Here is a 72,089-nt window from a genome sequence, read left to right on the forward strand (position 1 = left end):
ATTATAAAAATGATTCATAACTTTTTAAAATTATTAGAATTTTAAAAATCATGACATAAAAAAGGAATTTCATTATTTGTGGATTTCGAAGTTAAGATATAAGAAACCATAAATAAATAAACATAAAAGGAAAAATTAAAACCCAAAACCAGCAAAAACTGAAAGAACATATGAAGAAAACCAAGAGTGTGAAATACGCTCGAAGCAGAACGAAAGCCGTGCGTGAGAGATGAGCGGAAAAAGTCGACCTCAATAAGCCGACCCATGACGTTGGAGAGGTGTGTGATTTCTACCATTTACCTACGGGGTTAATATAAAGTGCGTGAGAATCAGTAGGTTGTATTCTGTAGTGGCTGGGCTTCTAGATTTTGGACATGGAGTACTTGATGGCCTGAAACAATATTTCTTGTGCCACTACGGACGCCGCTGCCGAAGTGGCCGCCTGTGATCTAGATCGCTGTTTTTTATCTGTTTCATGGTTTTTTTTATAACCTTCTCCATCCTTTATTACATTCCAATAAAAGTTACATCATTCAGCAACAGAGGAATGGACACACTAAAGGGTCGATCAAGGAAGCTATTACAATAGGGTCCTTAACCAAATTTTGTAGTTCATGAGAAATATTATTACCTTCCCTAGGACAGTGCACAAAAGAAACAAAGGGGAAATCACACGCCTAATGGTAGCAATGATAAAAAATTGCTATAGAGTGTTGTAATAGTGGTTCATCTTAGTTGTTGTTGCTACCAAGGAATTGGCGGTGCAAAATTGAAAGGAGAATAAATTGACAATATCTGTATGTTCAAGTAGCAGTGTTCTAGTACTTTTTTTTGTTGAATTCGACTTCAAAATTCAAAATATTTACGAGGGACGAGAACAGTCTGTTTTTCGTCAGCGTTGGGGTGTGCGTTCTTTAATTTTAATATATGGAGCAGCACTGCTATACACACGATGTCCTCTGGCCGATTTATGAACGATGGTGTTAATCAAGCCGTTGGTGTTAGGAAGTAACATCCACAACAATGTCCGATTATGTGTCGTGCACAAATCGGCCATGCATGTCGTGCACAAAGTAGTTTCGTTTATGGAGTGTTAGAACTTTTCGGTACTTCGGGATTTTTATTTCCAGTAGCCGATGTGCATGCGTAGGGTGTGCCCGCACATATTGATGGATGGTATGGTCGAGTGGTACCATCACTTTAATACATTGTCGTATAAGTGCCATGCGAGCACAGACCCAGATGAAAGCACGTGCACAACATTTTCATGTGCCAGGCAATACTGCTGCTAATGGCGTGACGCCGCTGGCTCCTCCGCCGCCGTACCCCTTGCCGAGCACGCCGAACGGGACATTACTACTGGCACATTCTCTCGACGGGATATCGCCGGCTCTTCCGCCGCCGCCAATAGGTCTGACGCTACCCACGCTGCCTCCGGTCGCACTAAGCTGACCCGCACCGTCGGGAAGTCGCCGGCTCCGTTGTTGTCTAAAGTCCAAGACGTGACTGAGTCCGAACGCCACCGTGCCACGCGGTATGTTCCCCATGCGTCCCACGTTCACAAACAGGTTCTACTCGTCTGCTGCACCCATTCCTCCTACAGGAGCGGCTGAAAGCGAGGCCTTCACCTCACGCCCAACAAGCATGGTCCTGGCAGCTGCTAGAACATGCACCGCCAGCGCGAGCAAAAGCAGGAGGAGGGAGGTGACAGTGCTAAAAACGCTTCTTGGTAATGTGGGGCTCTATATCCTACTCGCTCGCTCGTGTTGTTGTGTGCGTGAGAACATGCTTCTGTTGATGCACTTGTGGTCTTTAAATAGGCGGCGGATGGGTATGCACGACAGACGGGAAGAGAGGGGTAGGTTGGGAGCGTGTAAATGAGGCGAGTGTCAGTGCTGTAGCGAATGCTTCTGTTTACAATCAGGAGTAAATTTTGCGAGTGGAGGTAGGAGAGGTAGACGAACAGAGTTTGTTGCTCGTGTTTTTTTTAAGAAAAAACATACGCCCGGCTTTATAAGTGAAGCCACCAGGCAGTGTCACATAGAGTCTCATGACCCAAACCACACACAGTACCAGCAGGCCCACGACCAAACGACATTCCAGGCAAAATAAAGGGCACGCAAGCCACCAAATAGTTCGAAGACTAGCGGCACGCAAGCCATACCTACTGTAGAAAAAGAAACGACGCAACGGCGATGTTATGTCGGGCCACCAGAGTTTTGCTATGAGATGGAGGAAGCCGATGGCCCAGACCTTGGAGATGAGCACATCCACCGCGTCTTTATCATCAGCCCTAATCAATAATCTCCACTTCCGTAGAAAGATGGACATTTTAAGCAGACAATCAGCCGGCTCGTTAGGGAAAACATGCTCAATAGTGAACTTGTTGCTCGTGTTTACTGTGTTTTTTTAGCGATGGTTCTTTCTTCCCTACTCCCTAGCAAATGAAGACTGGGCTACAAAATTGAACTGGTCGCTGAATCAGACCTCCCCATGTGTCCAACCACGCCCGGCCCATAGGGAGGGGACAGAGCATGCGACAATAGAAAATCCTTCCACCCACACATTTGGCAATTGCAATGACACTCCAAATCAGTATGTCTTCAGCAGATCTTCGCTATTGCAACCATTAGTAAATTTTGGGGTCCCAAAAACATTTCACCACAAAATTATGGCATGCATGGTATTGAAGTCAATCGCACAGGTATGCATTGCCTAACAAAGATGAAGCAAGAGTTGATGAGATGTAGAGACGTTCTTACTCTTCATCAACACCAATGTCTTGGTATTTGACAAAGCAGCCATGGGCGGGTTTATTCACCCTAGAATGCTTAGCTAGGGCGGGTTTGAAACAGCTTAGCCTTGTGCATAAGCCAATTGTCTACATAAGCTCTAGATAAGCCATGGTGAGAATAAACTGGGAGTATTTTAGCTGTATGTTTGGAATGCCATATGAATTTTGAGTTTATTCTCCTAGATTGAAATTTAGAAGAGTCTTAAATACTCCTGAATTTTCAGTTACCACCATACAAAATGTTGCATCACGCTACAGAATACTCCCTCCTTCCCATTATCTAAGGCGCCCAAAATTTTGCACGAAAATTAGCGTACGACTAAACAAGCTCCTCTAACCGTCCCCGCAAAAAAAAGCTCCTCTAACAGAAGTGATTGAACGATCCAGGAAAATAGCAAACATGCGTGAGAGAATAGGACCGATCTAGTACTAGCGATAGTTAGCAGCCACTACCTGTACGTGAGAAAAACACGGGTTGGGAGGCTTATGCGCCTAATATTGTGGGATTTTATAAAAATAGTTAAGCGCCTAAGATTTTAGGAAGGAGGGAGTACTTGTTTATTTTTGGACTTTAACAATCGTTTGAATAAACACTTAGAAAAAAATAACTCAATTTGTCACACTCCCCGACCCATGACCTGAGTAGTAACCAAACACAACCCATGACCATCGAAATAAGCTTTATGTAGCAAGAATTCTCGGTGCAATAAGTCGAATAATCATATTTCTTACCAGCTTGATAGTAAAGCATGTGCAAATCCTAATTTTAAACTGTATAATTAGTAAACATTTGCACTAACTCGCACTTCCATACACAATCAAATGCTATCTGCAGGTTGGTTTGAGAAGTCTGCTACGGAAGAAGCACAAACAAATACTTGTATCATGGAACACAAATATGTTGTCTTTTAAGGCATGATAAACTGCTAATTGCATATCGTCTACTGTTTTTTAATTGCTGCTCACGTATATACATAGGTGTTTGGTAATTGCTGCTCATGTATACACATAGGAACTTAACACAAACGCAAACACAATCGAGTAATACAGTTACTGTAAAGGGAATGGAGAAAAATCAGAATATGTTTGGTTACTCTAATGAACTGTAATAACATAATCAGCCGTATGACTAGGCCCACCATCCATCCCCATCGGCGACATCAACGGCTTTGACACCGCCGACTCGAGCTCCCCGGTCAGCACATCAACCACCTCGCCTCCAAGCTCCTCGCCATCCTCTCCCTCGGCCTCGGCGTCCCAGCCCCTACCCTCGAGCGCCGCCTCTGCCTCGCCACTACAGATGAGAATTCTGACCTCAAGCAGCGGGATGATGTGCTGCTGAAGCCTGCAACCGGAGCTGGCGGTGGGTGTGGTGGCGCGCACCGGTGTCAGCGTGCTCTCGTTCATCCTCACCGTTGTGCCCGGCCTACAGCTCCTCACCCACGTCGGCCACTGGGTAACTGCACGCGATCGACGAGCCAGGCACGCAACACACTCATGATCGTCAGTACCTGACGGTATACCAGCGTGCTACAGTCTCCATCGGCCACCGCGGCCTTGTCAACCGCCACGTCGAGCCGCCGCCAAACTCCATGGGTCTCGATAGGGAGGACACGGTAACAGTTTTAGGATAGACGCGAGAGAGTTGCACTGGTTTCTGTTAACTAACACACGATTTTGAGGGGAACAGATTTGCACTGGATTTTGAGTACAAGCCGAACTAACCAAACAAGATCCAGCGTCATTTGACACCGCTGTTAACTGATTATGTTACAAAGTTCTGAAACAAACACCTCCATAATGCAAAGAACACCCACATCCGTTTGGACCCCTCCTTCCTCTCGAAAATTGTTAACACCCACATCCAAAAACTGTTCTCAATCTCCTTTGTTCTAGTGAACAGTGGCACCATTACCTTCTTCTGGTTTGACACTTGGCTAACTACCACCCAGCTTGCCCAACAGTTCCCCAACCTCTTCTCCCACTCCACCCTTCCTCATGTCTTGGTCTCTAATGTTGTTCATGATGGCTTACTTGCTATCCCGCGGAACCGCCTAACCCATGTTGCGTCTGCCGAGCTTGCTGTCGTTCTATCTTTGTTGCAGGATGTCGCCTCCAGGGATGCCCCCGATGACAGGTTTCTCAACCACGGTGAACCGTTCTTTGCTAGGTGCGCCTACTCACTGCTCTCCCCCGCCATCGAGGTCGATGTCCACGCCGAGCGCATTTGGGGCTCCAAAGCGCCCATCAAGGTGAAGATTTTTGGTTGGCTGCTTTTCCGTGATCGACTGAACACGAAGGTAAACCTCCATCATAAAACTATTGCTGACAACTCCTGCTGCCTGAGATGCGATCACCACCTAGAGGACGCCGCACACCTGGCCCTCACTTGTCCTCGGGCGGTCCAGGTGTGGCGCCTCCTCGATTTCCACTCGCCTTCCAACATCGACCTTCTTTGGGATATTGTGACTCCGGACGGCCTCGACATCAACATTTGGCCCACGGTAGCCCTCGCCATCCTCTGGAAGCTCTGGGACTCTCATAACGCCCAGGTCTTCTGCTCCGAGACTCACTCTGCGCAGGACACTATGAGGAATGTAATTTCCGATCTTACTCTTTGGGTCCTTAGGTTTAAAGACCACGTTAGCAGGGAGGCAGCCATGTCATGGCGCCTATACCTCTCCTCCCATTATAATCTCTGATGTAACGCCGTCCTTCGGGCCTTTTGAGTAATATATTCAGGTAGGGATGCTCTCCCCCTGATGATTGTTCAAAAAATGCAAAGAACAAAGCTCCTCTCTGTAGTTGCTTCTCAATACACACATATTTAAAGAGAAATAATGAAGTGTTGTATCTCAGCTCAACAGAAACACAGGGGCTGTTTGCAGTGGCGGAGCCAGGATTGGACCAAGCCCCGGGCCAAAAAAAAATTCGCCGCGAGGGAAAATCTTAACGCCCATAAGGGTTTTAGCTACCTTAAAAGATACCCCGTACAAAATGTGGCTCAGTTGCATTAAAAAATTATAATTTAAACTCAATGCTTAACAATACAACAAAATAGATAAAAACTTGAAAGAACAGTACATGGTAAAAAAAAGTACCAAATCAATGATTTGCTTCATCAATGCCTCGCATAACCTCATCAACAGTGGAAGAAGAGTCAACACCTTCAAGGCATAAAAAGCAAAATATCATAAGAGAAGGCATAAACACATCAAGTGAAACAATTTCCATTGATAAATATTTAAAAACATACCACTTCGACGAGGTAAGAGCCCTTTGCAAGACCTATATGATTGAAAGCGATACACAATATCATCATCATCAATAGTTGCAAATGCATCTCGCTCAAGATAGCACACCATCCTGTAATTCAGCCAATCATCACTCATCCTATTCCTCAGCTCAGTCTTGATAATATTCATTGCTGAGAAAGCTCTTTCCACTGATGCGGTTGCAACAGGTAAAGTCAATGCCAACTCAATGAGGCGATATACCAAAGGAAAAACAATGTGTCTACCAGTCTAAACCATCTTCACAGCAAGATTACCAAGGTCATTACAACTCACAAAATCTGTATTAGCTCTCACATCAGCGATGAATGTTCCAAGCTGGTTTCTAAGGACAAAAGAAATCTCATATGTGGAGAAGTCATCAGCATACAACTTAGCAAGTTCAACAAGTTTGTCTTCATCAAAATTAGCAAATGAGTTCCTTGGATCAAGACATGCAATGCATCTTAATAATTGAGTAGATCTCTAAGCAAAGCGGTTATTTAACTCAGTAATAACTTGGTCATGCACAACATTGAACAATTCATATCTGAAGCGATGATAGTAATTAAGTTACCATTTGACCACCACGCCCCCTTGAACGACCTCGAGCAGGAATTGTACCATCCATGTTAGGCAATATAATTAATGTTATGTTTAACACAAAAGTCATTTGTCTCTTCCAAGAGTTGATCCCAACCATTTTCCCTTATATCTTGAAGTTTCTGCAATGTGATACGAATCAAACTCACTGCAAGAACAATGTTTTGATCGTTCCTTTGCAAACATTGTGACAACTCATTAATTTTGCCCAATAGATTGATCATAAGATGCAACATGAAAACAAATTCAAAGCTTTCCATCTGAGAAATCAAGCCACCTGCTGTGCTGTTTGTGTTAAATTTTCTGCATCATCATGAATGTTCTCTAACACTTGCAAAACTGTTTTCCACATAGTTAGAAATCGACACAAAGTTTTATGATGTGTGCCCCACCGTGTATCCCCGGGTCGAACAAGATTGGTCGCTTGATTTTTCCCTCTTCCTGAAAAAATCTCCCCTGACTCCAATTGGCTTACAATATTTTCATGTTGTTGTTGGGCTAGTTCATCATGTCTCTTACAAGAAGCATTGACGGTGTTAACAATCAAAGTTATGTGGTTAAAGAAATCTGTTACAGAAGAACAACACTTGGCCACAACAACAACCACTAATTGCAACTGATGGGCAAATCAATGGATATAAAATGCATAAGGATTTTCATCTTGTATTAACTTTTACAACCCATGAAATTGCCCTCTCATGTTAGAAGCTCCATCATACCCTTTCCCTCTCAATTTAGACATAGACAAGCCATGCTCAAGAAACATACCATCCAAAGCTGCCTTTAGAGAAGCTGCCCTTGTGTCAGCAACATGCTTAATCTCAATAAATCTCTCAATCGTATACCCATGACTGTTAACATACCTACATGAGTCAAATAGGCAAACAAACAATTAGGTGTTACTATTAGTGATGAACAAAACAACAATTAATATAACAAATACAAAGTTACTCACCTTAAAACCATAGCCATTTGTTCTTTTATGGATGCATCTCTGGACTCATCAACAAGTAAAGACAAATACCTATCTCCGATATCAGCAATAATGGATTTGGTGGTCTCTTCCGCGCAAGCTTGGCAAAATTGAAATTGTATCTCATGTGAAGTCATCAAATGGTTCCCACGCGCACTATCAAGCAAAGTCCTAGCAATAGGATCCTTCTTCCTATACCAACTCATCATCTCCAAAAAGTTCCCCCTATTATTTGAACTCGAACTCTCATCATGACCACGAAAAGCATGACCTTGTAATATAAGAAATCTGATAATACCCAAAATAATGATAAGACGAGCTTTGTAGTCTTCTTCACTCTTTTTGGTACCACGATCCATCACATGTGCCACACATTGCCTTTGATTTTTTAAAGCCTCATAATGTTGTCTAGCTTTATTGCGAGCACTGTTATGTTTACCAACATGTGTATCAAGAACACTAGGTCCATCCTTCCAATTTCTAAATCCTACTCTTGTGAATGCCTCAATACCATAATTTTCCGCTCTTGGTTGCTTAAAAAGAAGGCAATAAAAACAAAAGGCTGCTTCTTTATGAACACTATATTACAACCAATCGCCATGGTTCTTGAACCAACTAGCATGAAAGCTTCTTGTTTTTGAAGATTTTTCTTGGGGTGTTTTTTTTATATTTATGATCAGTTGGTTGGCATGAACCCATATTTATATAAATCCTTCTAGCAGCATCCCTAATGTCCAGATCTAAACTTTCAATTGGTTTTCTAAGACTAGGATCAGCTTCAATGTCACCTTTATGGAATTGACCAAGGGCATCAGCAGGAATACCATGATTGTTTCTCTCTTGAGTTGTCATTGTAGGTGGGTTGCTTGAAGCCGAATGTGGTGGTCCCATTTCTACAGTTGTTTCTGTTCCTGGTGTTGATTCAGTTTCCTCGGCCACTTGATTCCCTCCATCTGAAATGATAGGTGTAGACAGCCCCTTTGCGGACACCGGTGAAAAAAATCTCTTCATCTTCGTTTTCTACAATATATGAAATAAAACTGACAATTACATCCATTTGGGTTCAACAATATCATACATATATGACTGGATACAAAAGAACATGGCATAAATTTCAGTTTAGAGCAGTTTGTACACTGATACAACTCATGCAAACAGAACATGGTACAAGTAGAAAACATCAACGGGGAAACAAGGAAAGCATTAAAGAAAATTAGAAGCTACCGCAGCCGGCAATGAAGCAGTGCCACGCAAGAGAACGACGAACAAGAAGGCTGCGACGGGCGACCTACAGCCCTGGAGCAGAAACTGGGTGTGCGGCGTGTGCCGGGGGCGGAGCCACGGCGAACGGCGGCGCGGGCGCTGGTGTCCCTGCTGCTCCTGGTCTCCTAGAGATCGATTGTGCCGCCCTCGTGCGTGCGACTCGGCGGGCGGCAGCGGCCACGCGATCGTTTCATCTCCTGTGCCTCGTGCCTGCTGGATGGTGGGGTGTGTTGTTGCCATACGTGCGTGCGTTTCTGGCAAAGCAGTCCACCAATCCTTTGGGCCTTCTTCTTTTTCACTGGTCTGCGTCCTGGGCCTGCAAAAAAATCTATATAACTATAGCCTAATAATTTTTTCCACGCCCCGGGCCTGGGCCCTGGGTGCCCGGGCCCCAGCTCCGCCCCTGGCTGTTTGGATTGTGACTACCTTTGCCATATATTGCCACATGATTTTTTGCCACACTTGTTACACTTGCCTTAGTTGAGTTGCTGAAATTGTTAGCCATACTTTGGCTTGCCTAAGGGAATCTTGCCACACTTTTTATGTCTATGACATGTGGGGTTCACTGCTCATAAAAAAAATCTTTGACTTAGGTGTGGCTAGAACCAAACACCTACCTAACTTGATCAAATTTGCCTAAGGCTGGTTGTAATGGGAAGTATCATGTATTATTATTATGCATATGATACTAGTGTATGATCCTAACTCCATAATGCATAGTATCATATATTAGTATCATGTAGTATTTTATTTATTGTCATACATGACACATAGTAGCATAATATTTATTACGATACAGTATCATGATATGATACTCAACCCTCTCTTTCTTCATTTAAGTGTATGACACCTCATCAAAATTGACTAGTTGGCATGCATGATACTAGTTATGATACTACCATTACGACCAGCCTAAAATTAGGTGTGGCAAAGTATGACAAGGTGTGGGTGGAAACCAAACAGCCCCACGCTAAACTGGATGCGAAGATAATACCTGGAGGGAAGTTGGCGACCATGTTGTTAATCCGTTCACATGAGTGACTACCTACTCATGGCGGTGGCGGTGTCCTATAGGCCAGCTAGGGGCACAACACAATGAGCTGATGCTGGTATTGGGGCCCACTACACCTGAGCCACGAGCTGTGCACGCGACGGCCAGGCTAGGTGTCGATCACCTCGCATGCAGTGGTGCTGGCGGCCTATAGACGGCTCGAGGCAGCTGCCAAATGGGCTCACCCTGGAATTGGGGCCATTTCCATCAGATCTGGGAGCTTGGCACCCTCGTATGGGGAGGGCAGAAAAATAGAGCATCTCGTCACGAATTTTTATAGAAGTAGAAAGTAGAGAAAAGATACAGTGCCATGCAGTACCATGGCAGGTCAAACCACCAAACTAGTTCAATGCGCGTACGTACGTATACAAGTGCGATGCACTGCACCACCTGCGTATACAGTATGTGCACGAATATGTCATGTGCATCTGACCCAACACGCTCCAGCCAGTACCGCAATTCATGGCGTGACGTGTACCCGCCTCCGCCGGCGAACGGGACTCCGCCATTGACAAACGCTCAAAATTAAGGATGACAATTTTATCCATGGACATGGATACTCATGGATATTCAACCCGAATGGATAGGATTTGGGTATGCTTTTGCGCCCATGGGTAGCGTCCAAACCCGATCCGATTACTTATGGATAGGGCATGGATATAATCTTGTACCCATGGATATATCCAAACCGCCCCGATCGTTTGAGTTAACGAGCAATATTCTGCTACCCCTACCCCATATTCACATGTTCCACTATAATTTTATCCTTTATCTAAAACATCCAAAAGAAATTACATAATCCCCACCGTAACATACTCCAACGCACCTTCTCATCCTATTATCTACACTAATTAAATGACTTGTCGTTGAGAATCGGTGCCATCTCCTAGAGTTACTCCTCTCATAGCCCTAGAGGAGGCCGCCGCTGCCAGGCGCTCCCCCCACGTAAGGTGGATCGCTGCAGCAGCCACTACTGCCCTGCGACAACCCAGCTCCATCTTCGCTTTTCCACACATGCATTGATGCATGGCCGCAGAAGTGGGACAATGCAAGGGCTATGACTGCACGGCAGGGAGTGAGCACGCCAATGCAGAGTGCACATTGTGCAATGAGTTATGTCTTATGTATAGGTCTTGAGAGGATCCGATGGATATCCAATGGGTATCGATATCCATCAGATTCGGACATGGTTACAATTTTTCGTCCATGGATTTTTTCATGGATGGGCTGAGACTGCCTTCATGGATATGGATATGCATTTGGTATTGTTCAACCCGATTCAAACCCGACCCATTGCCATCCTTACTCAAAACATGATACCGCAGACTCCAACGACACGGTCGTTCCGGTTGACGCTCCCATGGCCGTACCCGATCCCACACCACGGTCAGATGCCAGCATCATTGTTGCCGAAGCCCTCGCTACACACGCCGCCCATGGCCAGGAGGCCCAGTAGGACCCCGATGCCTCCCATGCCTACGAAGGTTTTCTGTTTACCATCTCACATGCACGATGCACGAAGAGGGTAAAATCTCGAGCCCCACACCACTTGACGGAGAAGGGCCCTGGTATTGTCACTCCCTTGTCCTGCTCTGCTCGCACTGCAGTAGCCAGGACTGAGCCTGCTGCAACGGGTGCCGTGGCGGAAAATGACTCGCTTCAGGCCTCTGCCGTCGCCACATGCTGCTGTTGATGCACTTGTGATGCGGAGTTTGTGGTTTAAATTGTCGGAGGTGAAGTACGTGTGTGACAGAGGCACGTGGAGGGTGCAAATGAAATGAGGGCGAGTGTGATAGTGAATGTTTAGATATTAGGCGAGTATAATTTATATGACTGAAGTAACAAAAGACTGCTGGGGGGCCAAATGGCGACCGGATCTTTTGTTACTTGGTCATCTTTCAAGACCATGCTTCCTTTGTGTTGACACCTGTTTTTGGCATGACAAAAGATGTAATTTAGATGGCTTCAAATAACCCCCCAGTATTCCCTTGGGCCTTGATGTGATTAATGGTGCAGAAGGTGCCAGCCGTTGCCTTCACTACATCTGTCACTGTCCACTTGTGATGGACGGCAGTTTTTGAATACTTATAGTTCAACTTATAATTCATTTTCTCCCTTTGTGCGGCATCTACGATGGTAAGGCTACAATGGATGACGACGTGTGCCACCAGAGATGCCCCGCCACTTATTCAAATGTCTTAGTAAACGTTATGTTTCAACAAGCCTTTTTGCAAAATGATATTCCAAAGCTGATCTAGATGGCATTTGCCATCCATGTCAATTTTCCAACTTAAAGCTTCAACAATGCCCCACCATATATATTGAGGTATCGTAATGAATGTTCTTCTTTGACTTTTTATGATATCAATTCTCATAAATTTGTATCTATTTCTAGTATTATTTCAATAAAATGTGCAGGCACGACAATGCATGCCTATGTCCTAGTTGATCTTATAGCCCAAGGACATGAAGCACACAAACGGGAACTATATCCTGGTTAAGAGTTTAGAGGCCTATCTCTAAACACCACATAGCTTGCATTGTATATAATTTGGGGAATATTGCTACCAGAAATAGTTAGGTCAATTGACCAATTATTAGCCTGCCAACTGGTATGACCTCATATGTGCATGTTTCTCATTGAAGATGCATCATGAACTTATACATTTTATTTTGTGCATATAGTAGATTTTAATTGTGATGATATAACAATTCTACGTGTCTCATGTTCATGTTGTTGCTACCCAGATTGTGGTGGTACAAAACCGAAAAGAGAATACAATGATCATGGCTGTACAATCTAGTGGCAGAGTGTTCTAGTAACTTTTGCGAAATTCAACTTCAAACTCAAAATAATCACAAGAAACGTGAACAATTTGATTTCCATTATTAATTTGTACACACACATTTTGATTTATCTATATTAGACTCTTTTTCTTCAGTTTGGTATTTTTTTTTTCAGCAGCAGTTCTCGCATGGGTGGTATTGGTGGGACTACGCCGTACGTGCCTCCAGTGTATGATCAAGTATGTAGTTACGTACGTATGCGTGTGAAACTCGATCAACCCGTGAACATTCACGATAATAAAAATGTACAGTGCCATGCAGTACTATGGCAGGTCAAACCGCCAGACCATATCAATGCGTACGTACACAAGTGCGATGCACTGCGCCACCTGCATGTACTGTACGTGCACAAAGATGTCATGTGCATCTGACCCAACAGGCTCCATCCAGTACCGCAGTTCATGGCGTGACGTCGTACCCGCCTCCGCCGGCGAACTGGACTCCGCCGACAAACGCTCTGAACGGGATACCGCAGGCTCCAACGACACGGTCGTTCCGGTTGACGCTCTCATGGCCGCACCCGACCCCGCGTAGTGGTCTGGTTTTTTTTAGCAAGCTCCGAAGTTTTATTAAGACGTCACAATGTTTACATGGACGAAAGAGAGTCCGTCTGGCTGTCCTAACCAAACATGTCGGTCAGCCGGAAGGGATAAAGCATGCTTCGCGAGCTTGTGAGCCTCGATATTCAAGCTCCTAAATTCATGGCAAATATTACATAAGTGGAAGTTTGATCTATGCTCTATTATTTCTTGTATGATCACACCATACGCAAACGGGTTGTTCTCTCGGATGTCCTCAACCACCACCTTCGAGTCGGACGCCACTTGTATATCTGACACATTCAGATCATCAGCAAGGGCCAGCGCCTCCCTGATCGCCATGCATTCGAGGGTCGCGGGATCCGATATGCCACCAAAGACCACAGCCGACGCTCCCAGAAAATGGCCAGCAGAATCTCTTGATATTGCCGCAACAGAACCATGTCTACTTCCCCTCCCTACTGCAGCATCTACATTCATCTTTGTCAGCCCCGCTGGTGGAGGGATCCAGCCCGTCGGGCGAGGCAAAGGATTGCCCGATCGCCTCGAAGTGACAGCTTGGATAGTTTTGAGCTCACCGATGTAAGATTGAACAAAAGCATGGACTGAAAAAGGACTCTGGTATATTTGCTCGTGGATCGCCTTGCGCCGAGCTCTCCACAATGCCCACAGTAAGGATGGCAATGGGTCGGGTTTGGATCGGGTTGAACAATCTCAAATCCATATCCATGTCCATGACGACAGTCTTTGCCCGCCGATGAAAAAATCCATGGGTGAAAAATTGTGTCCATGTCCAAATCCGATGGATATCCATACCCATTGGATATCCATTGGGTCATCTCGAGACATATAAATAAGACATAACACAATATTAACATAAACTCTTCCATTCTTCACCTCGTGGTAGGCTAGACTTCACTTATGGTGAATCAACATCCACTAACGAACTAAGATCATTTAGTATTTTTCTAACAGATGAGAATGACGAGTCATTTAATAAGGAGGTAAAAATAAGGAAAGGGGTGTTGGAGTATGTTACAGAGGGGATTGAATGTCAACTAAAAAGAGTTACGATGGGGATTGTGTAATTTCTTATGCATGTTTTAGATAAAAAAGTGTAAAATTGTTGTGGGACATATGACCGTGGGGCAGGGATAGCAGATTTTCCCCCCATTGAGTCATACTATCGGGTCGGGTTTGGGTATATCCATGGGTACAAGATTATATCCATGCCCTATCCACGAACAATCCGGTCGGGTTTGGGCGCCGCCCATGGACACAAAAACATATCCAAACCCTATCCATTCGGGTCGGATATCCATGGATGTCCATGTCCATGGATAAAATTGCCATCCTTAGCCCACAGTGTGACTACGAGATTGATGAATTCATCATGAGATAGGGACTGGTGTATGGAAAAGAGTTATCTCTTCGCGTCACCTTCTCCGTTCCTACTCAGTGCTTCGATGATATGGTCAGATGACAACGCCCATGTGCTCCGAGATACTCTGCAATTTAGCAAAGCATGTCTCCAAGTATCTTTCGCTCCATAGAGGCGGCACGCCGGTGTGTCTGCCATGTTCCAATGATGCAAAAGTGCCGCTGTTGGAGTGGTGTTCTTCGCAAATCTCCATAGGAAAATCTTCAACTTTGAGGGTAAAATAATCCCCCATAGTTTAGTCCAAACCTCGCTATCAGCATGTGAGTGAGATGACCCCCCTTGCTCATACAACCAGGCTTCTCTGCTTAGTTTCTTCTGAAGAATCATATGGTAAGCAGTTCTAACCGAGAAAACGCCCCGTTTGTCCTCGCTCCACGCCCAAAAATCCTCGATCTGTCTAGTGCAGAGAGGAATCTGCAAAATAGTCTCCGCATCAATTGGAATAAAGGTTGCCCTGACCAACTGTTCATTCCAAGAGCAAGTGGCGCTGTTGATGAGTTCCGACACTTTGAGAGGTGGGTGTTGAACCAGAGATGTTAACAGTCTCTTCATAAGTGTGCGAGGTAGCCAATTGTCCTGCCAGATGTCCGTGGTTTCCCCATTTCCAATTCTCCTCACTGGTCCCTACACCATAATATCTCGTCCATCCAAGATAGCCTGCCAGATTTGTGATGGATGATTTCCAAGACTTGCTTCAAACAGAGAACCATCCGGAAAGTAGACCCCCTTGAGGATGCGGGCGCTCAATGATGTGGGGTTCTGAAGCATCCTCCATGCCTGTTTCGACAGTAGGGCAAGATTGAAAATCTCCAAATCCCTGAAACCGAGGCCACCTAGATGTTTTGGTTTTATCATCTCGTCCCAGGCTACCCAGTTAGGTTTGCGTTTCCCCTGTTTGCTCCCCCACCAAAACTGTCTGATCATGGAGGTGACGCTCTCACATAATCCTCTTGGGAGCCGGAAGCACGACATAGAGAAGACCGATATCGACTGCGCCACCGATTTGATAAGCACTTCCTTCCCCGCTGAAGATAAGAGCTTCTCCATCCATCCTCTGATCTTCTCCCACACACGGTCTCTCAGATATCTGAATGTGCCATTTTTTGAATGCCCAACATCAGTAGGCATCCCCAAGTACCTGTCACTGAGCGATTCATTCTGAACATTTAAAGTGTTCTTAATATTCTGCCTCATAGCTTGTGGACACCCCTTACTAAAGAAAATAGAGGATTTCTCATGATTTATCTGTTGTCCCGATGCCGAACAGTAACGTTCCAACAAGTTTGATACTGCAACAGCCCCTTCAACACTCGATTTAAACATCAGCAGGCTGTCATCGGCGAAAAGGAGATGGTTCATGGTTGGTGTCGTGGCTGCCACCTTGATCCCTTCTAGCTGAGACGACGATGAACTGGATTTCAGTAGGCACGAAAGGCCCTCTGCTGCTATTAAAAAGAGATACGGGGAACATCTGAAAAAGGGCTTTCTTTACTTCTTCTCCCTTGTAAGGTGCGACAAGTAATTCGTTCATCTCTGCTGTAACTTTGGTTGGTACACAATTTAGAACTGCTTCCATATTGTTTACACCCTCCGATGTGTACAACGTTTTATAGAAATCATGCACCATAGCTTTGAGTTCATCTGGATCATCTGTCAAGACTCCAAGCGAGTTTTGGAGCGCCTTTATCATATTCTTCTTTCTTCGAATGCTCGCTCTCAAATGAAAAAACTTTGTGTTTTTGTCACCCGACGTTAACCACTCAATCCTGGATCGCTGCCTCCATAGTATCTCTTCCCGATGGTAAAGTTCAACTAAATTTTCATTGATCTTCAGCTCAAGGTGGGACGGAGACGTACGGTTTGGGTCAGACCGAAGCTTTTCCAGCTCCGTTTTCAGCCTTTTAATCTCCTTCCGCACGTTCCCAAATGTCTCATTATTCCATCGTCCCAAGTCAAGGGATATAGCCTGCAATTTAGCCCGAAGATCCTCCACTCCGTTGCTGATTCCTCCGCCCGTCCATGCTGCGCTGATAGTGTCACTCCACGATTCATGGCCCTCCCACATTGCCTCATACCGGAAAGGTTTCGGCTGTCTGCTCCGTGGCTGCTCTCTGTTCAGCCGCAACAGGATGGGGCAGTGGTCTGAAGACGTTGCCGTCAGGTGAGTCAGATCCGCAAGAGGGAACCTTGCATGCCAATTAGCATTGGCTAGGGCACAATCCAGTCGGACCCTAGTGTAGGATCCTCCCCACACTTTCTTTTCAAATGTCCAGAAACGACCATTATAACCAACATCTAGCAACATGCAAACGTCCACCGCATCACGAAAATTCTGTATCTGCGCATTGCTCCTTTGTCCAACTCCCTGATGCTCATCAGGACGTAGAACTTCGTTGAAATCACCAAGGCAGAGCCAAGGCAGATTGCTAGAAGTGCTGATGTTTTTCAAAGTATCCCACGTTTTATATCGAAGGTGCGTTTGCGCTTCGCCATAAACAACAGTAGCTCTCCAAGGGTCAAAACCTACCTCCTCAACAGAACAATCAACATGGTAGTCCGAGTAACCAAGAATTTCCAATTTTATTTCATTGTTCCAGAAAATGCCAATACCTCCACTTCTACCACGACTATCAATCGCAAAACTATTATCATAACCAAAAGTGCATGCTAGAGCTTCTACCCTCGAGCCTTCTAACTGAGTTTCCACAATACATAAGAGGGTAGGGGCAAATTTGTTCGCAAACTCGCGAACCTCTCGAACTGTCGCGGCTTTGCCTGCACCCCGACAGTTCCAACATAGCACACTCATTGGGCCCGGCGGTGCTCCCCGAAGGAGCCCGCCAAATTCTTCACTTTTGAGTTTGCACCTTCGGAGTCCTCCTCCATCTTCTTGGTTCTCTTCAGATCTCTGTGCGGTGGTGGACTCATAGCCGTCAAAGCTGTCGGCACAATTGCTAGTGGGTTCACTTCTTCCCCTGCATTCTCAGAGATTTTTGGGCCGTAGTTCCTCTAGCCCCCAGCTCTGATCCCGCGTTCCTCTTCCTGCTCCACTCCTCCATATCCGCGGAAGACACCGGCATGATTGTTGCCGAAACCCTCGCTACACATGTCGCCCATGGCCGGGAGGCCCAGTAGGACCCCGGTGCCTCCCATGCCCACGAAGGTTTTTCTTTTCACCGTGCCGTGGTGGCAGAAGCCGCACTGCGAGTCAGAGCAGGACGACTGAGAGGTAACAATGCCAGAGCTTTACTTGGGTCATGTGGGGCTCTAGATTTTACGTGTGAGTGTTGCCGTCGATGCACTTGTGATGCGATGTTTGTGGTTTAAAACTTTAAATAGGTGGCGAAGGAGACAAACGTACGATGGGGAGGCGCGTAATAGACGGAGGAGATTAAACCCATTAAGCTATGAGAGAAGGGAGGCCAATCAGCTATGCCACGTGGCGCAAGCTGGTTGTCCGCGGTGAGAAAATTTTTGAATTTTTTTAATGAAGGTGTGGATTATTTTTAAAATGTATATTTTTTCTTTTTAGATGAAGATGAGGATCTCTGATATTTTTTTCTAAATGGATGGTTATGAAAAGTGGCACTCGCTGGTAGGCTGTGGTGGTAATTTTTTTTTTTACTTCTTTTTTAGATGAAGGTGCGGATTTTTTCTTTGAGATGTTTTTTTAGACAGAGGCAAGGACTTTATGTATTTTTTAAATGGAAACATGCACATAGCTTCCTCGCAAGCGGCGCCACAGAGTGGCACCCCAACCACTAGTATACTGAATTTTGCTCTCTTTTATTTAAGGCGGTGCTTCCTTTGTCCTAACAGATGAAGACTGGTCTTCTAAATTCCGGCTTTAGCGGCTCAAAGCTCAGCTTTGAAAAAGGCCCATGGCCGAGCCAGTTTTTCAGTTTTTCATCCAAGCATATGCTATTTATCGCGAGAGAGTTTCTCTCTATAGCTGTTGAAATGCGTCAACCTTCCTTTTTACTGCATCTATACTTTGACACTGGTTGGCCACTCACGAGCTTACATGCACATAAAGGAGATACACCGACGGACAAATTTAGCAAGGCCTTTTCCTTGAACAAATATACTCACAACATGTGCATATTAAGTACCATACTACCATGGAATTGTGTACATGTAAAAATGGTACCATGGAACTGTGGGTAATGTGGAAATATTCAGGAAGAAGTGGCGCATCTCAAGCTTTGTTGGCAATATGTGTGCCCCTCATGGCAGCCCCAAAATACAAATATTCAGGAAGAAGTGGCGCATCTCAAGCATCTTATCTTGCCTTTTGCTCTGGAAATCATCATTCTGGTCTCCTGGGCAATATGGACAACGCGGAATGATTTCATATTTAAAAAGATTCCCCCAAATCTATATGCTTCCAGGTGCAAATTCAAAGAAGAGATGAAATGGCTCACTCATAGAGCAAGAAGACATGATTATTCCGGCATGGTGGATTGGGTTGCAATGTTCAGATAACTTGCTGGTCCAGATGGGTGTTTTTGCTGCTTGTTTTCCTTGTATGTATGTATGTATGTATGCATGTTTGTTCTTTTTACCTTTCCTAGGTTTTCTTTTTAGTTTTGATGTATAGTTCTTTTTCTCTTACTTGGACTATTTGTATTCTTTTTTTGAAATTAATAAAAATACGCAGCAGAGTCCTGCTGTTTCCCTCAAAAAAAATTTCATACATAGCATGATGGAGTTCATACTAGAGTGGCAGGATCCAGCCTGGGACACATTCTTAGAGCATTACTAGTAGAACCCTCAAACTCTCGAACCCTCACTAGCGTTTTAAGGGTCCAAAAATGATCTTTTTGTGCACTTTTACGGGTTGAAAAACAGGGGCAAAGATTAGAACCCTCAAACCCAACCCTTATAACGGAATATTCCCCATGAACGACGTTGTCGTTGCGCGCAGGAGGTCAACGGGGCAGCCGCCGGCGACAGGGGCGACTAGCAGCGGCGGTCGCGGGCGTGGACGCGGGAGTCGGGAGGATTTACCCCTCCCGCGCGAGTAGAACCGCCAAATGAGGGTTGGGGTAGGTTTTGCTCCCCAACCCTTACTTTTGAGGATTGGGAGAGGGTTTGAGGGTTGGACCTTTAAAAAAAAATTGAGGGTTTGAGGGTTAAGAGGTTCTAGTCTACGACTTTTTTTCGACGAAAACTGTAAAAAAAGCAGTTATTTTTAGGGGTTTGAGGGTTTGAGGGCTCTACTAGTAATGCTCTTAGCACGGTGAGCTACCCGCACCTCAGAAGACTCAGGGCGCGGTGCTAGGCTCAGAGGTCGCGGACTAGTACCTACCGCCGGGCCCGTGAGGATAGTCCAGAGCTGCAAAGTCCCACCGAGCCCCCATGGAGGGCAGGAAGCTCGATGACCCGCCTCGGATTTCCATCCGTGACTCGTAGAGAGCCACGCAGAGGGTGAGCTCCTCATCGGAAGGCAACGAGTTCGACGAGGAAGGATTGCGGGGCAAAAAGTGATTAGGTGGCAAGGACTCTGCTGCGTATCAGTGGCCCAAAAAGTGATTAGTTGGCACCCGCTCCCCAAGTCACTGAATTCTGACGAGTACCTTCAATCTTCCATGGTCTGACCACGCCGATGCCTCCGCTGGGGAACATCCTGCCTCAGTCCAACCGTGCAGACGCTCCCCATGCCGCCCCAGATGCCGCAGATTGTTAGAGCATCTCCAGCCGCCTCCCCGAGTGCCCCCCCCCCAGGAGCCTTTTTTCTCTGTCCGGCGATGCAAAAAGGGCAAAAAATGGCCCAGCCGTGCCCCCCAAGCCCCCCCACGACCTCAAAATCCCGCCGGCGAACCCAGGCCAAACCCAGCGCGCTGGGGGGCTGTTGGGGGCGCCGGCGGAAGCAACGGCCAATCCTACTCCCCCCCGCGTTTTTTCCTTGCCCCAAAAGTCCCCCCCCCCCCCCCCCCAGGACGTGCCATTTTTTGTCCAGCGATTGTTCTGGGGGGCTCCAACGGCTGGAGATGCCCTTAGGATGACTCTACTTGAAACACCAACAAGACTGTTACCGGGGTGCCCGGCCTAGCCGCCACCCACGGCCAGGAAGCCCCGGAGGTTCCCCATCCCTTCCACGCCCACGAAAAGGTTTTTCTTGTCGGCCAGCAACAGATGTCGAGTCTACCCGCTCTATCCTGTGTCGTGCCCCTGATGCACTTGTGGTGTGATGGAGTCTGCAGTTTAAATAGAAGGAGGAGACGAGGAGTACACACCGTGCGACGGAGAGACAGTAGGCGAGGGTGTCAATGAGGCGAACACGAGAGCGGCGTGGGGCGCAGTGAATGTTGGCCCAAAATTCACGAGGGTGAGTAAAAGAGGTTAACCAAATTTCAGTGGAGCCAATGTGGTTTGTTGCTTTGTGAATTGTACAAAGGCCCCAGAGGAGACAAGCATGACCTACCGTCTCGGAAAGAGTGAGACATAGCTCTAGCGCAAGGCAACTGATTCGGCGGGTACGTAGAATAGAGGGCAAATCACCCATGCAGGGACTATGTGTCATACAGTCCAATAGCGTTGGCTCACTTACTCCGGTCACTAACTGGCATACAAGTTGTTTTCTTCTCACTCGACCTTGCTCGAAAAACTTTGGCCAATGCTTGTTCATGGACTTTTAAAAACATAAATGATAAATTAGGAAAATATGGTGAGGCTCCAGAAACTTTGGTCAATGTTTATGATAAATTAGGAAAATATGTGAATTTTAAAAAAAAAATTCAAAAAGTGCTAGTGAATTAAAAACATAAAAAACATGTTCACCAACTAAAAAATATTTCCAAATTTCAATACTTGTTCATGGACTTTTAAAATATTTTCCAATTTAATTTTTTAATTGATCATTAACTAATGTTCAAGGAATTATTTCTCCTTGAATTTAAAAGTTATTCGTGAAATTTAATTTTTTTTAAACATATTCATGCATTGGTAAAAAAGTCAAGTACTTTACAGGTATTCATGAATTTTAAAACTGCTTGCAATTTCTTTAGGTGAACCATAAAAATGGTTCATAACTTTTGTAAAATTATTCGATTCTTTTTAAAAAAACAAGACTAAAAATGTTTACAGGAAATTTATTTATTTGTGATTTTTTTAAAATTAAAATATAAGAAACCACAAAAAATGGAAAAAATGGAAAGGAAAAAATAAAACCAAAAAACCAGCAACAATTGAAAGAAGTTACAAAAAAAAAACTAGGAATATGAAATATATGGGAAGCAGAAAGAATGTCGTGCATTAGAAAATGGGTGGAAAAAGACGACCTACCCATGTCGTTGGACAGGTGTGTGATTTGTACCATTAGCCTACGGGGGCAATATAGAGTGTGTGAGAATCGGTTGGTTGTACTATTCTGCAGTGGCTGGGCTTCTAGATTTTGGACATGGACTTCAGTGTATGGAAACCAACTTTGGGAAAGGCATGGGGTCCAATATTTTTGGTGCCACTATGGACGCCGCTGTTAAAGTGGCGGCCGCTGATCTATATCGCTCTTTTTATGTGTTTCGTCGTTTTTTTATAACCTTCTCCCTGCTTTATTACGTTGCAATCAAAGTTACAGCATTCATCGAGAGAGGGATGGACACACTAGAGGGTTGATCAAGGAAGTTGTTTCAAGAGGACCCGTAACCAAATTCTATAGTTAATGAGCAACATTATTACCTTCCCTAGCTAGGACAGTGCACAAAAGAAACAACGGGGAAATCACACTTCAAATGGTAGCAATCATCAAAAATTGCAGTAGAGTGTTGAGTGTTCTAATAGTGGTTCATGTTGGTTGTTGTTGCTACCCAGGAAGTGGCGGTGCAAAACTGAAAGTAGATTAAATTGATAACATCCGTACGATCTAGTAGCAGAGTGTTCTTGTAATTTTTTTTTTGTGAATTTGACTTCAAAATTCAAAATATTTACAAGGAATGAGAACAATTAGTTTTCCGTTAGTGTTTGAGTGTATGTTCTTACTATAATTTTAACTTATGAATTGTTAGAACTTTTCTTCAGTTCGTGATTTTTATCTCTAGTAGCCAATGACCCAATGTGCATGCGTACGGTGGTACTTAAGCCGTGCCCGCACATATTAATGGATGGTATGGTGGAGTGGTACCATCACGTTAATACAGTGCCATAGAGTGGCATATGCCAGGTCAGTGCACGCACGTACGATGAAAGCACGTGCAAGAAATTCTCATGTGCATCTGAATCACCATGTCCGAGCCAGTACGGCAGCCCACGGCGTGGCGCCGCTGATTCCTCCGCCGCCGTATCCGTCACCGAGCACGCCGAATGGGATGCTACTGCTCGCATATTCTCTCAGAGGGATATCTTCGGCTCTTTCGCCGCCGCCAGCTCTTCCACCGCCGCCGATCAGGCTGAGGCTACCCACTTTGCCTCCGACCCGGCCAAGCTGACCCGTGCCGTCGGGAACATGCCGGCTCCATGATTGTCCACAGACCAAGATGTGACTGCGGCCAAGCGGCTCCGTGCCACGCGGTATGTCCCCTATGCCCCCCACGCCCACGAACAGGTTCTCCTCATCCGCTGCGCCCATTTCTCCTGCAGCAGCGGCCGAAAGCGAGGCCTTCGCCTCACCCGGTCTTGTCCGCCGCCATGGCATGCACCGCAAGCGCGAGGCAGAGCAAGGGGAGGGATGTGACAGTGCTAGAGTGCTTCTTGGTATTGTGGAGCTCTAGATCCTACTCGCTCTCTCGTGTTGTTGTGTGCGTGAGAACATATGCTTCTGCTGATGCACTTGTGGTCTTTAAATAGTCGGTGGAGGAGAACACACGACGGACGGAAAGGGAGGGGTAGGTTGGGAGGGTGTAAATGTGGCGAGTGTTAGTGCTGTAGTGAATGCTTTTGCTTACAATCAGGTCTAAATTTTGCAAGAGCGGAGGTAGGAGAGGTAGACGAACAGATCCGTTACTCGTGTTTACTTATTTTTTGGGGCGATGCTTTTTTTTTTCCCTATCAAATGAAGACTGGGCTTCTGTGTGGGCGGCTCAAAGCACAACTTTGACAAAGTGCCAAGTCATTTTTATGCCAATTTTGTATTGTCAGGAGCAAGCCCACGCATATGCTGTTTACTTAGAAGAGTTTTTCTTAGCTGTTCAACTGCATCACCTTTCCTTTTTACTGCATACACATAGGCTGGTCATTGGCGAGCTGAGATATGCAGGCAAGAGCAGTGGCGGAGCCAGAACTTTTGTGGAGCCTGGGCAAGTTTAAGTCTAAGCATATAATTTAGAAATCAAGTCGGGTATTCGAATACACAACATGTAATATACCATCAAGCTTCGGATTCACAAATCCGCTCTAACAATGAAGTGAAAACATAACCATAATAGTCACACAAAATTTCATTTAAAGTGAGCTAATATTCAATATCCGCTTCATAGACCAAATAAAGTTGGTACATGACAACAAAAGATACATAGCCAACCATGCATAGATACCAACTCGCCATGTTGCCAACAAAAGTAAAGCTATATATACATACATATGTCACTACATGTGACCGTGCAATTTCTTCCAGCACGGTCAAAAGCATCTCTCACTTGTTCATTTTTTGCCAACAGAAAGACATACAATCAGCCTACAAGAACTGCAATACAAAAAATGAATTTTTAATTAAATAAGTTTAGTTGTGAGATGAGAAGTCGAAAGCTTGCAAGAATAGAGATGGTTGGAAGGAACATACCGACAGTGCACTAAAGAAAATTACGAGGCAAATGCCCTTTCCAAGACCGCATTGCAGTAAATGTTCGAATAATATCCTTATCATCAACTGACTTGAATAACTCCCGCTCGGTGTAACATATCATCAAGTCATTGAACCATTCATTATTGATCTTGCTACGCAGTTTAGTCTTGATAATCTTCATTGCTGAAAAAGCTCTCTCAACAGATGCCGTTGACACCGGCAATATCAAAGCCAACTCAATAAGTTTGTATACCAATGGAAATACCAAATGTTTCTCAGTTTCAACCATCTTCATGGCCAAACTTTGAACACCATCACAAGTAGAAAAAGAAGCATGCCTTTTCACTTGACTTATATAAGTGAGAAGCTGCTCTCTTATTGTTCCACGGTCATCATTGGAAAAGTCATCATGATAAATTTCAGTAAGATGTGCAAGCTTGTCAACATTAAACTTTGAGAAAGAATTATTGGGGTCAAGACATGAGAAGCAATCAAGCACACCATTAGCTCCTTCACTAAAGCGGTGGTCCACCTCCACGCATATTTTGTCAATAGCAACATAAAAAATCTCTGCACAGTAATGGTGAAGATTAGTGATAGTCTTCCCTGCTCTCCTTGAGTGACCACGAACTGGTATTGCTTCATCCATGTTTGGCACTGGAATACTATTAGCAGCACAAAATTCTTGAACATCACAAAATAAATCATCCCAACCACTCTCTCTTAATGTTGCCAGCCGAGGTTTGACATCATCCACTAATTCCATGGCAAGCACAATATTAAGATCTTTTCTTTGCAAGACTTTTGAGACCTCATTTGTGATGCCAAACAACTTCAACATAAGCTTTAGAATGAAAGCAAATTTAAAGCTCTCCATTTTTTCTATCAAACCTGCTGCTTGAGATGGCCCACGTCCATGTTCATCAACCGTACTAAGTACATGTAACACAGAGGACCACATTTGATTCAAACGAAGCAAAGTAGTATGATGGTAACCCCATCTAGTGTCACCTGGCCTAGCAAGAGTAGATGATTGGTGCAATCCCCTTCCTGTAGATATCTCACCACTCTCAAGTCTATCCAGAATATCTTGGTGTTGTGCCTCTGTCAATGCATCCCTTCTCTTGCAAGATGTAGTTGTTGTGGTCACAATTAAGGAGATGTACTCAAAGAAATCATGAATAGATGAGCAACTACTAGCAACAGAGACAACCACCAACTGCAAACGATGAGCATAGAAATGAACATAGAAAGCAAAAGGGTTTTCATCTATGATCTTTTTCTGCAAACCATTAAACTCGCCTCTCATATTTGAAGCACCATCATATCCTTGCCCTCGTATCCTTGAAATAGATAACTTATAATGATCAAGAATACCATAAAGAGCATTCTTTAGTGACTCAGATGTAGTATCTTTGACATGGTGAAGAGCAATAAATCGTTCCACAACCTTTCCTTTGTCATTCAAAAACCTATATAAAAAAGAAGGTTAGTGCACAACATAGAGAATAAATGACAAACAAATAACGAAAGAAAGTGAAATTACTAACCTCAACATCACCGCCATTTGCTCTTTCACAGATATATCACGTGATTCATCAATAAGCACAGAGAATTGTTTATCACCAAGCTCTGCCATGATCCTATGCACAGAGAACTGATCGGTAACTTAATTAACCAAAAATCTCCTCATCTCTGAAATTTAATGATCAAGTTTGAAGTTAGTTACTAAACAAGCTACAACAAGTTCATAGTACAGAATTCTTTGTATTCAGTTTGAAGGTAAGAAAAATTTGCATGAATACCAGTCTGCAAGTTGCCATCTTCTTACATACTTTGATTTTGTAGTTCGAATAGCCAACAAACAAATACAGTTTCTCTCTAGTAATGAATTCATGATCATCCCCAACGATTTCCCCCTAAATTTAAGCCCTTACCCCTAAGTCCGACCTTGAAATCTCAGACCATGTATAATCAGTATCTCGATCCATACTTCACATCAATCCTACTTCCCAGACCAACTATTCAGACTTCAAAGATGAGAGATCCTTGGACCTAAATTCGATGGAGATTTCTTACCGAAGGAAGCCGAGCCGAAGCCAAAGCCAGATGAGAGGAAGGAGAGGTTGAGGAACGACTGGAAGCATAGACTGTGTGGTAGCCTGGTGTCGCTCGCCGCCGGAGCCGGAGCCGTCTAGGGTTCAGCCGCCGTCGCCGCCCTCTGTCGCCCAGTCCCTGCGCTAGTCGTGCGTGACAAACGAAGACACGAGAGAGAGAGAGAGAGAGAGAGAGAGAGAGAGAGAGAGAGAGAGTTGGAGCGACCGAAGGAAGCCAGCGCCCCTTTGTTTCTTTGTTTCGGCGGCCTGGGCTGATTGCATGTAGGCATGTAGCCACATACTAATCCATTTGTTGATTGTTGGGCTGTGAACCTGAGAGAAACGAAGGCCCATTACTTTTTTTGCCCGGGTAAATTAAGTTACCGATCAGTTTAGCCCTTTATTTAATCTGTCTATCGCTGCTGCTAGGAAAAAGCGAGCCCGGGCAGGTGCCCAGGGTCGCTGGGCGGTGGCTCCGCCACTGGGCAAGAGAGAAAATTGGGGATGGACATGGAATTGTGTCCCCGCAACTGGGTACCAGGAAATTGTTGGTAATGTTGATTGTTAGATCAAGTGACAAAGTTTGGAGTGAACATCAGAGAAAACCATGGTACAACTTAGGCAATGAAGTTGGGACTACTTGAGGAAAACCCTCCTTTCCAAGAAAAATATGTTTGGACTATTTTAAACGTTACTCACTCGTTTTCCCACATAACTTAAATTATACAAATATTGTAGGGCCAATGCTCACCTTGACTCCAATGTTTCGTAACAAAAGAACCCCTATAAGGTTCATCTTGGCCCCACTATCTCTTTAGAAAGAAAAACAAAAGTGACCTGAAGCTCCACAGCTGATTAGAGCTTAAACAATTCATAACTTCACTAGTGGAGAAAAGACAACATTGTAAAGCACTTTCACATTAATATTGGCCAACATATACCAACAGGTTCTTTGAAACCTCATTAGAGCATCTCTAGCAGATCCTGTAAATCACGGTACCATAAATTTCGTTTACGGGATAATATAAAACTATTTTGCGGTACCATGGAAGGTACAACAGAGCAGATCCTTCAAGCATACTGCATAACTTGAACATAGAAGATACACATAGTTCCCGCCACCAAAGTTCGCCGGAAGTTCATCGCACAAACTTAAAACATACTAGATTAAACCAAATCTAAACTACTGATCCTTCTTCTTTTTTTTGACCGGACTACTCATCCTGCTTCTTGACATGGAGATGGAACTCCATCGCGGAGTTGGAGACAACGAAGGCAAGGTTGAACTCCTCCTTGGCTGGCTCGAGAAGCGTGGCGGCGCCTTTTTCTCCAGCCACGATCACCTCCTTCACCTTGGTGAGCTCGTGCTCCGCCTCGCGGAAGCACTTGGTGGTCGGCCAAAAGATGTCGTGGAGGAGAAATCCCTCCACTCCCTCCGGCCGCCACTGGGAGAGGTCGTCATGCTCCCTCGCCTGCAGGCACCGCCATTCCTCCACTGCGGGGCGAATGGCGGAGCTCCCGGCCTCGTCGTCGTGGTCGGCTCGCTTGTGCGGCTGCGAGCCGCCCCCTCGCCCCCACGCCCGCGTCCCTCGCTCGACATCGAGGCGGTCGAAGAGTTACTGTGCACGCGGAAAACACCGGCCGGGGGAGAGAGAGAGACATTACGGCATAGGAGGGTTAGGGATTTACCAGATAGGAACCCTAAAACGCGCCAGATCCGGTAAAAGCATCTTAGTAGACCCCGTATAAGCTCGCGGGCCTTAAAATCCCTGCCGATTTACAGGATACGTGAAAAGTTCGTCCCGAGCAGATCCTGTTAAAATAGCTCGTCTCGTAAAAATATACAGGCACGTAAACCCTTTTTTTACTCCTTGTTTGTTGGTGAGGAGTTCCTATAGCGATGGCGGGTTTCGAGGCTTGCTTGATGACATGCGAATTGAAGGGGATAACAAGGAAGAGTCCAGCAGCACCTTAGGGAGCTCGGGGAACATATGTATGAGTTAGGCGCTAACCGAAAGAGAGGGGGTCGGGGCACGGCGTCGGTAGATCGAACTCGGGGAAGGCGAAAAGGGCACTGACGATGTAGAGGTTCCTGCATTAATTCCTTCTAGGAGGACGACGAACAAGGCTAGGCAAATCTCCGTGACACGACCACTGATCCCGGAGAGGTCACTCACTGCACAAACAATGACCTGCGGTGGTGATTCCGCAAACTGGGGGCCGCGTGCTTCCTTGATGTCCAGGACGGGGGAATCGACTAGATCTTGAGGGAAAATGAGATCATGATGATGCAGGCACACCGCATGGCCCCTCAGGCGGATTCTGGCAGGCTTCTGTGGTGACCAGGGGCGGGGTTGTCCCTGCATCCCTCCCCGCATGGCACCACGGAGGAAGGCAACGCAGGCCGAGGCTCGAGTAGGCGGGACCTCGCGAGGTTGGGAGTTGTCCCCGGGCGTTTCCCTTCACCGAGAGGTCCACCAAAGTGAGACTGAGCGGCTAGGCAAGGTGGCGCGTCGAGGTGTTCCCGGCGGCCACGCAGCCTGCTGAAGGAGATGCCGACCGCGACAAGGGAAGGTGTGAGATTGAGGATTTGAGAAAAAAAGATTTGATTTTTTTTATTTAGACTGACATGTGGCTCCCATGTGTCATAACACCCAACTTGCCAGTCAATCTGAAAGAGTTTGACTATGGTGCCACATGAATGCTCACAAGTGGGCTATCCCTTACATAACAGGATTTAATTTCGGGGAAATCAAGGCATCGTCAATGCATAGCCTTAGGGTGATGCACCGTAGTCAATATTTTAAATAGCAGATAGCGAGCTGATATTGGAGTGGGTTACGCATAGCGGAATGCGGATATCAGGCGATATTGCGGGTGCTATGTCCATAGCGGATTTCTAAAAGCACTAGATTATTGTATATATTTCTATACCATTAACAAAAGGTAATGCCATTTAATTACAGCAATAGCAGTCCCTATTGCGGTAGTGCTGTTGCGGATGCAATAGCGAGCCCTATCTTCGCTATTTAAAACTATGCCTGCAGGCCATGTAGGATCAGATATCAGGAGAAATATGTTGGACTAATGTAGCGGGACCTTTGCAGGGACGGATGCTTGGAGAGAAAAAGTGTGGTCCGATGTAAAAAGCTTAAAAGTTGAAGTGAAAAGTAGAGATGCATGAAATACATGTGTAGGGGAGTCTCTATTTTCTATTCCTTGATAAGGCACATTAATGATAGCTTGCATTAGGTAGAAAAATATCAATGTAGATGTCTCAAACTATTTTTTCTCATGAGGCATATGTATTCATATGCCATCACAGTTTACGACTTCAGTGACTAACACGAATTCGTAGGTATTTGCAAATATTAAAGCAAAAGTGCTAGTTTTTTGACTGTCAATCAAAAGTGATAATTCTGTGACACATACATGTAAAGTGGTAGTTTTTTTGCTAAATACTCAAACCGGAAGGACTTCAGGCAATAATTACCAAGTGATCTTACTAGTCGTTGCAGACTTATTACTTTCACACAAGTGACTTGGAGCATCTACAGCCGCAATCTGCAAATCCAGGCAAGCACTGATCAACACTTCTTAAATCTTATTGTCCACATCTGTGTATCTTATTTCTGGTACCCTATGTCCATACTAAAGCATGCAACATAGAACTAAACAACGTAGATCTTCAAACAAACATAGAATTGGATATAGAAATGTACATCCCGATCACAAAAAGATCACCAATGGATCTCCAAAAAATGCCAAATTTCACATAATTCACATAAACGACGGAGAAGTTTAAATTGGATTACTGAAAACTTGAAATAAAAAATGGAGACGGCGGAGCTTCACCACTTCCTCACCGGTCCTTTGCCCTTCTGGTCACCGGCGCAGCTATAGGCGTCGGCGGCTGGTGGAGGATCGTCCGAGTTGTCGGACGAGGAGCCTTGGTCATCGTAGTCGTCGGAGGTGTCGGAGAGGATGATAAACCCTTTCAACCACCAGACGGAGCTGTCATCCTGCTGGTTGAGCTTCACGGGCCGAGCCGCCTTCGCTGCCTCACGCTTGGACTGCTCAATGGCAATCCGGAACGCCTTGGCGTTCTTCCGACGGAGCCGCCACGTGTTGCTACCTTTTGAGCACTTGCGTTGGTTTTCCCTTTAAGAGGAAAGGGTGATGCAGCAAAGTAGCGTAAGTATTTCCCTCAGTTTTTGAGAACCAAGGTATCGATCCAGTAGGAGGCCACGCACGAGCCCCTCGCACCTACACAAACAAATAAATCCTCACAACCAACACGATAAGGGGTTGTCAATCCCTACACGGTCACTTACGAGAGTGAGATCTGATAGATATGATAAGATAATATTTTTGGTATTTTTATGATAAGGAGAAATAAAAGATGCAAAGTAAAATAAAAGGCAAAGGAAATAACTAAGTATTGGAAGATTTAATATGATGGAAGATAGACCCGGGGGCCATAGATTTCACTAGTGGCTTCTCTCAAGAGCATAAGTATTCACGATGGGTAAACAAATTACTGTTGAGCAATTGATAGAATTGAGCATAGTTATGAGAATATCTAGGTATGATCATGTATATAGGCATCACGTCCGAGACAAGTAGACCGACTCCTACCTGCATCTACTACTATTACTCCACACATCGACCGCTATCCAGTATGCATCTAGAGTATTAAGTTCAAGAGAATAGAGTAACGCTTTAAGCAAGATGACATGATGTAGAGGGATAAACTCATGCAATATGATGAAAACCCCATCTTGTTATCCTCGATGGCAACAATACAATACGTGCCTTGCTGCCCCTACTATCACTGGGAAAGGACACCGCAAGATTGAACCCAAAGCTAAGCACTTCTCCCATTGCAAGAAAGATCAATCTAGTAGGCCAAACCAAATAGATAATTCGAAGAGACTTGCAAAGATAACCAATCATACATAAAAGAATTTAGAGAAGATTCAAATATTGTTCATAGATAAACTTGATCATAAACCCACAATTCATCGGTCTCAACAAACACACCGCAAAAGAAGATTACATCGAATAGATCTCCCCAAGAGAGGGGGAGAACTTTGTATTGAGATCCAAAAAGAGAGAAGAAGCCATCTAGCTAATAACTATGGACCCGTAGGTCTGAAGTAAACTACTCACACTTCATCGGAGGGGCTATGGTGTTGATGTAGAAGCCCTCCGTGATCGATGCCCCCTCCGGCGAAGCTCCGGAAGAGGCCCCAAGATGGGATCTCGTGGATACAGAAAGTTACGGCGGTGGAATTAGGGTTTTGGCTCCGTATCTGGTAGTTTGGGAGTACGTGTTGGGTAACGTAGCAATAATTCAAAATTTTCCTACGTGTCACCAAGATCTATCTATGGAGAAACCAGCAACGAGAGGAAGGAGAGGATCTACATACCCTTGTAGATCGCGCGCGGAAGCGTTCAAGAGAACGGGGTTGATGGAGTCGTACTCGTCGTGATCCAAATCACCGATGATCCTAGCGCCGAACGGACGGCACCTCCGCGTTCAACACACGTACGGAGCAGCGACGTCTCCTCCTTCTTGATCCAGCAAGGGGGAAGGAGAGGTTGATGGAGATCCAGCAGCACGACGGCGTGGTGGTGGAAGTAGCGGGATTCCAACAGGGCTTCGCCAAGCGCTGTGGGAGGAGGGAGATGTGTCATGGGAGGGAGAGGGAGGCGCCAGGGCTTAGGTATGGTTGTCCTCCCTTTCCCCCACTATATATAGGGCCAAGGGAGAGGGGGAGGGCGCAGCCTTGCCCCTTCCTCCAAGGAAGGGTGCGGCCAAGGGGGGGAGGAGTCCATCCTCCCCAAGGCACCTCGGAGGTGCCTTCCCCCTTTAGGACTCTCCCTTTTCCTCTACTCTTGGCGCACGGGCCTCTTGGGGCTGGTGCCCTTGGCCCATATAGGCCAAGGCGCACCCCCTACAGCCCATGTGCCCCCCCGGGGCAGGTGGCCCCACCCGTTGGACCCCCGGGACCCTTCCAGTGGTCCCGGTACAATACCGGTGACCCCGCAACTTGTCCTGATGGCCGAAATAGCACTTCCTATATATAATTCTTTACCTTCGGACCATTCCGGAACTCCTCATGACGTTCGGGATCTCATCCGGGACTCCCAACAACTTTCGGGTTACCGCATACTAATATCTCTATAACCCTAGTGTCACCGAACCTTAAGTGTGTAGACCCTACGGGTTCGGGAAGCATGCAGACATGACCGAGACGTTCTCCGGTCAATAACCAACAGCGGGATCTGGATACCCATGTTGGTTCCCACATGTTCCACGATGATCTCATCGGATGAACCACGATGTCGAGGATTCGATCAATCCCGTATACAATTCCCTTTGTCTAGCGGTACGATACTTGCCTGAGATTCGATCGTCGGTATCCCGATACCTTGTTCAATCTCGTTACCGGCAAGTCTCTTTACTCGTTCCGTAACACATCATCCCGTGATCAACTCCTTGATCACATTGTGCACATTATGATGATGTCCTACCGAGTGGGCCCAGAGATACCTCTCCGTCACACGGAGTGACAAATCCCAGTCTCGATTCGTGCCAACCCAACAGACACTTTCGGAGATACCTGTAGTGTACCTTTATAGCCACCCAGTTACGTTGTGACGTTTGGCACACCCAAAGCACTCCTACGGTATCCGGGAGTTGCACAATCTCATGGTCTAAGGAAATGATACTTGACATTAGAAAAGCTTTAGCATACGAACTACATGATCTTTGTGCTAGGCTTAGGATTGGGTCTTGTCCATCACATCATTCTCCTAATGATGTGATCCCGTTATCAACGACATCCAATGTCCATGGTCAGGAAACCGTAACCATCTATTGATCAACGAGCTAGTCAACTAGAGGCTTACTAGGGACATGGTGTTGTCTATGTATGCACACATGTATCTGAGTTTCCTATCAATACAATTATAGCATGGATATAAACGATTATCATGAACAAGGAAATATAATAATAACTATTTATTATTGCCTCTAGGGCATATTTCCAACAGTAGGTAGGTATATATAGGAGGAAGGAGTACGTCAGTGGAGCAACAGGAGGCCCACGAGGGTGGAGGCCACGCCTGGGGGGGGGGTAGGCGCGCACCCCCTACCTCGTGGCCTCCTGATTGATGTCTTGACGTAGGGTCCAAGTCCTATGGATCATGTTCGTTCCAAAAATCACGTTCCCGAAGGTTTCATTCCGTTTGGACTCCGTTTGATATTCTTTTTCTGCGAAACCCTAAAATAGGCAAAAAAACAACAATTCTGGGTGGGCCTCCGGTTAATAGGTTAGTCCCAAAAATAATATAAAAATGTATAATAAAGCCCAATAATGTGCAAAGCAAAATATAATATAGCATGGAACAATCAAAAATTATAGATACGTTGGAGACGTATCAAGCATCCCCAAGCTTAATTCCTGCTCGTCCTCGAGTAGGTAAATGATAAAAACAGAATTTTTGATGTGGAATGCTACTTGGCATAATTTCAATGTAATAATTGTGGTATGAATATTCATATCCGAAAGATTCAAGAAAAAAGTTCAATATTGACATAGAAATAATAATACTTCAAGCATAATAACTAAGAAATTATGTCTCTTCAAAATAACATGGCCAAAGAAAGTTATCCCTACAAAATCATATAGTCTGGCTATGCTCTATCTTCACCACACAAAGTATTTAAATCATGCACAACCCAGATGACAAGCCAAGCAATTGTTTCATACTTTTGGTGTTCTCAAACTTTTTCAATCTTCAAGCAATACATGAGCGTGAGCCTAAAATGGTGGTTGTGGAGGAGAGAAAAGGGGGAAGATAGTCTCACATCAACTAGGCGTATCAACGGGCTATGGAGATGCAGACTAAGGCATAGCCTAGTGGTGGGAAGGGGCTGATGCCTTCCCACCCATCCAGGTTCATGACTTGGTACTTGCAATTTGGGTTTGTTGCACCAATTATATTGTAGGGGGTTCCCTTACAGTCTTTCTATCAAAAAAACGGGCTATGGAGATGCCCATCAATAGATATCAATGTTTGTGAGTAGGGATTGCCATGCAACGGATGCACTAGAGTTATAAGTATATGAAAGCTCAACAAAAGGAACTAAGTGGGTGTGCATCCAACTCGCTTGCTCACGAAGACCTAGGGAATTTTGAGAAAGCCCATCATTGGAATATAGAAGCCAAGTTCTATAATGAAAAATTCCCACTAGTATATGATAGTGATAACATAGGAGACTCTCTATTATGAAGATCATGGTGCTACTTTGAAACACAAGTGTGGTAAAAGGATAGTAGCATTGTTCCTTCTCTCTTTTTCTCTCATTTTTTTATTTTGGCCTTTTCCCCTTTTTTATGGCCTCTTTTTTTATTTGGGCTTCTTTGGCCTCTCTTTTTTTCGTCCGGAGTCTCATCCCGACTTGTGGAGGAATCATAGTCTCCATCATCCTTTCCTCACTTGGGAAAATGCTCTAAAAATGATGATCATCACACTTTTATTTACTTACAACTCAACAATTACAACTCAATACTTAGAACAAAATATGACTATATGTGAATGCCTCCGGCGCTGTACCGGGATATGCAATGAATCAAGAGTGACATGTATGAAAGAATTATGAACGGTGGCTTTGCCACAAATACAATGTCAACTACATGATCATGCAAAGCAATATGACAATGATGGAGCGTGTCATAGTAAACGGAATGGTGGAAAGTTGCATGGCAATATATCTCGGAATGGCTATGGAAATGCCATGATAGGTAGGTATGGTGGTTGTTTTGAGGAAGGTATATGGTGGGTGTATGATACCGGCGAAAGGTGCGCGATATTAGAGAGGCTAGCAATGGTGGAAGGAAGAAAAGTGCGTATGATCCATGGACTCAACCTTAGTCATAAAGAACTCATATACTTATTGCAAAAATCTACAAGTTATCAAAGCAAAGTATTATGCGCATGCTCCTAGGGGGATAGATTGGTAGGAAAAGACCATCGCTCGTCCCCGACCGCCACTCATAAGGAAGACAATCAATAAATAAATCATGCTCCGACTTCATCACATAACGGTTCACCATACGTGCATGCTACGGGAATCACAAACTTTAACACAAGTATTTCTCAAATTCACAACTATTCAACTAGCATGACTCTAATATCACCATCTTCATATGTCAAAACAATTATCAAGTATCAAACTTCTCATAGTAATCAACACACTCATAAGAAAATTTTATTATTAATCTTGAATGCCTAACATAGTTAAAGCAAATTACCATGCTGTTTTGTAGGACTCTCAAAATAATCTAAGTGAAGCACGAGAGAACAATAGTTTCTATAAAACAAATCCACCGATGTGCTCTAAAAGATATAAGTGAAGCACTAGAGCAAAAACTATAAAACTCAAAAGATATAAGTGAAGCACATAGAGTATTCTAACAATTTCTGAATCATGTCTCTCTCTCTCTATCTCAAAAGGTGTGTATAGAAAGGATGATTGTGGAAAACTAACAAATAAAGACTCAAATAATACAAGACGCTCCAAGCAAAACACATATCATGTGCTAAATAAAAATATAGCTCCAAGTAAAGTTACTGATGGAAATAGACGAAAGAGGGGATGCCTTCCGGGGCATCCCCAAGCTTTGGATTTTAGGTGTCCTTATATTATCTTGGGGTGCCATGGGAATCCCCAAGCTTAGGCTCTTGCCACTCCTTGTTCCATAATCCATCAAATCTTTCACCCAAAACTTGAAAAACTTCACAACACAAAACTTAAAGTAGAAAATCTCGTGAGCTCCGTTAGCGAAAGAAAACAAAACACCACTTCAAGGTACTGTAATGAACTCATTATTTATTTATATTGGTGTGAAACCTACTGTATTACAACTTCTCTATGGTTTATAAACTATTTTACTAGCCATAGATTCATCAAAATAAGCAAACAACACATGAAAAACAGAATCTGTCCAAAACAGAACAGTCTGTAGTAATATGTAGCTAACGCAAGATCTGGAACCCCAAAAATTCTAAAATTAATTTCTGGACGTGAGGAGTTTATCTATTAATCATCTGCAAAAATAATTAACTAAATATCACTTTCCAAATAAAAATGGCAGCAGTTCTCGTGAGCGCTAAAGTTTCTGTTTTTTTACAGCAAGATTAAAAGGACTCCCCCAAGTCTTCCCAACGGTTCTACTTAGCACAAAAACTAATTAAACACAAAAAAACACAACCAAAATAGAGGCTAGATAAATTATTTATTACTAAACAGGAGCAAAAAGCAAGGAATAAATATAAAATTGGGTTGCCTCCCAACAAGCGCTATCGTTTAACGCCCCTAGCTAGGCATAAAAAGCAAGGATAGATCTAGGTATTGCCACCTTTGGTAGGCAATCCATAAGTGGCTCTCATGATAGATTCATATGGTAATTTAATTTTAGTTCTAGGAAAGTGTTCCGTGCCTTTCCTTAACGGAAATTGGAATGTAATATTTCATTCCTTCATATCAATAATTGCATCAATCGTTCTAAGGAAAGTTCTACCAAGAATAATAGGACACGAAGGATTGCAATCTATGTTATGAACAATAAAATGTACAGGCACATAATTCCTATTTGCAACAATAAGAATATCATTAATTCTTCCCATAGGTTTCTTAATGGTGGAATCCGCAAGGTGCAAGTTTAAAGAGCAATCATCAAAATCACGGAAAACTAGCAAATCACACAAAGTCTTTGGAATCGTGGAAACACTAGCAGCCAAATCACACAAAGCATAGCATTCATGATCTTTAATTTTAATTTTAATAGTAGGTTCCCACTCATCATAAAGTTTTCTAGGGATAGAAACTTCCAACTAAAGCTTTTCTTCATAAGATTGCATCAAAGCATCAACGATATGTTTAGTAAAAGCTTTATTTTGACTATAAGCATGAGGAGAATTTAGCATGGATTGCAACAAGGAAATACAATCTATCAAAGAGCAATTATCATAATTAAATTCCTTGAAATCCAAAATAGTGGGTTCATTGATATTTAAAGTTTTGACTTCTTCAATCCCACTTTTAACAATTTTAGCATCAAGATCTAAAGACTCCCAATTCTTGGAACGCCGTCTAGGTAAAGGTGGATCATATTCAGTCCCATCATTATCAAGATTCATATTACAAAACAAAGATTTAATAGGGGACACATCAATAACTTTTAGATGTTCATCTTTATTATCATGAAACTAGAAGAACACGCTTTTATAAAACAATCTTTCTTAGCACGCATCCTAGCGGTTCTTTCTTTGCACTCATCAATGGAAATTCTCATGGCTTTGAGAGACTCATTGGTATCATGCTTAGGTGGAATAGATCTAAGTTTCAAAGAATCAACATCAAGAGAAATTCTATCAACGTTCCTAGCCAACTCATCAATCTTAAGCAATTTTTCTTCAATCATAGCATTGAAATTCTTTTGCGAAGTAATAAATTCTTTAATATTAGATTCAAAATAAGAGGGCATCTTATTATAATTTCCATAAGAATTGTTGTAGGAATTACCATAATTATTAGAGGAATTACTAGGATACGACCTAGGATTAAAGTTTCCTCTATACGTGTTGTTGATACGTTTCTGTCGTATCTACTTTTCCAAATACTTTTGCCCTTGTTTGGGACTCTAACTTGCTGATTTGAATGGAACTAACCTGGACTGACGCTGTTTTCAGCAGAATTACCATGGTGTTATTTATGTGCAGAAACAAACGTTCTCAGAATGACCTAAAACTTCACGGAGCAACTTTTTGGAAAATATAAAAAATACCTGCAAAAGATGAAGGCCACGGGGCCCACCACCTGTCCACGAGGGTGGGGGCGCGCCCCCTACCTCGTGGGCCCCCTAGAGCTGCTCCGACTCCAAACCCAACTCTATATATTGTGTTTCGGGGAGAAACAAAATCAGAGAGAAGAATTCATCGTGTTTTATGATACGGAGCCGCCGCCAAGCCCTAAAACCTCTCGGGAGGGCTGATCCGGAGTCCGTTCAGGGCTCCGGAGAGGGGAATCCGTCGCCATCGTCATCATCAACCATCCTCCATCACCAATTTCATGATGCTCACCGCCGTGCGTGAGTAATTCCATTGTAGGCTTGTTGTACGGTGATGGGTTGGATGGGATCTATCATGTAATCGAGTTAGTTTTGTTAGGGTTTGATCCCTAGTATCCACTATGTTTTGAGATTGATGTTGCTATGACTTTGCTATGCTTAATGCTTGGCACTAGGGCCCGAGTGCCATGATTTCAGATCTGAACCTATTATGTTTTCATCAATATATGAGAGTTCTTGATCCTATCTTGCAAGTCTATAGTCACCTATTATGTGTTATGATCCGTTAACCCCGAAGTGACAATAATCGGGATACTTACCGGTGATGACCGTAGCTTGAGGAGTTCATGTATTCACTATGTGTTAATGCTTTGTTCCGGTACTCTATTAAAAGGAGGCCTTAATATCCCTTAGTTTCCGTAAGGACCCCGCTGCCACGGGAGGGTAGGAAAAAAATGGCATGCAAGTTCTTTTACATAAGCATGTATGACTATATTCCGAATACATGCCTACATTACATTGATGAACTGGAGCTAGTTCTATGTCACCCTAGGTTATGACTGTTACATGATGAACCGCTTCCGGCATAATTCTCCATCACTGATCCATTGCCTACGAGCTTTCCATATATTGTTCTTCGCTTATTTACTTTCCCGTTGCTATTGCTATCATCACTACAAAATACTAAAAACATTACTTTTACTACTGTTACCTTTTGCTACCATTACCACTACTATCATATTACTTTGCTACTAAACACTTTGCTGCAGATATTAAGTTTCCAGGTGTGGTTGAATTGACAACTCAGCTTCTAATACTTGAGAATATTCTTTGGCTCCCCTTGTGTTGAATCAATAAAATTGGGTTGAATACTCTACCCTCGAAAACTGTTGCGATCCCCTATACTTGTGGGTTACCAAGACTATTTTCTGGCGCCGTTGCCGGGGAGCATAGCTCTATTCTTTGAGTCACTTGGGATTTATATCTGCTTATCATTATGAAGAACTTGAAAGATCCAAGAACCAAGATTTATCCCTCAACTACGAGGGGAGGTAAGGAACTGCCATCTAGCTCTACACTTGATTCACCTTCTGTTTTGAGTAAGCTTGCGACACCTAAACCTGCTTCTGCTATTCGTTCTGATATGTCGCATGTTATTGATGATGCCACTTCTGCTATACATGATACTTATGATGAAACTACTTCTATGCTTGATACTACCGTGCCACTTGGTGAATTTCTTGATGAACAACTTGCTAGGGCTAGAGAGATTGAAAATATTGAATCTGATAATACTGACGAAATTGATGATGAAGATTTTCCTGTTATTCCTGAGGGTTATGTTTTTGATAAAGAAGCTTCTTTAGCTATTTTAGCTTGCAAACATAGATACGAACTCAAGAGGTTATTAGCTAAATGGAACAAGCAATCTCTAAATGCTAGAATGAAACCTGACCCTGCTTTTGCTACTTCACCTATCTGTGTTACCGATAAGGATTATGAATTCTCTGTTGATCCTGATATAATTACTTTGGTTGAATTTGATCCTTTACATGGCTATGAATCTGAAACTGTTGTGGCACATCTTACTAAATTAAATGATATAGCCACCCTGTTCACTACTGATGAGAGAACTCGTTACTTTTATATCCTTAAAATATTTCCATTCTCATTAAAGGGTGATGCTAATATATGGTTTAATTCTCTTGATCATGGTTGTGTGTGTAGTCCCTAGGATATGATTTATTACTTCTCTGCTAAATATTTCCCTGCTCATAAGAAGCAAGCTTCTTTAAGGGATATATATAATTCGGTGTAAATTGAATAAGAGAGTCTCCCACAAGCTTGGGGAAGGCTTCTCCAATTACTTAATGCTTTGCCTGGTCATCCTCTTAAGAAAAATGAAATACTTGATATCTTTTATAATGGACTAACCGATGCCTCCAGAAATTACTGATACATTTCCAACGTATCTATAATTTTTGATTGATCCATGCTATATTATCTATTGTTTTGGACTATATTGGGCTTTATTTTCCACTTTTATATTATTTTTGGGACTAACCTATTAACCGGAGGCCCAGCCCAGAATTGCTGTTTTTTTGCCTATTTCAGTGTTTCGAAGAAACGGAATATCAAACGGAGTCCAAACGGAATGAAATCTTCGGGAACGTGATTTTCTCACCGAACGTGATCCAGGAGACTTGGACCCTACGCTAAGGCATCAGAGAGGCGGTCACGAGGGTGGGGGCGCACCCCCTGCCTCGTGGGCCCCTCGATGCTCCACCGACGTACTTCTTCCTCCTATATATACATACATACCCCCAAACGATCAAATACAGAGCCAAAAACCTAATTCCACCACCGCAACTTTCTGTATCCATGAGATCCCATCTTGGGGCCTGTTCCGGAGCTCCGCCGGCGAGCGCCGTCATCACGGAGGGCTTCTACATCATCATAGCCTCTCCAATGAAGTGTGAGTAGTTTACCTCAGACCTTCGGGTCCATAGTTAGTAGCTAGATGGCTTATTCTCTCTTTTTCGATCTCAATACAAAGTTCTCCCCCTCTCTTGTGGAGATCTATTCGATGTAATCTTCTTTTTGCGGTGTGTTTGTTGAGACCGATGAATTGTGGGTTTATGATCAAGTCTATCTATGAATAATATTTGAATCTTCTCTGAATTCTTTTATGTATGATTGGTTATCTTTGCAAGTCTCTTTGAATTATCCGTTTGGTTTGTCCAACTAGATTGGTAGTTCTTGCCATGGGAGAAGTGCTTAGCTTTGGGTTCGATCTTGCGGTGTCCTTTCCCAGTGACAAAAGGGGCAGCAAGGCACGTATTGCATCGTTGCCATCGAGGATAACAAGATGGGGTTTATTTCATATTGCATGAATTTATCTCTCTACATCATGTCATCTTGCTTAAGGCGTTACTCTGTTTTTAAGTTAATACTCTAGATGCATGTTGGATAGTGGTCGATGAGTGGAGTAATAGTAGTAGATGTAGAATCGTTTCGGTCTACTTGTCACGGACGTGATGCCTATATACATGATCATGCCTAGATATTCTCATAACTATGCTCAATTCTGTCAATTGCTCAACAGTAATTTGTTCACCCACCGTAGAATACTTATGCTCTTGAGAGAAGCCACTAGTGAAACCTATGGCCCCCGGGTCTATTCTCATCATATCAATCTCCATCACTTTAATCTTGCTTTGCTTTTTTACTTTGCCTTTACTTTTTACTTTCATCTTTATACCAGAAATACCAAAAATATTATATCTATCAGATCTCACTCTCGTAAGTGACCGTTAAGGGATTGACAACCCCTAATCGCGTTGGTTGCGAGTAGCTATCATTTTGTGCAGGAACGAGGGACTTGAGCGTGGCCTCCTACTGGATTGATATCTTGGTTCTCAAAAACTGAGGGAAATACTTACGCTACTTTGATGCATCATCCCTTCCTCTTCGGGGAAAACCAACGCAAGCTCAAGAGGTAGCAATTACCTGGATAGTTGTGCCGGTTCTGTTTTCAGGGAAAGAACACCGGATGAAGCTGAAATTCTATTGAATAATATTTTGACAAATGAAAATAATTGGACACCCCCGGAGCCAATTCTCCTGAGCCTATTCCTAAACCAACTCTGAAGAAGAGGGGTATTCTATTTCTCAGTCCTGAAGATATGCAAGAGGCAAAGAAATCTATGAAAGAAAAAGGTATTATAGCTGAAGATGTTAAGAATTTACCTCCTGTTGAAGAAATACATGGTCTTAATTTACCGCTTGTTGAAGAAACATATGATCTTACTCCTTTACCTATTGAAGAAACTCATGGTCTTAATAACCCGACACAGGTAGTAAAGGTAAATTCTCTCTATAGATATGATAAACCTGAAATCCCATTTACTAAGTTTGCTAGCCCATGCTTAGATGGGTTTGATAAATTTATGGTTAAGCAAGAAGACTTTAATGCTTATTTTGGTAGACAATTGAAATACAATTCAAATATGCTTGAACACTTGGGTGATTATATGGCTAATGTCAAAGGTGAACTTAAACTTATTAGTAAACATGCTTCTATGGTTACCACTCAAGTAGAACAAGTACTTAAAACTCAAAATAATTTGCTCAATAAATTGAATAGTAAGAATAATGATAATGTTGTTAGAGTTATGACTAGAGGTGGTAAAATGACTCCGGAACCTTTGTATCCTGAAGGCCACCCTAGGAGAATTGAGCAAGATTCTCAGAGAAATAATATAGATGCACCTAGTCCTTCTAAAAGGAAGAAAAAAATGATAGGACTTTGCATGCTTCTAGTGAACCTGTTATTGAAACACCTGAGAATCCAAATGACATTTCTATTTCTGATGCTGAAACTCAATCTGGTAATGAACCTGAAACTAGTAATAATGTTAATGATAATGTTCATGATGATGCTCAACCTAGTAATGATAATGATATAGAAATTGAACCTGCTGTTGATCTTGATAACCCACAATCAAAGAATCAACGTTATGATAAGAAAGACTTTGTTGCTAAGAAACATGGTAAAGAAAGAGAACCATGGGTTCAGAAACCCATGCCTTTTCCTCCCAAACCATCCAAGAAAAAGGATGATGAGGATTTTGAGCGCTTTGCTGAAATGATTAGACATATCTTTTTGCGTATGCGATTAACTGATATGCTCAAAATGAATCCTTATGCTAAGTATATGAAAGAAATTGTTACAAATAAAAGGAAGATACTGGAAGCTGAAATTTCCACCATGCTTGCTAATTATACTTTTAAGGGTGGAATACCAAAGAAACTTGGAGATCCAGGAGTACCAACTATACCATGCTCCATTAAAAGAAACTATGTTAAAACTGCTTTATGTTATCTTGGAGCCGGTGTTAGTGTTATGCCTTTCTCTTTATATCGTAGACTTGATTTGAATAAGTTGACACCTACTGAAATATCTTTGCAAATGGCCGATAAATCAACTGCTATACCTGTCGGTATTTGTGAGGATGTGCCTGTTGTAGTTGCAAACGTTACTATTTTAACGGACTTTGTTATTCTTGATATTCCCGAGGATGATAGTATGTCTATTATTCTTGGAAGACCCTTTTTGAATACTGCAGGGGCTGTTATTGATTGCACTAAAGGCAATGTTACTTTTCATGTTAATGGTAATGAGCATACGGTACACTTTCCAAGGAAACAACCTCAAGTTCACAGTATCAACTATATTGGAAAAATTCCATCGATTATATTTGGAGGCTTTGAATTTCCTCTTCCTACTGTCAAGAAGAAATATGATATTCTTATTATTGGGGATGTGCATATCCCTGTTGAGGTAACATAGTGTTATTCGAAATTTCTCCGATTCCATGTTATTCGGAATGAGTTCGTTAACAAGACTTGATCAACCTTGTTAGTGGATTCCTTTTGATGATCATGAGATGGATGAAACTAGAAGGCACAACCTTCTGTACCCTCCTTTTACTTTCTGTTATTAATATTAAATAAAATAAAAATAGTATTTTTCTGTCTGTTATCTGATTATCCATGCAATATAAAAATACCCCGAAGATAAAAGTTCTCCAAATGCCCTGAAATTTAAATATGATTTTTTCTGAAATATTTGAGAATATTTGGCACTGAGAACACAGCAGGAGGGTCAACCACCTGCCCACGAGGGTGGAGGGCGCGCCCTACCCCATGGGCGCGCCCCCTGCCTCGTGGGCCCATGGTGGCCCTCCTCCACTTATTCCTGCACCCACACACTTCTTCTTCCTCCCACAAACACGAATATCCAGCTCAAGCATGAGTTCTAGCTCATCTTGCTGCCATTTTCGATCTCCTTGGTCAAAGCACCTCTCACAAAACTGCTTGGGGAGATTGTTCCTTGGTATGTGACTCCTCCATTGGTCCAATTAGTTTTTGTTCTAGTGCTTTATTCATTGCAAATTTTTGCTGCTTAGGTGACCCCGTTCTTGAGCTTGCATGTCAAATTTATATGGTCAAAAGTAGTTTTAATGCATGATATAGGGCCAATTCTTTTAGGCGATTCTCCCAGAATCGCCCCCTCCCCAGCTTCTCCTAGAATCATCACTTCATATTTTTTTTACAATCCTAGCTAATTAGACCTTAACTAGATAGGACTGTAAAATATATATAAAGTGACGATTCTGGGAAAAGCTAGGGAGGGGGCGATTCTCGGAGAATCGTGCAAAAGAACTGGCCCATAGGCCCTAGGCACTTGTAGGAGTAGTTGCTATCAATATTATTGAGTTTGGTTTACTTTTATTTTGAAGTTACTAAAAAATTTCAGAATTTTTCTGAGGAAGAAAAATGCTTAGGAAAATGTTCCAAGGTGGTTCCTCAAGGAAGCAAGGACCCAGGCTTGCAATGCGTGATAACCAATCATACATAAAAGAATTCAGAGAAGATTCAAATATTGTTCATAGATAAACTTGATCATAAACCCACAATTCATCGGTCTCAACAAACACACCGCAAAAGAAGATTACATCGAATAGATCTCCCCAAGAGAGGGGGAGAACTTTGTATTGAGATCCAAAAAGAGAGAAGAAGCCATCTAGCTAATAACTATGGACCCGTAGGTCTGAAGTAAACTACTTCATCGGAGGGGCTATGATGTTGATGTAGAAGCCGTCCGTGATCGATGCCCCCTCCGGCGGAGCTCCGGAACAGGCCCCAAGATGAGATCTCATGGATACAGAAAGTTACGGTAGTGGAATTAGGGTTTTGGCTCCGTATCTGGTAGTTTGAGGGTATGTAAGTATATATAGGAGGAAGGAGTACGTCAGTGGAGCAACAGGAGGCCCACGAGGGTGGAGGCCACGCCTGGGGGGGGGGTAGGCGCGCACCCCCTACCTCGTGGCCTCCTAGTTGATGTCTTGACGTAGGGTCCAAGTCCTCTAGATCATGTTCGTTCCAAAAATCACGTTCCCGAAGGTTTCATTCCGTTTGGACTCCGTTTGATATTCTTTTTCTGCGAAACCCTAAAATAGGCAAAAACAACAATACTGGGCTGGGCCTCCGGTTAATAGGTTAGTCCCAAAAATAATATAAAAGTGTATAATAAAGCCCAATAATATGCAAAACAGAATATAATATAGCATGGAATAATAAAAAATTATAGGTACGTTGGAGACGTATCACGTGTCTGTCTTTGCGATCGTAAGCGACCGTCGGTAGACCCAATCGAGGAGCCGCGCGTCCTCGTTGGGCTCCGCCTGCATCCCGTGGCGGCGGCGCATAGACTGCTCAGCCTCCTTCCTCTCCCCTTTATGTTGCCTCTTGCGGCAGGCGGCGCACTCCTCTGATTCCGACGGGCGCGTCCGGACTGGCTGGGTGGACACAAGCACCCATCGCTGCCCACGTGAGGGAGCAGCAGCCGGCGCGGGCAGGGGACGACGTAGAGGAGGCGCGGATTGCGCAAACCTATTGGAGTTGTGCACAAGCTGGGAGGGGCCATCGCTTGCATCCGTGCTGCGCCGACTGGGAGCTACGTCTGCAACGACGCTGCAGATCCGGAGTAGCCTCCTGTCTCCACCTTGGACTGCTCCAAGGCAATACCGAGGGCCAACTCAAAGTCGGGTTCTAGCTCGGAGTCAAAGCAGCTACCGGAGCTTGATATTGCGCCGGATTCGATCATAACCGATGTGGGAGGGGAGAAGATGGAGCGAGAGAGGAGAGTGTGCGTGAGCTAGGGTTCGGAGTGATGAGCCGGATGGTGTTTTTTGTGGGAGAACCATGGGGTCGGTGGTTGGCTGGGTTTGTCACATGGTCGCACCCGGACATGCCCGGGCTGCCCATATCTGCCCTACATTTGGGCTGAATATGAGAGGCGCCGGCCAGCTTGGGAGTTTGAGGACGGTTCGAAGTGCCCGGCTGGGAAGATTTTTTGTGATCAGTAAATGACCGGTCAGTTCACCGGAGCGTTTGAGATGGATTTGGGACGCCCGACTACAGATGCCCTTATGGACATTTTTCATCGGCCTGCTTCGCTTTGAATGAACATGCAAGCGAAATGTGGTCTCTAGGCTAAACATTGACATGAGGCGCTTACATTGTTTAATTACGCTATGATTAATCTCTGAAGTTAAGCGCTCGGCTTAAGGGTGAGCCGAACTACTCGAACTACCACTGATCACTTCCGTACACTGTACACCGAGAGCCTTGACACACCAGTAGATACATGTGCCCGCATACAAAGCGCGATACAGCACAACACGAGTCGACTGGCACGGCCCAGGTTGCTGGTACAGACACGAGTCATTGAAGGTCCCACACAGCCGGCGCCTCCGTAGTTGATCGGCCTGCCTCAGTCCACAATGCCATCGAAACGGACACCGTCGCAGCTACGGACGGCATGGAACGTGCAGATGCCAGCCACGCCACCGCTAATGACACTAATTTGTATGCTTTGTCTGCTGAAAATGCCCGCATCGTTGTTACCAGGGCCTCCGCCCTAGCTGCGCCCCACGGTTGGGAAGCCCCGGAGGTTCCCGATGCCTCCCACGCTCACGAACATGTTCTTCTCGTCAGCTTGCCATACACCGTGTTCTTCACTGCGGTGGTAGTGGCCGGAAGCACGGTCTTGGTCTTGGTCATCGCTAGCACGTGGCAAAGCATGAAGAAGGCAGCAGTGCCGGAACACCTTTTGGCCAGCGCACCGCTATAGTCTAGTAAGGCCTTGTATAATGAGAGATGCTTAGAGAAATAAACCAGGCTTTTTTTAAGCACCGGTTTCTGTAAAAATAGGCACTGGTGCTTCAGAAAAATCAGGTTTATTTTTCTAAGCATCTCTCTAAGCACCTCCCATTATACAAGGCCTAAGACAGTTATAGATCTCGAGTGTATACCCTCTCTATCCTGTGTTGTGCGCGCGTGATGGTTGGGAGTACTCTATACTATACTGATGCACTTGCCACCGGACAAGGCTGATAGTTGGAGATGCTCTAATGATGCACTCGCGGTGTGGAGTGTGCCGTTTAAATAGAGAGAGAAGGAGGAGAGGAGAAGTACGCACGTGTGACAGAGACAGTAGGCGAGGGTGTAAATGGGGCGAATCGTGAGAGGGGGTGGGGCGCACGGAATGTTTGCTCAGAATTGAGGAGGGTGAGTAAATTACTTTCTTAGGGGGAAAAGAGGATGATTAAGTTTCGGTGCAACCAAATGTTAGTACTTAATTTGTCTGAATCAGTGTTGTCCGGAAATTCAGACTGAGCTTTGTGATCTTGTCAGGTAATCACACAGATTGCTCGTGGCATTGAAGTAGCATGCCTCAGGGTGCTAATTTGTGAAGGTAATAAACGACACATGCCCTGTAACCATCGAGTCATGATTGCTCTTCTGGTGATTGCAGCCTTTTGTACACTTCGCTCGGGAGATAAGAAGCCTTTGAGAAAGTTGTACTATACAATCACATTTGCTTTTGATTCACATGGAGTATCTCCAATCTATATACGGCCAGGTACACACAACTACCACATCCGTCCTGAGTTATTGGTCCTTTTTTGGATTTTCTGTCCAAGTTTGATCATAAATTTAACTATTGAAATATTTTTTTTGTGAAATAACTATTGAAATATTAATGCATGTCACGGAAAAAGTATATCTTCAGATTCGTATTTGCACATAGTTTCCGATGATATTATTTTTGCTGTGTATAACATATATTTTATTAGATAAAACGGTGGTCAAAATATGACCCTAAATACGAGGGGGGCTAATAGGACAGAGGTAGTAAAATGTAAGGATTTCAATATTGGGACTTCATATTGCACATGGACTCATAGAGAAAACCATGTGCTAATGAAAGGTTAATTACCCTGAAACCTCTCAAACGTTGAGAGATATATGCGGTCAAGCTAGTGGAAAAGAAAGCTCATGAAAGGTGTCATCTGGCTGAGAGATATGAAGGACTAATTGTCCTGCAACCTGTCAACAGTTTGATATTCCAGACGCTTTGTTTGATTAGCTATGTTTGGGCGGCAGAATGAACAAGATATTTAGACTTTCCTCTACTTGTAATGGATCCGAACTCCTATTATGTTGTAACTATATATCTACTCAAATGATGGCCCCCCCCCCCCCCCCACCCAACCACCACCAAAAAGAAGAGTACAATCAGTACTAGAATCGACAACGTTGCCTAATGCGGGATGTCCGCCGATTGATTTTTATCAGGAGCTTGGCAATAGAAGCATTTTGCTGAGTGTGAAATAAAAAGAACTTTTCTAAGCTAACCTATGTTCGGTATGCGATAAAATTAAATAACCCAACAAAGACCTGACCAAGTGGCCCCATACACACTAGGTGATGGCTCCGTGATAGTGGGGATCCCTTTGCCGAGTTCCCCGTAACGTAAACTTGTTAAACATTTGTCATTTTGTTTTTATAAATGTGAAAATACTGGAGTCACTAGTAGGCGCCATTTGGCTACTTTTGTCGAGTTTGGGCCAGAGGGACTCGGCAAATTTATCCTCAAGAAATTACCAGCGTGGAACTATGCAAATGTAGACATTGATGACGTGTTCCCAGCCTAGTCCCTTTTGCTGAATTTAGTTTATGGCAACTCAACAATGTTGGTGAATCCCGTGCATGGATTGTGGATAGTGTAGATTGTTAAACCAAATGACGGAGTTTGAAGTGAACATCAGATTAACCGAAGGTACAATAGGCAGTTCAGTTGGGACTATTTTGAATCTTACTCACTCGTGTCCCTAAGTTACAGTTCTATTGATTAACACATATTGTAGGACCAAAGTTCACCTCAACCCCAATATTTCATAGAAAAATAAACCCTTCAAGCCACCTGGGTCCCAATGTATTATTAAAAAGAAAAACCTTGACTTCAAGGTCGGCACCTAAGACCTAACTAGTGAGATCAAATCTTGAACAAATTCAACTTCAGATCTGACTAACGTAGTGATCTAAAACATCTTATATTACTTTACAGAGAGTGTACAATCTATTTACTTATTTTGAGTTCATAAATTATACAAATTTGTAAACAAAATTCATGACAATTTTGTTAATCTCTCTAGGGAGTCAAGTTTTTTTAACATAGTAAAATCAAAGTCGCTCACATATATACACGAGAATACGCTCGCTCACATATATACACGAGAATACACTCGCTCATATAAACGCACACAGGCATACCCTATGCTTATGAGCATACCTTTGAGAGACTGAGCCGAAATAACATCTTGAGATTTTACGAAGTCATCGAAGGCGTCTCACAGTCAACGGAACGTCTCCTCCTACTAAACCAATATCGCCGAAAGCCTAAAATAAATCCAGTAGTAATGCAAGCAAAGTTTAGTACTTAAACCCTAGTGGACTGAGGATACCATTGTACTCCTAACCATCTAATCATAAGTTGATTTTCAAGGAACCATGTCGTTAGTATCCCCATCATATCTTCTAATGAACTGGAAGGACTTTAGGCATTGATCACCATGTGATCTTACTAATCGTTGGAGACGTATTACTTTCATACAGGTGACTTATGGAAATCTTCGATCGGCTTGCTTCGCTTTGAATGATTGTGGAAGCGAAATGCTACAGCATTGACATGAGCCGCTTAAACTCAGAGCTCAATCATAGCATATAATTAGACAATGTAAGCAAGTGAATCACGTAACATGACCCACTACAGTAAACCTTGCAGTATACATACTGCCGTGCGTGGCTTAAGGGTGAGCGTGAGCCATCCTACTCCATCCACTCGCTTCTGTGTCACCGTACATGCACACCCCTGAGACACACCAGTAGATACATGTAGCCGCGTACCAAGTGCGATGCACCACACGTACAGTGCATACGGGCAACGGCACGGTACAAGTCGGCTAACATGGCCCAACACTAGTAGAAAATAGGGCTTTGGTCCAGGTCGGGTCAGCCCATTAGTCCCGGTTCAGTCTAGAACCGGGACCAATGTGGGCATTGGTCTCGGTTCGTGAGCCCAGAGAGCCGGCCGGGCCAGTGGGCCATTGGTCCCGGTTCATCTGGACCTTTTGGTCCCGATTGGTGGGACGAACCGGGACCAATGGGCCTCGCCCCTGGCCCACCACCATTGGTCCCAATTGATGGCTTGAACCAGAACCAAAGGCTCCCCTTTAGTCCTGGCTCATGTCACCAACCGGGACCAATGAGGTGCCTATATATACCCCCTCGCGCAAGAGCAGAGCACAGTGCTCTGTTTTTTCTGGCCGAGGGGGAGAGGGCTTTGTGGTGCTCTAGCTCACCTCCTATGCACATGAGGTGTTCGATGGAATGCCCGAGCCACATTACTTAAGCTTTCTTCTCTCGAAGCTCGACCTCCAAGCTCCATTTTCCTCGAGATTTGTCTAGATTTAGCGGTCCGTCACGCCCCGTCCCCGTCTTCACCGCCGTCGATCACCCGTGCCGATCTCATCACCGACACCACCGTGGTGAGCCTCTTGTTCTTATCTTCTTTCTAAAAGGAAAAATATTCTTACTTGTATGTTTAGATAGATACTTGTATCATTTTCTTACATTTATTATTGCATCTTATATAGTGCGATGGTTTTGGTATCCGCCCCCGTCGGCCCTCGTCCTGTCTATGATTCGGATGTGGTATGTATATTATCTTTATAACTATTGATTCATTTATTGTTTATGAAAATTATGCCGACCAACGTGACATAGATTTTATTTATCTAGGATGTATGTGAATCGGAAATGCCAACCGACCCTATTGTCGAGAGGTTAAATTTAGTTGAAGAAGAAAACAATTTGATGAAGGAAAAAATAAAAAAATTGAGGAGGAGAAGATGATATTGGAGTTGCATGTTGTGGATGTCGTCGATGATCACAAGATCAAGATGGATGCAATGCGCTTGAAGATTAGAAAGATTAAAAAATATGTCATTCATACCGAGGCTTGGTATCATTATGTCGTTGGATCAATTGTTACCTTGGTTGCGATTATGATCGCATTTGTTTTCGCATTGAAATGTTTTACATAGTTTCAATGTATGGTTTAATTAATTAGATGCTCTGGAGAGCTATATGTTGTTAGATGAGAACTATGTATGCACTTTGGTTTTAATGTGACGATGAACTTCTATTAATTTGGACACTTAATTATATATAATGCACGCAGATGAACCGGCAATGGATGTACGGTGACAGACACACCCGCGAGTACATTAAGGGCGTGCATGAGTTTCTCGATGCGGCTGAGGCAAACAAGCAGAATGGTTTTATGTGTTGTCCATGCACTGAATGTGGGAATACGAGGTCTTACTCTAACCGGAAAATCCTTCACTCCCACCTGCTTTACAAGGGTTTCATGCCACACTATAATGTTTGGACAAGGCACGGAGAAATAGGGGTTATGATGAAAGATGGCGAAGAAGAGTACGATGACAACTATGTGCCCCCTGAATACGGTGATGCTGCAACGGGGGGAGCTGGTGAAGATCAAGAGGAACCAGACGGTGTGCCCAATGATGCTGCCACGGGTGAAGCTGCTGAAGATCAAGAGGAACCAGACGATGTGCCCGATGATGATGATCTCCGCCGGGTCATTGTCGATGCAAGGACGCAATGCATTAGTCAAAAGGAGAAGCTGAAGTTCGATCGCATGTTAAAGGATCACAAAAAAGGGTTATACCCCAATTGCGAAGATGGCAACACAAAGCTCGGTAACGTACTGGAATTGCTGCAGTGGAAGGCAGAGAATGCTGTGGCTGACAAAGGATTTGAGAAGCTACTGAAAATATTGAAGAAGAAGCTTCCAAAGGATAACGAATTGCCCGACAGTACATACGCAGCAAAGAAGGTCGTATGCCCTCTAGGATTGGAGGTGGAGAAGATACATGCATGCCCTAATGACTGCATCCTCTACCGCGGTGCATACAAGGATCTGAACGCATGCCCGGTATGCGGTGCATTGTGGTATAAGATCAGACGAGATGACCCTGGTGATGTTGACGGCAAGCCCCCCAGGAAGAGGGTTCCTGCGAAGGTGATGTGGTATGCTCCTATAAAACCACGGTTGAAACGTCTGTTCAGAAACGAAGAGCATGCCAAGTTGATGCGATGGCACAGTGAGAACCGAAAGAAAGATGGGAAGTTGAGAGCACCCGCTGACGGGTCGCAGTGGAGAAAAATCGAGAGAAAGTACTGGGATGAGTTAGCAAAGGACCCAAGGAATGTATGGTTTGCTTTAAGCGCGGATGGCATGAAGGAAATATGCCCTAGAGGCAATAATAAAGTTATTATTTATTTCCTTATATCATGATAAATGTTTATTATTCATGCTAGAATTGTATTAACCGGAAACATAATACATGTGTGAATACATAGACAAACAAAGTGTCACTAGTATGCCTCTACTTGACTAGCTCGTTAATCAAAGATGGTTATGTTTCCTAACCATGAACAAAGAGTTGTTATTTGATTAACGAGGTCACATCATTAGTTGAATGATCTGATTGACATGACCCATTCCATTAGCTTAGCACCCGATCGTTTAGTATGTTGCTATTGCTTTCTTCATGACTTATACATGTTCCTATAACTATGAGATTATGCAACTCCCGTTTGCCGGAGGAACACTTTGGGTACTACCAAACGTCACAACGTAACTGGGTGATTATAAAGGAGTACTACAGGTGTCTCCAAAGGTACATGTTGGGTTGGCGTATTTCGAGATTAGGATTTGTCACTCCGATTGTCGGAGAGGTATCTCTGGGCCCTCTCGGTAATGCACATCACATAAGCCTTGCAAGCATTGCAACTAATATGTTAGTTGTGAGATGATGTATTACGGAACGAGTAAAGAGACTTGCCGGTAATGAGATTGAACTAGGTATTGGATACCGACGATCGAATCTCGGGCAAGTAACATACCGATGACAAAGGGAACAACGTATGTTGTTATGCGGTCTGACCGATAAAGATCTTCGTAGAATATGTAGGAGCCAATATGGGCATCCAGGTCCCGCTATTGGTTATTGACCGGAGACGTGTCTCGGTCATGTCTACATTGTTCTCGAACCTGTAGGGTCCGCACGCTTAAGGTTACGATGACAGTTATATTATGAGTTTATGCATTTTGATGTACCGAAGGTTGTTCGGAGTCCCAGATGTGATCACGGACATGACGAGGAGTCTCGAAATGGTCGAGACGTAAAGATTGATATATTGGAAGCCTATGTTTGGATATCAGAAGTGTTCCGGGTGAAATCGGGATTTTACCGGAGTACCGGGAAGGTTACCGGAACCCCCCGGGAGCTAAATGGGCCATGATGGGCCTTAGTGGAAAAGAGAAGAGGCAGCCCTACATGGGCTGCACGCCTCCCCCTTCCCCTAGTCCTATTAGGACTAGGAGAGGTGGCCGGCCCCCTCTCTCTCTTTTCCCCCTCCGCGAATCCTATTCCAACTAGGATTGGGGGGGGGATCCTACTCCCAGAGGGAGTAGGACTCTCCTGGCGCGCCAAGCTTGGCCGGCCAGCCTCCCCCCCTCTAGTCCTTTATATACTGAGGCAGAGGCACCCCAGAAACACACAAGTTGATCCACGTGATCTATTCCTTAGCCGTGTGCGGTGCCCCCAGCCACCATAGTCCTCGATAATACTGTAGCGAAGTTTAGGCGAAGCCCTGCTGCTGTAGTACATCAAGATCGTCACCACGCCGTCGTGCTGACAAAACTCTTCCCCGACACTTTGCTGGATCGGAATCCGGGGATCGTCATCGAGCTGAACGTGTGCTCGAACTCAGAGGTGCCGTAGTTTCGGTGCTTGATCGGTTGGATCGCGAAGACGTACGACTACTTCCTCTACGTTGTGTCAACGCTTCCGCAGTCGGTCTGCATGGGTACGTAGACAACACTCTCCCCTCTCGTTGCTATGCATCAAATGATCTTGCGTGTGCGTAGGAATTTTTTTGAAATTACTACGAAACCCAACATGGCATTAATCCTTTCGGGGAGCGGAGCAGCAATCACAGCACCTGGCCCGTGACTCTATGTATGTATAACCTTCCTCCTTGGATGTGCATGAAGCGGAAGTTCATTATGATGCCAGTTCTCATCCAAGGCCCTAAGCAACCCGACAACGACATTGATGTGTACCTAAGGCCATTAGTTGAAGAACTTTTATAGCTTTGGAATGGAAACGGTGTACGTACGTGGGATGAGCACAGACAGGCGGAATTTAACCTTAAGGCGTTGCTGTTTGTGACCATCAACGATTGGCCCGCTCTCAGTAACCTTTCAGGACAGACAAACAAAGGATACCACGCATGCACGCATTGTTTAGATGACACTGAAAGTATATACCTGGACAAATGCAGGAAGAATGTGTACTTGAGCCATCGTCGATTTCTTCCGACCAACCATCAATGTCGAAAGAAAGGCAAGCATTTCAAAGACGAGGCAGATCACCGGAAGAAGCCCGCCATGCGCACCGGTGATCACGTGCTTGCTATGGTCAATGCACGTGACGAAGAACCTTTGCGTGAACCTGCTAGGCTTCTTGTGCGTGTATGGGAAGACAAAAGATACACCTGAGGCACGGGAGGACCTGCAACGTTTGCACAAAAAAGACGACATGCCTCCGAAGCAGTATAAAGGTCCTGCCAGCTACGCTCTTACGAAATAAGAGAAAGAAATCTTCTTTGAATGCCTGCTCAGTATGAAGGTCACGACTGGCTTCTCGTCAAATATAAAGGGAATAATAAATATGCGAGAGAAAAAGTTTCAGAACCTAAAGTCTCATGACTGCCACGTGATTATGACGCAACTGTTTCTGGTTGCATTGAGGGGGCTTCTACAGGAAAATGTCCGATTAGCCATTGTGAAGCTATGTGCATTTCTCAATGCAATCTCTCAGAAGGTGATCGATCCATAAATCGTACTAAGGCTAAGGAGTGATGTGGCGCAATGTCTTGTCAGTTTCGAGCAGGTGTTCCCACCATCCTTCTTCAATATCATGACGCACGTCCTAGTTCATCTAGTCGATGAGATTGTCATCCTGGGGCCCGTATTTCTACACAATATGTTCCCCTTTGAGAGGTTCATGGGAGTCCTAAAGAAATATGTCCTTAATCGCGCTAGGCCAAAAGGAAGCATCTCCATGGGCCATCAAACAGAGGATGTTATCGGGTTTTGTGTTGACTTCATTCCTGGCCTTAACAAGATAGGTCTCCCTAAATCGCGGTATGAGGGGAGACTAACTGGAAAAGGCACTCTTGGAAGAGACTCAATAATATGCAGGGACGGATATTCTTGGTCTCAAGCACACTACATAGTTCTACAGAAATCTACCTTGGTGACCCCGTATGTCGATGAACACAAGAACAGTCTGCGCTCCAAACACCCGGAGCAGTGCGACGACTGGATTACATGTGAACACATCAGGACTTTCAGCAGTTGGTTGGAAACACGTCTCAGAGGTGACAGCACTGTTTGTGATGAGTTGTACTTGTTGTCCAGGGGACCATCTTTGACTGTATTGACTTACAAAGGATACGAGATAAATGAGAATACATTTTACACGATCGCCCAAGATCAAAAGAGTACCAACCAAAACAGCGGTGTCCGCTTTGATGCAGCAACCGAGAGCGGAAAGGATACATATTATGGTTACATAGTGGACATATGGGAACTTGACTACGGATCTAATTTTAACGTCCCTTTGTTTAAGTGCAAATGGGTCAATCTGTTAGGCGGCGGGGTACAGGTAGACCCACAGTACGGAATGACAACAGTGGATCTGAAAATCTTGGGTACACTGACGAACCGTTCGTCCTAGCCAATGATGTGGCACAGGTTATCTATGTGAAGGACATGTCTACCAAACTGAGAAAAGGAAAAGATAAGGAAGCGAATACATCATATGATGAGCCAAAGCGCCACATAGTTCTTTCAGGAAAAAGGGACATCCTGGGAGTGGATGGCAAGACAGACATGTCTGAAGATTATGAAAAGTTTCATGAAATTCCTCCTTTCAATATCAAGGCTGACCCAAGCATCCTGATAAACAATGAAGATTATCCATGGTGACGGCGCAATAAGCAAATGACACAAGCGAAGAAAAAGTGAAGATTTTCTCCCGCAACTATTATGATGATACCATGCCAAATTTGTAACAGACGAGTATGCTATGCCAACTTTTTCAGAGTTCATTTGAAAACTATGAATTTAGGTCGAATTTTCTCTATAGATGCATCTATGTTCAAATTTAAACTATTCAAATTTGTAAACTAATGGCACTAACAGAAAGTTTATATTTTTTCTAAAACTAATGACACTAACAGAAAGTTTATATTTTTTCTAAAACTAATGGCACTAACAGAAAGTTTATATTTTTACTGACCTAAAAGCAAAAAGAATTAAAAAATAGCAAAAAACAAAAGAAAATAAATAATACAGAAAAAAAAACAAAAAAAACTGGAAAAAAATAAAAATAGCAACAATAAGTATTTTTTTGTAAGTAGAAACAAAATAAAATAAATAAAGCAACAAAGAAAACAAAAAAACTAAAAAGTGTTTTCAAATTTGAAAACTAATGGCACTAACAGAAAGTTTATAATTTTTCTAAAACTAAAAACAAAGAATTAAAAAATAAAGCAAAAAACAAAAGGAAATAAATAATGCAGAAAACAAAACAAAAATCTGGAAAAAATAGGGCTCACCCCTATAATATTTGTTATGACTAACTAAAATTACCAAATTGAGTATAATGATAAAACACAGTAATATTAAATAGCAGGAAAAAGATTGACTCAAAAATCAATTTTTATAGTAAAGTTATTCATAAACTAGTGATTCACACAAATTTAAAAAAAATCCAAATTTAAACTATTCAAATTTTAAAACTAATGGCACTAACAGAAAGTTTATAATTTTTCTAAAACTAATGGCACTAACAGAAAGTTTATAATTTTGCTGACCTAAAAGCAAAAAGAATTAAAAAATAAAGCAAAAAACAAAAGAAAATAAATAATACAGAAAAAAAACAAAAAAACTGGGAAAAAATAAAAATAGCAACAATAAGTATTTTGTTGTAAGTAGAAACAAAATAAAATAAATAAAGCAACAAAGAAAACAAAAAAACTAAAAAAGTGTTTTCAAATTTGAAAACTAATGGCACTAACAGAAAGTTTATAATTTTTCTAAAACTAAAAGCAAAAAGAATTAAAAATAAAGCAAAAAACAAAAGGAAATAAATAATGCAGAAAAAAAAACAAAAAAACTGGAAAAAATAGGGCTCACCCCTATAATATTTGTTATGACTAACTAAAATTACCAAATTGAGTATAATGATAAAACACAGTAATATTAAATAGCAGGAAAAAGATTGACTCAAAAATCAATTTTTATAGTAAAGTTATTCATAAACTAGTGATTCACACAAATTTTAAAAAAATCAAATTTAAACTATTCAAATTTTAAAACTAATGGCACTAACAGAAAGTTTATAATTTTTCTGACCTAAAATAAAAAAGAAAACACTACAAAACTATAAGTATTTAGTTCTAGGTAGAAACAAAAAAAACAAAAAAACAAAAAAGTGCCACCTACTGGGCCCCCACGGTCTGAATACGACTAGAAACCCTACCATGGGCCAGGATTCAGGCCCGCGGGAGGCCCAGTAGGCCCACAGGCACAGATTGCAGTGTTAGCCCCGAAAGCCTGCTTTAGAGAGGAGCTCGAGAGGGAAGGCGCACCGCACCTTATAAACAGGTGCGCCTCCCTCTCAACTAGCGAGGTGGGACTAAATATTTGGGTTCGGGGCAGCACAGGCCTTTGGTCCCGGTTGGTGCCACCAACCGAGACCAAAGGCCGCCGCTTCCCGCCCTTTGGGCTGCTGAAAAGAGGCCTTTGGTCCCGGTTGGTGGCACCAACCGGGACTAAAGGGGGGCATTAGTCCCGGGTCGTAGCACGAACCGGGACCAATGCTCTTGCTATATATACAACACTTTGCAGTTTTCGCCAAAATCCATCTGTTTCTTCTCGCCCCGACACCTTCTGCTCCTCGTCGCCGTCGCCGCCGAGCCCTGCCCCGACGCCATCAGGCTGGTCCACCTCGCTGTCGCCGCCGCCGAGCAACTGCCCCATCACCGACACCGTCGCCGCGCCCGCCGCCCCTGCCGGCCCCGACAACATCGCCGTCGCCGCGCGCGCCGCCCCTGCCCCGACCCCGTCGCCGTCGCCGCGCGCGCCACCCGTTCCCTGACCCCGTCGTCGTCGCCGCGCGCGCCGCCCCTTCCCCAACCCCGTCGCCGTCGCCCCGACCACACGCCGCCACCTTCGGTCCGGCCGCCGGCGCCCTTTCCTATTATTTTTTTCATTATTATAAAAATGTGCATGTATGTATATGTTCTCTGTGTATATATGTTCATATATGCAAAAGTTAGATTTTAGAAAAACTTTATATATGCAAAAGTTTATATATGCAAAAATTTATACATATATGCAAGTATATATGTATTTTATATATGCAAAAATTTATATATCTAGCTAGGAAGAAGGAAGAAAGGAAGAAGAAGAAAAACTTATATATGAGAAATGTATGTATGTATATATGAGAAATGTATGTATGTATAGATGTATGTATGTGGATACATGAGGGGGGTCGATATACCCCCTCTCCGATAGCATTTTTGTGCATTTTAGGTTAGTGTATATATATGTTGATGTATATATGCAAAAGATAGATTTTTAGAAAAAATACTATTTTTTCTGTTGATGATATGATGATGTTTTTTTTTCATATATGTATTAGTTTTTTTAAGTTGTTAGTAGATATCGATTTTAGGTTAGTGCATTTTATCACTGATTTTAGGTTAGTTGATCGATTTACTGCATTTTATGTTTGTTGCATTTTAGGTTAGTGCATTTTATGTTAGTGGAGAGGAAAAAGTAAAATAAGGAAAAGGAAAATAAGTAGAGAAAGAAGGAGAAGAAGAAGGAGAAGACGAGGAGAGGAAGAAGAGGAAGAAGAAGAAAAAAAGAGGAGAAGAAGAAGGAATAGAGGAGCTTCTTCTCCTTTTTTTTCTCCTCTTTTTTTTTCTTCTTCTTCTTAATTTTTATCGGGAACGAGGGTGTCGAGGATCGCCGAGGGGTCGAGGGTCGGGAACTAGGATAGAGGGTCGAGGGTCGTTAAGGGGTCAAGGGTCGAGGGTTTCAGGGTCAAGGGTTCGAGGGTTCTATAGGGTCGAGGGTTCCAGGGTCGTCTAGGGGTCGAGGGTTCCAGGGTCGTCGAGGGTTCGAGGGGTCGAGGATCGCCGAGGGGTCGAGAGAGGTTTCCTAGTGTCAAAGTATTGAAGAAATCCATGCCTTCATCATTAGCCGGAAGTAACCAGGGCATGTTGGTACCGAAGTTCTGCAAAGTTGTTCTGGAATGGAGTCCCGGATAGAATAATCCGCCTTTTGTACGAATTCAGCAAAGGCCTTCCAAATAGCGATATTCGGAAGGCTCTTGCTGAACTTTGTACCAAAAAGCGAATTATCCTATCTGGGACTCCGTTCCAGAACAACTTTGAAGAGCTTCGTACCATCATGCACATGTTACTTTCGCCTAATGATGAAGACATGGTTTTGTTGAATCCTTTGACACTACGCAACCTCCCGACCCCTCGGCGATCCTCTCGAACATGAGAGGAAGAAGAGGATCGCCGAGGGGTCGAGGGTTCCAGGGTCGTCGAGGGTTCGAGGGGTCGAGGATCGCCGAGGGGTCGAGAGAGGTTTCCTAGTGTCAAAGTATTGAAGAAATCCATGCCTTCATCATTAGCCGGAAGTAACCAGGGCATGTTGGTACGAAGTTCTGCAAAGTTGTTCTGGAATGGAGTCCCGGATAGAATAATCCGCCTTTTGGTACGAATTCAGCAAAGGCCTTCCAAATAGCGATATTCGGAAGGCTCTTGCTGAACTTTGTACCAAAAAGCGAATTATCCTATCTGGGACTCCGTTCCAGAACAACTTTGAAGAGCTTCGTACCATCATGCACATGTTACTTTCGCCTAATGATGAAGACATGGTTTTGTTGAATCCTTTGACACTACGCAACCTCTCGACCACTCGGCGATCCTATCGAACATGAGAGGAAGAAGAGGATCACCGAGGGGTCGAGGGTTCCAGGGTCGTCGAGGGTTCGAGGGGTCGAGGATCGCCGAGGGGTCGAGAGAGGTTTCCTAGTGTCAAAGTATTGAAGAAATCCATGCCTTCATCATTAGCCGGAAGTAACCAGGGCATGTTGGTACAAAGTTCTGCAAAGTTGTTCTGGAATGGAGTCCCGGATAGGATAATCCGCCTTTTGGTATGAATTCAGCAAAGGCCTTCCAAATAGCGATATTCGGAAGGCTCTTGCTGAACTTTGTACCAAAAAGCGAATTATCCTATCTGGGACTCCGTTCCAGAACAACTTTGAAGAGCTTCGTACCATCATGCACATGTTACTTTCGCCTAATGATGAAGACATGGTTTTGTTGAATCCTTTGACACTAGGCAACCTCCCGACCCCTCGGCGATCCTCTCGAACATGAGAGGAAGAAGAGGATAAAAAAAGAAGAGGAAGAAGAAAAAAAGAGAGGAGAAGAAAGAATAGAGGAGTTCTTCTCCTCTTTTTTTCTTCTTCTTCTTCCTCTTTTTTTTATCGGGAACGAGGGTCGTCGAGGGACATAGATGTAGTGTCGTCGTTGTCGATATATACCCCCTCCCGATAGCTTACTATGATTAGGTAGCTAGTTCTACGTTTGGCACTAATATATCCATCTGTCATGTTTGAATAATAATTGCCATGTTGTAAATATTTGTAGAAACTATGGACACCGCCCTAGACGAAGCAAAAGAAGCGTTGTTGAGGGACATAATCGCAGAAGGAAGTGATGCCATCTCGTTGTTTCTCAACGAAACCAATGGTCTGGAAGGAGAGGGTGAACAAGCTGGCTACGGTGACCTAATGCCGGTGCAAGAAGAAGAACATGAGGACAGCTCCGGTGACCCAATGCCGGTGCAAGAAGGAGACCGTGATGACGGCTCCGGTGACCGAATCGAGTCCGACCAGGTATATATATTAGTTAAGCCTGTGCTGACTAGCTGATTGATGCATTAATTGTTTTGGTATGTACACATATTAATTAAGTCTTTGTTCTTTTTTCTAGCCCTCCGGATCGAGCACAACTTCGGTAAAGAGACGAGGCCCGAAGAAAAAGTTGAGCTCGGATGAAAAGTTTGAGATCATAGCAATCGCGCCCGACGGCCAACCGATTGAACCCATCCGAACAAAGAACGCATTTGTTGCTCAGTGCGGGGTTCTGGTTAGGGACAAGATCCCGATAAGCATCCAACAATGGTTTAAGCCGGCTACAGAAGACCCTGAGGTGTCTTATGTCAATGATATGCAGAAAAATGATCTTTGGACTGAGCTGAAGTCAAATTTCACCCTACCGCCAGAGGATAATCCAGAGAACCCAGTTAAAGAGAAATTAATCAAGTCTTTTGCTCTTAAGAGGATGGCAGAACTATTCAGGAGGTGGAAGAAAGAGCTGAATAAGTTTGTCGAAAATAATGAGACACCAGAATTCAAGGGCAGATATGAGAAGATCAGAGATCACTGGCCCGCATTTGTGGCCCACAAGACATCGGAAAAGAGTCAGAAGATGTCGGCGACAAACAAGCAAAATGTTGCGAAGAAGAAGCTTCACCATCGCACGGGGTCAGGTGGCTACCTCGTAGCCTGGCCTAAGTGGTCCAAGACTGATAATGATCTGGTTGATAAAGGGATCGAACCAGAGACAATTAACTGGCCAGACCGTTGCCGGACTTGGTTCTTCGGGGCTGGCGGAACCTTAGACCCTGTAACAGGGAAGTGCATTTGGACGAACGATCAAATGGACATACCAGTCAGGAAGCTTAACAGTATATCGAAGCAGCGCAGGAAGGGACGTTCTTTCCAGACAGAGAGAACGACGAGCTCACAATGGCCCTCGGGAATCCTGAGCACCTTGGACGGACACGAGGCACGCCAGGCTCCATTCCGTGGAAGGTTGGGTTTCCGGATGTAGGCGGTTACAAATCCCATGAGAGGAGGAAAAAAGTGCAGCAGACCCAAATGCAGGCGCTGCAAGCAAGGGTAGACGCCATAGAGGAACGAGAAGCAAATCGCAGCAAATGTACTGCCGAAGCCTCCCCCGAAGCTACCCCGCCATCTCAGCGCAGAAGCAGCATGGCTTCCACCGAGCTGCTTCAGCCGGAGCATGCCTTGACGGCTCCTGCCAGCTATGCCGTGGATGCTATCACGGAGTCTCAAAATTTCCACCTTATGACGCAATGGATGAATTTGAAGGTCAAGGCGGCTGTTGGCTCTGTTTATCCTACTGAACCAGGCGCAACTTTTCACTGCCGGCCGATTCTAGAAGGATATGCTAGGGTGATGGTGGATGAAATAACGGAGGGATTTGAGGACCTCCAGCTTGACCACCCTACCGGTGAAGGGGAGACTCGGCTGGGGTCTGCTCTGAAGACTCCATGCCTATGGCGGAAGGAGCTCATCAACCTTCCGAACTGGACGCCTCCGCCTCCTCCTCCTCCTCCTCCGGTGAGTCAGGGCACTCCGCCTCCTCCACCGCCTCCTCCTCCGGCGAGTGACGATCAGGGCCCTCGGCCGGCTCCTTCTCCGGCGCGTGGCGGCACTCCGCCTCCTTCTCCGCCTGCGCCGACGCGCCCGAGCAGCCAGCCTCCTCCTTCTCCGCCTCGTCAGCAAGGGCGGAAGAGACCTGCCGCCGCTCCAGCTGCTCCGGCGCGTCGTAGTCCTTCTCCTCCGCCTCGTAAGCAAGTAAAGAAGACAACCGCTCCGTCTGCTCGGTCGGCGTCTAGCAGTACAACCAGAGGCGGGAGGACATACAGATTCGGTCCTTCTCTGAAGACTCCAGAGAAGTTACCATACGAGAGGACCCCAGAGGAGAACGCGAAGATCGCGAACCGAAGTGGATGACTGGTTTCAAGGGTTGAAAGCAAAGAGACATCCACCTCCGGAGGAGAAGGTAGATCCGGTGAAAGTGAAGCGCACTCTGGCTGCCCTCGCAAAACCACCCAAGTCTCCGCTGAAAGGCAACTATGAGCGCATTATTGCAAAGACATGGGTCGAAGCGGAGCGGTCGGGAAGTACAGTCAGTGATCAAAGGCTGAAAGAACGATGAGCAGCTGGGAAACAAATTGCCCAGCTCGGCGAACAAGCGAAACAATCGTGCCCCCCCCCTCAAGGTGCCTAGCGACATCGTCGATCCGAGGATGGTGCCCGGTTATGGCAATGTTGACGATTACCTGCCCGACGATGTACATTATGATCCCATGGAGGTGCAGATACACAGATACGAGTACGGGAAGCCTCCCGTCAAAGATGAAAAATCTTTAACAACGATGATGCGAAGATTACATGATTGATACTTGAAAATCTGCAGAGAGTCTGGGGGGAGGAGTACTTTGTATGCGAGAGTTAAACCGGAGCATGACCTCGTTGGAATTGAACTGTTGCCTATTCCATTTGAGGAGTTCTATCAGTTTTTCAATCAATTGGCCCTCGATAAAACAACGATCACCTGCTACTGTCTGTAAGTACTACTACTTCTGTCATTAAGTCTCTCTATATAGCTCATCTCTTTCATTGCATGTATTTATAATTATCCTCACTATATTATGCAGAATGAAGATCGCCGAATTGAAGAAAAGACAAATCGGTGATATTGGGTTCGTTAACACATATCTCATAGATGCAACTGAGGTTGAACATCGTCCCGGAGATACCGAGGCCAACTTGCTACGATCATTTAAAAAAATGAAAACAAAGATATAATACTCTTTCCTTACAACTTCAAGTGAGTGTTACTGTCTTGTGCATATTCGGTTTCCCTTATATATTAGTCCAGGTTATAGTAATGTAATTGATGAGTTATGCATGCGTGTGCAGTTTCCACTATATTCTCCTAGAGATTAGGCTTGAGCAGGGAGTAGTAACCGTCTTGGACTCTAAACGAAAAGATCCCCAGGAGTATGCGGACATGACTGAAATCCTCAAGAAGTAAGTTAAATCGATCATTATCCACCATATCAGCAACTTTGTTCATTTCCTGATATCAAGTAATTGTTTTCTTTGTCCGGCAGGGTTTGGAGAAAATTCACCAGAAAAGTTCCGGGACTGCCGAAGGAGCTGGAATTTAGACACCCGAAAGTAAGTACTATAGTAGCATGTTCCGCGCATCTCCTAGTGATTCAAGCGCTAGTTTCATCAATACCATTTAGCATTCTTGCTTATCAGTTTGATTGACCTCTATTTCTTGTAAAGTGGTTGTGGCAGGAATAAGGGAATGATTTCTGTGGATACTACGCCTGCGAGTCCATCCGCCACACGACCTGTGAGCGGGGCGGGTACTCTGACGAACAATATGAAGTACGTAAATAACAACATTCACAATTTTATTTTATTACCATCATTTGTATTGAGTTTCATTCATTCATATATATATGTATTGACCCCCTTCTTCAAATTAGATGTTTCGGAAGCGGGATGAACTCCTAGCACCAGCTCGCATGCGAGCAATTCAAGAGGAATTGGCGGCATTCTTTCTTGACCAAGTGATCGCTGAAGACGGAGAATACTATGTGGACCATGAGTCCGTATGATTATATTTGTAAGAGATAATTATTGTATATATGTAGCCGGTAGTGTCGGATAGATATACGAGAACTTGTTGTTCGACCAATCTCTCGGAGAAGGAGAGGTGGTCGATATCACTTCTCTCTGTATGCATATATGTTCATGACGATCTTCTGTTTCCTTCGTTTGCTTACTAGCTAACTAGCGTGTCTAGTCCTCTCTATACGTATGTATAGTACGTAGCGTCGACCAAGCACGGACGTAAGAGGGGACACTTCTCTCTATTAATTATAGCTAGCTAACACAATATATGAAACACCTAAATTAACCCCCCAAAACCCCCAAACCCCCCTCCCCTTTCAAAAAAAACAAAAACCCCAGGCACAGAAATGCTGACGCGTGGATGCCTATTGGTCCCGGTTGGTGCCACCAACCGGGACCAAAGGGTCTCCTGCCTGGGCTCTGCACACTGCCCACGTGGAGGACCATCAGTCCCCGTTCTGAATTGAACCGGGACTAAAGGGTCGGGGCATTAGTACCGACACTTTAGTTCCGGTTCAGGAACCGGGACTAAAGACCCTTACAAACCGGGACTATAGGCCCTTTTTCTACCAGTGCAAGTAGCCACTACAGACGAGTTATTCAAGGTCTGATGCTGCCGGCGCCTCGGTAGTCGATCAGCGTGTCTCAGTGTGCGAAGCAGTCAAAACGGACACCGCCGCAGGGACCACGTCGACCGCTGGCGCTGACCCTGATGCGGCCGGTTTGAACTACGTGTCTGCTGACAACACCCGTGTCATTGCTACCTAGGACCCTGCCCTAGCTGCCAACCACGACTGGGAAGCCCCAGAGGTTTCTCATGCCTCCCACGCTCACGAACAGGTTTCTTCTCGTCTGTCACGTCCGCTTCCCCTACATCAGCGCCGTTCTCTGTGGCGGCAGTGGCTGGAATCGAGGCCTGCGGAGCATCCCCAGCGGGGCACGGTCCTGGTCATCGCTAGCATGTGGCAAATCAGGAAAAAGGCAGCAGTCCCGGAACACTTCTCGGCCAAGGCGTCGCTCTAGTCTAGCAAGCCAGCTACAGATGTCGAGTCTACCCGCTCTATCCTGTGTTGTGCGCCTCTGATCGTTGCTACTGATGCATTTGCGGTGTATGGAGTTTGCAGTTTAAATAAGCCGAGAAGGAGGAGAGGAGGAGTATGCACGGTGCCACGGAGAGGCGGCAGGCAAGGGTGTAAACGAGGCGAAGGCGAGAGCGAGGTGGGGGCGCAGTGAATGTTCCTCAAATCAACAGGAAAAAAAAAGAGAGGATGATACATGTGCCCGCATATGAAGCAGGATGCACCACACGTACAGTGCGTATGGGCAACAGCACAACACAAGTCAGCTAACCCGACCCAAGTACTCCCTCCGTTCCTAAATATTTGTCTTTCTAGACATTTCAAATGACTACTACATATGGATGTATGTAGACATATTTTAGAGTGTAGATTCATTCATTTTGCTCCGTATGTAGTCACTTATTGAAATGCTTAAAAAGACAAGTATTTAGGAATGGAGGAAGTAGCTATTACAGGTGTGTCCGCGGGCGATCAATCTATCTTAGTCCGCGAAGCAGTCGAAACGGACACTGCCGCAGCCAGCCAGCCACGGACGACGTCGACCGCGCAAATGCTCCCTGTGCCGCCCCTGATGCTGCAGATTCATACGATGTGCCTGCTGAAACCACCCGCATCGTTGTTGCGTAGGGCCCCCACCCTAGCTGCCACCCACGGCTGGGAAGCTCCAGAGGTTCCCCATGCCTCCCACGTCCGCTCCCCCTACACCGGCGCTGTTCACTGCCGTGGCAGTGGCTGGAATCGGGGTCTCAACACACCCCCAGCATGCATGGTCCTGGTCATCGCTAGCACGTGGCAAAGCTGGAATCGGTACAACCCCCCCTCGTAATACGTATAAAGGGCAATATAGATATTTCACACTTTGTATCTACTTTTTGTAGTAAAATATACGCAGGGCAGCTTACTTGGGCCGGCCCATTTGCGGCGGCATGCGATGGAAAACCACTGCAACAGCGTGCCTTTGGTAGAGTATATAAAGATAGGCACATTAAGTAAGTGACGGGCTGGGAATTTTAAAAAGATTTTATGAACACTTTGTGAACTGGTCATTTTTTTCATAATTTCTTTTTATTTATTTTCCTTTTCCTGTTACGTTTTTTCTTTCTTTTTCAAAAAATGTTCACGCTTTCAAAATGTTGCCCAAAATTTCAACTGCATAAATTAAAAAATATTTGCATTTTTTAAAATTGTAAGGTAATTTCAAAAATGTTTATGTCTTTAATTTTTTTCAGAATTTCAAAATGCGAATAATTTTTTGGACAGCACAAGCAAAATTGTGGAAACAGACATTTTCTCAGAGCACGGATAAAAAATTAAATTCCAAAACATTTTTCAAAAATGAGACTAAATATATGATATAAAAAGTGTTCTCAATTTTCCGGAACATTTTTTTGATTTGTGAACAATTTTTGTGAAAATGAGAATTTTTTTAAATTCCAAACAAATTTCAATAGTCGCTTGACAGGACCGATGTCTTCGCTTAGTTGGGCAAGGCCTAAGATTTTCTTTTCTGTTCCATTTTTCATTTTTCTCATATTTTGTTAATTTATCTTTTTCCCTTTTAAAACTTTATTATTTTTTTGAAACCTGTACAAAAATTGAAATACCAAACAGTAGTTTTAAGTAACTCTTTTAAATCATGATTTTAATTCTTTTTTCATTTAAATATTTATTAAATGATTTTAAAAAGCATTTTTTGTTTTCAATTCTATCATTTTCTACTTATTAGTTATGTTAGAAACTTAAAATGACAGTTTTAAGTATCTATATAAATTATGATTTTAAATCATTGTTCCTTCAAACCTGGCATGGATGACTACTCGGACATGCTACGTTGAGCATGGTATTTTTTTTTGGACATTCTTGAAATGACCCCAACAATTGCTAGCATGTGGCATGCCTATACCTGGCCATGGACTGCCCAGCCCGGATGGCTCGACCCGACCTGGCCCGAAAATCATAGGCCGGGCTGAGCCCGAGTGTGCCATCGGGCCGGGCCCGGGCCTGGAAAATGAGCCCGACAAGTAGATTGGGCTAGGATCGGGCCTGCAAAAAATGCAATTTTAACTGTAACCGGGTTGACAGGGCCGTGTCGGGCTTTCTCGAGCTTGGGCCGGGCTCAGGCCCGGTAAGAAAATGCAGAAAAAAGGCTGAACGTGTCGCAATTTGCATACGGTGTCAAAATTGTTCAAGTTGGCATGAATGCCTATGAGAGGCATGCCACCTGGTGGCAAAAGTTAAGATCATTTCAAGGATGTACAAAAATAGACCATATTGAACGAAGTATGTTCTGGGGGCATGAGGCTCCGTCTTGGAGCATGTTATTCCTCGACATCCTTGAAATTACTCCAATTTTTTTCAAGGATCTCGTATGACCAGTTCAAGGCATCATGAAAAGTTGTTTGGGATTTCGACAAGTTTTGCATTTTCTGGAGTTTTCTCGGTGGAAAAAATGACAATTAATGACAGAACATGTCGCAACGTGTATACGGTGTCGAAAATCATTCAGACTAGGTATGGATGCCTAACATGGGCATGCCCACTTGTTTGCAGAAGTTGGGGGCAGTCTTGATATTTCCAAAAAATACCATGTTCAATGGAGAGTGTTCGGATAGGTCAGAAGGATATGTTTGGGAGCACCTCATTTCTCGACATCCCTTAAATTGCCTCATTTTCATGACCTTGTATGACCAATTCAAGGCACCATGCCAAATTGTTTGGGGTTTCGCCCAATTTTGAATTTTTTGAAGTTTTCTTGGTTAAGAAGGCCGATAAAATGACCGGATGTGTCACTACTTGCATATGGTGTCGAAAATCGTCCAAACCAGGCATGTGCCTACCATGGGCATGCCTACCTTCTTGCAAAAGTGGGGTTCATTTAAGGATGTCCAAAAATAGACTATGTTCAACGCAGACTGATCGGATAGGCCAGAAGGGTCCGTTGAAAGCTCGTTGTTTTTCGATATCTATCAAATAACCCTCAATATATTCCACCAGCTTCTATGACCAATTCAAGGCACTATGCCAAGTTGTTTAGATTTTTGAGAACTTTTGCATTTTCTAGAGTTTTCTCGGTAAAAATAGGCCGATAAATGGTCAGACGTGTCGCAGCATGTAAACGATATCAGAAGTCATTCAAACCTGACATGGATGCCTCATATGTCCATGCCAGGCTCTTACAAGACGCTGGGATCATTTATCCATAGCCTAAAATATACTCCCTCCGTCCCATAATGTAAGATGTTTTTTGACACTACACTAGTGTCAAGAAACGTCTTATATATGGGACGGAGGGAGTACAAGTTAGATGCGTATATTTGTAATTCCCATCATTATCACTCAACATAAAACATTTTATTTTTTCCAAACAATTTCCTGAAATTTGTCAACAATTTTGGAATTTCAAAGTGTGTATGAAAATTTTACTAACTTGAACACTTTTTTTTCCAATTTGAAAAAATGTTTGTGTTTTTGTTTTCCAATAATGCCCGCCAATTTGAAAAAGTTTTTACATTTTTTAAATGTTTGGAAATTCAAAAACTGACATGTTTTCAACAAAATGTACACAAATTTGATAAATTATTCGTCTTTTTGAAAAAATGTCTGCAGTTTCAGAAAATGTTTACAATTCTGAAAAACTGTTCTCAAGATTTGAAAAATATTCACAAAATCAAAGTATTTTTCACAAAAAAAATTCAGAAATTTGAAATAAAAGATCACGTTTCCAAAAGAAGTTCAAGTTTTGAAAAAGGTTTCATATTTTTAAAAATATTCCAAAAGATGAAAAAACACATTAAGCTATAAAAGACGCTTTAGCTAGAATGTCCGGTCCGGCTGCACAGTACCAATTTTGATCTGCTACAGTATTTCTAATAAAAAAACATCTACAGTATGTCCACTCTAGGTGATAAATAAATGCGCTACATAATTGTCACTAAACGGTGATGGTTCTGGTTGCTGTTACCAATTTCACAAAGCGGGAGGTCGTGTATTCGACGTCTAATAGTAGCACTACTTTTTTGGTTATTTGGATTTTCGATATATTAATGGGCCGGGCCAAGGCGGACTTAGAACATGATAGATTTTTAGTTATTTGGATTTTCGATATATTAATGGGCCGGCTCAAGGCGGACTCAGAACATGATAGATTTTTACGACGTATTTTCTGGAAAGACCATCCTACCCATTATTATGAAGGGGTATGAACAGATCTTGTCCATTGATGTGTTCAGAGGGGGTTGTATCAAAGAAGAAGTGTTAAATCTCGGTGGAGCCCAATGTTACTCATATTGCACATGAACTCACAGAGCAGACCATGTGCTAATGCTAGGCTGTCTACGTAGTGAAAAGAAAGTTGATGGAAGGTGCTCTCAAGCTGACAGATATGAAGGATTAATTGTCTTGCAACCTGTATCAAGTATCAACAGTTTGAGATTCGAGACTCTTTGTTTGATTTGCTGCGTTTGGACCGCACAATGAACAACACATTTAGATGTTCTCCTACTTGTAAAGTTGTGATGCATCTGAACTCCTATAATGTTGTAACTATATGCCTACACAAATTATTTTATCTTTGATTCGCAGCTAATGGTTGAGTCACTAATACCATCACTCGTGAAATCGATTTAACCAGCTACCTTAATTTGTGTAAACAAGATTTCCAAAAGGCCGATTCAATTCCAATAACTTAGTTTTCTTACGAGACGGGTCACCCATCTCATCGACTAATATAATTGTAAATGCCGGCCTCGATCAGTTTGATGTGTATGTGTCGCGGAAAGGAAGCTGATGAAAGGTGCTCTCCGCTTGAATGATATCAAGGATTTCGTATCCCGCGACCTACAACCAATGGTGGAGGAAGATATGATCCTGGGAGATGAGCACGCTGGGAGGTGTTATGTTGTTGCGATTCCAAACTCTTTGTTTAATTAGTTGCTCATAGATAAGATAAAAACGCACAAGATCACCTCGCAAGAGGCGAGCCACTGAGGCGTTCCAAGTCTCCAACCCCTAGTGTCTGTGAAATTCGGCCGATCCGTAAACATGATGCTAACGATCCTTAATCATGGACTAGTACCGTGCCAGGTCAAACCGTCAAACCAAGTCAATGTTCTTATGCACGCACTTGCATGAATGCACAACACCACAGATATGTATGTGCACGAAATTCATTCTTGAGCCTGCATCTGACCCAACACGTCCCAACCATTAACGCAGTTCATGGTGTGACGCCGCGAGCGCCTCCGACGCTAGACCCTGCGGCGAGCCTGCCGAGCGGGGCGCCGCCACTGCAAATCCATCGCAACGGGATACCACCGGCGCCACCAATACGGCCGACTCCTGCCATGCTCTCGACGCCTCCCCCGACGTAGCCGGGTGGGCTTGTAGCACCAGTGAAAACGACCACGCCGTTGTTGCCGAAGCCCCCGCAGCAGCCGCCGCCCACGGCAGGGAGGCCGGATAGGTTCCCCATACCTCCCGAGCCCACGAAGAGGTTCTTCTCGTCCTTCACGCCTGCCACGTTGGTGTTTTTCTCAAAGGTGGCATCGGCATGCCGGGCAGGAGAAGGGATGC

The 72,089-nt window shown here is 44.0% G+C and overlaps 1 protein-coding gene across 1 annotated transcript; it reads right to left on the minus strand.

The window, feature by feature from the left end:
* Positions 1-23,655: 23,655 nt before the first annotated feature.
* LOC125506168 (zinc finger MYM-type protein 1-like) lies at positions 23,656-26,235 on the minus strand. Its single transcript, XM_048671030.1, has 2 exons — positions 26,052-26,235; positions 23,656-25,973 (listed from the first exon to the last, which is right to left on the minus strand). Exons 1-2 carry the CDS (start codon positions 26,138-26,140, stop codon positions 24,509-24,511), a joined length of 1,554 nt encoding a protein of 517 aa, XP_048526987.1. The 5' UTR covers positions 26,141-26,235; the 3' UTR covers positions 23,656-24,508.
* Positions 26,236-72,089: the final 45,854 nt, after the last annotated feature.

This window comes from Triticum urartu, chromosome 5 (assembly GCF_003073215.2).
Source record: "Triticum urartu cultivar G1812 chromosome 5, Tu2.1, whole genome shotgun sequence".
NCBI lineage: Eukaryota > Viridiplantae > Streptophyta > Magnoliopsida > Poales > Poaceae > Triticum > Triticum urartu.

Bases quoted from the DNA above. Each gene is read 5' to 3' on its own strand.
- LOC125506168 (XM_048671030.1), bottom strand. From the start codon at position 26,140: ATGGCAGAGCTTGGTGATAAACAATTCTCTGTGCTTATTGATGAATCA. The intron at 25,974-26,051 runs GTTAGTAATTTC...TTTTTTATATAG, and splicing joins CAAATGGCGGTGATGTTGAG to GTTTTTGAATGACAAAGGAA.